Raw genomic sequence first — 72,089 nt, 5'->3', positions numbered from 1 at the left:
TACCTGCTTTCCTACGGTTGGTGACAATTGATTCTAACAAGAGATAAACGGGTACAATGTTGAGTTAACGGTTAGTAACGGCGAAGGATTCTTCATTATCTTTTTCTTATTATCCTTTTTATCCTTATTTTATATTTTCGCTGTTTTAGATAACATATCAATTGCATTACTCTTCTTGGGAACGATCCTTACTACCCCTATATTATTATTTAATTAGTGGGAAATATCTTATTATTTTGTTGAGTAAACGATGCTCATCAGTTCGTTTTTGGTTTTATATTCATTCAATAAGCCAATGGAAGAGAAGAAATATCCATAATGAAGTTTCAAGCAACAAGGAATTAGAGGAAAGAATCATATTGTCAAGATTTTACGAAGTTCAAGATTTCATCATCAAGAGTTAAAGACCGAAGACGAAGACAAGGATTGAAGACCGAAGACGTTTCTATGGATGATGTGAGAGTGGTGCTAACTGCACGCCGAACGGATAACGAGGTAAGTAAGCATATTCCCACCTTCGTTAAGTGGTTGATTTCCTTTCTTAGAGATCTTCATAAAAAAAAGGGTTTTCAAAATGAATAAAAGATGTGGGTTTTCAAAACATTTCAGAGGGTTTGGCCTTCCTACTATTCAAAGTGTCACAGGATTCTCTCTTCATTCCTACCTGGACACATGTGTGACCCATAAAAAGTTGTTTATTATTGAGATCAACATCATAAAACCCTTTCTTGTGAGGCAGAGTCGAGACTTTCGATCACTCCGAACCCGAATTTCTTTCGATAAGAGATGGTTATTTCTCTCTCAAATTTTGAGGATGAGATTGTGTTCATATATGTGTCTAACTTATTATGACTAGTGTGTAGAATCTCTATGTCTTCTTAGCGCGTTGGATGCTATCCTTTCGGAGAACTTGTAAGTTGGAAAAGTAGGTTTTGTGGGCATACCTCTTGTAAACCTTCACGAGAACTTGTCACACATGCTAAGTTTGACTGTATCCTCAACGAGACGGAGTTGTATGTATGTTTTAGAGTTTGTTTTGTTTGATTTGTTCGAGGACTAGCAAAGTCTAGCTGTGGGTAAATTTGATAGGTGTTGTAAAGCACATATATTTATATCTATTGTTTATGCTTTCTTTTCGAGTTTTCTTGTAAAATATGTATCTTATGTTTGGTTTTGAGTTTATTAGGTGCCATGGAGTCATTTGGAACAAAAGAAGGAGAAATCATTCACTTGGAGCCGGGTTGAACCAAGCCAATAATTTGCAGCTTAGTCTAGAGAAGCAAAGGAAAGACATTCTTGGTTGGCCCTTATCTAGTCTACTTGGTTGGCTATATCCATTTCCATTCCTACACATAACCTAAAATTCAGAGGAAATAATTCTCTCAATTACTTTTCGTCTGAAATTCAGAGAATGTGAAGTATGTTGGCGGCACCCATTGAAGATCAGAGAAACTGAGAGATTCGATGGCAGAGGAAAGGATCGGAGAAAGAGGTTTCAAGGGTTTGAATCTGTTTTTGATGAAGAAGAAATCAAGGAAGAACTGCAGCCATTAAAAGAAGAAATTGGAGGTTGCTGATGTAAAATCAAGTGATTCATCTGCTGGTGAAAGCTTATACAGGTGACGATTCAAGATTTCAGTTTAGGGTTTGTGTTTGAATCTGTTTAGATGGAAGAAATGTTGAAGATGGCAACTGATTTCAAAGGGGTTTGATGGAGAATCTGCTGCTGTTGGAGTTTAAGGAAGAAATTCAAACTTGTGAAGTCTGAGATAGGGGAGAAGGGTTACAGGTAGAAAGGCTGAGAATGTACAAATGAAATGGAAGAATTGATGTTGTCTGATTCATGGGTCTGTGTTGGATTCGTTGGAGATGATAGTAAGAGAGTTCATGGAAGAGATGGTAGTTAATTCTGATGTTGTGTGGGTGTTTGATTTGCAATTGGAGTTGAGGCAGGTGGAAGGTAGTGATGCTGAGGGTGCAGTGAGGTTGGGGGATGAAGAAGACATGGTGTTCTTGCTGACATGATTGAACTGGACAAGAAGGTTGCAGAATTGAACTGTAATGGAGATGTTGCAGGTGAACAAGAATTGTTCTGCAGCTGGTAAAGCTTAAGTACTGTGTTGAGCTTGAAGTGCAGGGAAGTAAGAAATGTTGATGGTAACAATACAAACTGGTCTAGAATTGCAGGTTATGATGAATTGCAGGGTCTGTGGATGAAGATGTTCTTGGTTGTATTTTGAATAGGTTGTTAGAATTGTTGTTGTTGTCTCAGGTGGTGGAATTATTATGATGATGGAGTTGAAATGTTGGTTTTGCAGTACAGGGAGGACTTGGATTTGCTTAGATGTACGCCTAGGATTTTACAGGTTATGATATAAACATATGGAGTGTGTGTCTCAGTGACAATGATGAAGCTACAGAAGGTGATAATGTTGTTGTTGCTGTTAATGGTAGTGGTCCTGAGTTATGGACAGTGCTGATGGAGGCAGTGTGCAAATGAGGGAGTGAACCAGTTTCAAGTTTGTTGAGAGATGTTAATGGAGCTGAGTTGTTGAAGTTACAATTGATGCAGTGAAGAATAGAAAGCAAAAGAATGATACAGAGAGATTCAGATTTGTTGTGCAGCTGGGACATGAGCTCTGGAGGTTGACTGCAGCTGAGTTGAAGTCAGGTCATGGGCTCTGGTGGAATTATAAAGCTGTAGGTTGAGCTGAAATATTGTTCATGGAGTGACACAGTTGGTACTCTTATTAGTGGTTAGAGTTGTGTTGTGTTCTTGAGTTGAGATGCTTTGCTGTTGAAGGTGGAGTTGAGGTTTAATTGCGTCGCTTCCAGGTTGTATTACAGAAAATGAATGAGTGTTGTGATGCTTTGAGCTGAACTGTGACATAAAAGAAGAAGAGATGGTGCTTTTGATGCTGGTGCTGCAGAGAAACTGCAGGTGTTGGTTGAAGAGAAACTGCAGATGGTAGAAGTGATATAGAGCTGTCATGGATGGTCTGAAGTAGTGATGCGCAGTGCACAGTTCTGGCCTGTGCAAGACTATGGCCTGGAAACTCAGCCCATCTGATTCTGACTCCCCATCTAACTCGGGTCTGACTCACATTGACTCGGTCCCTGACCTAGTCTTTTGAAGACTTGACCTAAGAAGAGCTACGAAAAGGAAAGTTTTCTACTTATTTGGTTGTCACGTATTTTTCTACTTGGAGCTTTGGAGGAGAGCGGCGATTCTACTAGGGTTTGCTTTCATTTTTTTTTTTCATCTTCTTCATTTTTATTATTGATTATGATGAACTCAAAAGCTATGAGTAGCTAAAAACAATTATTGGTTATGGGACAAAGTTGATTTCACAACATGATATTGTTTCAATGAATTAGCTTTGTCTCAACTTTTTTGTTTATGATTCATGGTTTATATTTTTACATGATTTGATTGTTTGTTTAGTTGAGTCCGTAATCAATCCGATTTGCATTCATCTCTAAAGCTATATTAGGGTTTTCAATATGAAAAAGTTGTTTATTCCTGATTCTAAGTAGCATAATTGTGGGTAGTGCTTGTAGTGATATATCCTATTAGTCACAAGTGGATCATAACCTTGGTGAAATCGAGTTAGTGCTTTTACACGTTTGGTTGCCTTGATTAGTATTATTTCATATAACTTAGTGCTTTTAGGGAGTCAAACTTAATTGTGCTTTTACACTTTAGGTTGCTTTCTAGGAAGAATTCACATATACATCTTTTAATGTAGTTGTGATGAAATCAGGGAATTAGCGGGATATACTTGTGATCAAGATATCCTAGGACTTTTAGTAAATGAGAGATTAAATTACCAATTATAGTCATTGATGAAAATACATGTTTGTGAATGATACTATCCCGTGACCAATATCTTCTTTTATTGATTACTTTTATTATTACTTTGCTTTCAATTTATTTTTATTGCATTGATAAACAAAATCCCCCATTGGTTACTTAAGAATCTAAAAATTGCATACCAACAATTGCTTCTCTGTGGAAACGAACTCTTTCTTATCACATACTTCATTTATTTTAGTTAAGTAAGAAAGTGAAATTATTTTTGACGTATACGACTGCGATCACACTCCCCCTTAGTCAATACTTTCGTCTCAACATGAAAACCACTCCCCCTACATAATGACCCGTAAAGCACGTAAATCATATGTATTTTTAGTGTGAATTACACATTAATTCTCCCCATTTTTGTCAATAAAATTTGCAAAGGTACGAAAACGGGATCCTAATGTAATTTCCACGAAGACGCTTCAAGACCAAAGAAAAGTACATATAAACTTGTTTAGATGCAATCATAAAGCCGAGGCTAGATGCATTCATCAAGGAGTTTATAAAGATATAAGATAACCCCTAAATAATTCCACAACCGCACTCCCCACAAAGATATGGAAATTAAGCGCAAGTTCAAAAGAACTCTCCCCCATTTGATGTCATTCCCAAGAGAACAACAAGAGCGACCTTACTTTTACAAGAAAAGAAGGATTTTATTGGACACCAAAATCCATAAAGAAATGAGTTTCTATATCCAAAATTCTCAATTAAACTAACCACAAGAGAACCCATGATTAATTTAATCGGAATACACAACCAAAATAACCTCAAACGAATCTATGATTAATCTAGTTGGAAATGCTCGACATAAGAGAGCTTACGGAGCTACGACTAAGTTCACCATAAAAGAATGATTAACTCAGTCGTCTTATGTTCAACACAAGAAAAACTTATGGAGCAATGCAGTATACACATAAAATATGGATCAGGGAATGATCAATACTGCGGCGTATACAAGGATTCATTATATTTTCCATCACTATTTGCACAATGACATAATCCTTGTAAACAAAAGATTTTAACCTATCTTCCATCAATAATTGACATAATAGGCTTAACTTTTGTTTGTCAAAAGTTCATCGATCTTGTATCAATACTTGCATATCGACATATAAAAGAGATAACTTTTGACATCATATGGGAGAATAATAGTTCACGGATGCAAACACACATATCCCATAACATATTGCAAAATATAAAACCATAAAGATTAATACTGCAAATATCATCTTCCAAATAATTTTTAAAATTTAAATAAATAAACCTAAGAAATAAAGATGAAAACAAACTGATGAACATAGCTATGTGTACTCACAATAATGGCTATTCCAAACTCTAGTTATTCTTCCTAAAACATAAGAAATAAATTCTCATAAGAAGACTTTCTAGACAACATAACTCAGTTTTCTTTGATTATTTCATACCTTTGAAAAGGTCCATCAAAATAGGAGTCACCGATATCCTTGATCTTCTTGACCGTAGAGACGCCATGTTCATGAGTTAGAACATTAGTTTTTCGGTCAACGATGCGAGCAAGATGCCTGGCTTTGATGCAATCAAGGATGACCTTCTTCTGGTTTCTGATCAAGATGTTTTGATTTTCAAGGATTTCCGCTTCTCCATAAATGAGTTGGTTTATCTTCAATTGAAGGTTAGCAAGCTATTTCTTAACCTCAGTCTGGGCGAAGATTAAATCCTTGACAGATTCTCGTATCCAAGAGTTATACTCTTTTCTTTCAAGCATCTTTTTCAGAATCAGATCTTGAGCTGAATCACATCCTTTGAAATCTTCTTCCATCTCAATGTTTACTTCTTTTTGAGGTTCAACAGAGGTTCTCATAGACAACTTTTTCTGGTAACAGGTGAAACACATACAAGGTATATATATGTTGTCAATCAAGGAAGACACTCTTGATAGAAACCCTAGATTTCCTTAGAGAATACTTGGACGTTCGTGGACCTAGAGAATATATTAGAAACAAGAAGGACCCAAAAGGAAATACAAGTTATTTTTCAAAATGTCTCTTTTAAACAATGCTCAATATCTAGAAGGTTAGATAGAGCAAAAGAGATACATTAGAAACAGAGAAAGTAGTAGAAAAACTCAACTTGTAAAACAGACATCAATAGAATGGATGATAATCGTCCTTAAGACTTGAGCATCTCATAAATAGTCATCCTTGTGACTCTCAAGTTAGACACAAGGAAGTGAATACTTATAGTTAGGTAACAGGATGAGACATAATCTCACCATGAGTGTTTAGAGATATAGGGATATCACCAGTCAGTCTGTTTTTTGTATTCATTTTCTCTCTTTGACTATTTTTAACTCCATATGAGTTTCTTGCAGTCCTTTGAGAGAATCCATTAAATGGAACCTTTTGATGACCAAGTCTAGGACCTCTAAAAATTGGTTCTAGGGGATTTACTGAGATAGGTCTCCACATTCTACACTTAGATTTACCAGTTTTATTCTCATAGACACTGGGAAATTGTGTTCTTGTGATGTAGTTTGCACCATAAGTAAAAACACGATCCCGGTAAAGATTTTGAAAAGAGTGATCTTTAAAAATCTTTTTATGAGAATTCTGGTTTTCTGTAGGAGTGAGATCCATTGTTGATGCCGCCATATGATTAACATGGTTGACGGTAAATCGAAGAAGATTTTGAAGATCGGAGATCTGTTTCTTCCGTGTAAAACAATGTTTAGCACTATGATTTCTTTTCCTACAGAAGGAACAAGTTCGTGGAAGAGAATTGTTGAAAGAACTCTGTTTCAAACCCATGTCCCATTTGGAAGTTTGCCGAATATATTTCGTAGGAACTTTCTTTGGTGAGTTTTTCTTCATGTCGGGTAACTTATATTGAGACTCAGCACGTGACACGGGAGAATTTCTCATTACATTGTTTTCCTTAGTCAAGGAGGAAGACTGTTTTTGAGATAGGTGAATAGATGCAACAATATTCTTTGTTTCCACACGAAGGTTGTTCAAGTCAGATAAGTGTGTCTCAATTAAACGTTTTTCTCTAATCGTTCCTTCTTTAACAATATTCTCAAGAGTACTAATATTTTCTTGTTGTAGCATATTCTCCTGAGTGAGTTTTTTAATATTGTTAGAAAAGGACTCAACAATCTTATAGAGTTCACGTTATCGACTAAGAGACTTCTCAAATTCATCCAAGAGTTGAGAATGATTGTAAAGATCAATCGTCTCAGTTAGATTTTTTTGGTTCTGGTGGTATTCCTTTGTACCTATGACATCCTGTCAGTTGTATCATTTATTTCTCTGGATTCGGAAGAATCAACTAAGGAATTATCCTTGGAGGAAAAAGCAAGACACTTGACATAGTCAAAATTATGGGAATCCATAGACAATGCGTAGATAAGAAATACGACTTTGTCCACAGAATCAGATTGCTACAAACACAGACTTGTAAGGTCTTTTAAACGTGTTTGCCTGCTCTGATACCAATTGAAAATGCGGGGGTATAACAACCACACCCAATATTTTGATTAGCAATCTGTATGGAATAACTCCAACATACTTTCTAGAGAATCAACTAGACAGTCATATTCAATCTAGAGAAAAGTATATCGAGGATTTAATATCTCTCTCTTGATTTGATTTTACTCAAGCAAATAGAAATCTGCGAGTCTTTATCAAATACAAGGATAATAAACTTGGATGGTACCAAAGACCAATATCCAAGGATCAATCAATTTCCAATCAACAACCAAAGGTTGGATTTCACAATTGATCGATACAAACGCACAACCTGTGATATTTCAATTATATAACAAAATATAATGCGGAATAGAAATAACACAGGCACCAGAAATTTTGTTAACGAGGAAACCGCAAATGCAGAAAAACTGCGGGACCTAGTCCAGATTGCACACCACACTGTATTAAGCCGCTACAGACACTAGCCTACTACAAACTAACTTCGGTATGGACTGTAGTTGAACCCTAATCAATCTCACACTAATTCAAGGTACAGTTGCGCTCCTTACTTCTCTGATCCCAGCAGGATACTACGCACTTTATTCCCTTAGATGATCTCACCCACAACCAAGAGTTGCTACGACCCAAAGTCGAAGACTTTAGTAAACAAATCTGTATCACACAGAAAAGTCTACAATGATACATAAATCTGTCTCCCACAGATAAACCTAAAAGTTTTGTTCTGTCTTTTGATAAAAATCAAGGTGAACAAGAACCAATTGATAAACCAGACTTATATTCCCGAAGAACAGCCTAGTATTATCAATCACCTCACAATAATCTAAATCGTATGGTAGCGAAACTAGATATTGCAAAATCACAAATAATGAGACGAAGATGTTTGTGATTTCTTTTTATCTTGCCCTATCGGAGATATAATCTCAAGTCAATTATTCAATTGAACTCGTATGATAGAAAATGGAAAAATCAGATCGCTCAACTACAAGAAAAGTAGTTTTGTCTGGCTTCACAATCCCAATGAAGTCTTTCAGTTGTTAATCGACAGGGCCTCGAGAAGAAACCTACGATTAAAGGAGAATCGACTCTAGCAAACCAACTAGTATCACACAGGAGGTGTGGGGATTAGTTTTGCACAGTTGCTAGACGTCTCCTTATATAGTTTTCAAATCAGTATTTGCAATCTAGGTTACCTTGGTAACAAAGCATTCAATAATCACCGTTAGATGAAAAACCTTATTTATCCAAGCTAATATCTGTCAGCCGTTAGATCGAAACTTAGCTTGTCACACACAAATGAAATGTATTCATTTAGGTTTGAGTAACCGTTCGTAAACGTGTACATTGGTTGGTTCACAAATGGTTGACCAATGGTTAGCCATATGAGTGCTTTCACATTAACCGTATTCATCTTTCTCATAACTAGTTCGAATGACTCATAAGAACTAGTCCAAGAGTTGTTCAATTGCTTAGGTCTTTTTATATAGACACAATTGAAACAAAATCGGTTTGATTCATTTGAATCAATTCATGAACAATATACCCACGGTTTGCAAAGATTGCATTCCTTATAATTTATTGTTATAAAGTCCATGAACTACCGATTTGAGAAATAACTACCTTGGGTACGCGTACGGGAATGCGTACCTTAGCTACCGGATTATGAGTTGGTTTTAGTTTCCAAACTCAGCAGACTTTTTCGGGTGAAAAAGATCCGCCAGTACGCGTACCTAAGGTGACTGGTTTTTGAGTTCGTAAACTTCAAACTCAGCAGAATTTCACGGACGTGAATTTCCGCCAATACGCGTACCCAAAATACCGCATGCACACATATGCACGCACTTGGTTTCCGGCACATGGATTTATACACTAATGTGCGAACACACTATATGCTTACATCCATATGTGGTTACATATTTTCAACTCTACATTTTAATCATTGAAACATTCTTCTATAATGTTATAACAGTCGTTAGACATAAAGAATCGACTATCGTCGTCAAAGCTATTTTCAAGATTGAAACGTCATCATGACTTTCGTCACGGGTAAAGATGAAGATGGTTAAAGCAAAATCTTACCAACACGTATTTCGAGAAAAAGATAGGAGAGTAAACTCGTCTCGAAATAAAAAATGTGTATGTATGAAAACTATCATACTTATACGACTTTTGTCTCAAGAGTAGGAGATAGAATAGATATACTTTTTGAGTGACAAGATGAGTTCAAGTCTCCACATACCTTTTGGTCGAATGAAGTTCCACTGGTTCCTTGAGTAGTTCTTCGTCTTTGCAAGATAATCGCCATGGAGTCTGGAGCTCAACTATTCCTAACTATCCTAGACCGAGACTTAGTCATAAGTATACTAGAAATCAAGACATATAGTTTTGATCACTAATATTGACAAACGTGCTTGAGATAGCAACGCATGCGAGTTCGACCGAGCAATGCTCTAGCAAATGTAGATGGTGAAATTTGGATAAGGGGCAAAAGTGTCATTTCAACCCTATAGGCAGAATTTAACTCTCACGAAAGAGATTAATCCCTTGTCCCTCAAGGCATCCTTGGCCACAATTTCTGGTATACGTCCCCGAGAGATACTGCTGGTCGTGATGCCGTGATTCCTAGCGCACATCCTCAACGAAATACTACTGGTCACATAGGTTTTGTATAGCGTAAAACGTCCCCGACAGACTTATGTACCAGAAAAACCATAATTCCAGCATGTCTTCGCGAGACACAGCTGATTGTGATGCCATGATAATGGTATTTTCAATTGAGTTGTAGTAAGATGATTCGTTCACTCAGATTTGTTGAGAATTTGTTTTAAGATTTAATAAAGAAAATAAGGAAAAATATATATACAAAAAATTTCACATGATGAAGAGAGACCGGGACTCGGGATTCCACTGCTTTTCATGTCCATGGGGTTCAATAATTAATCCTAGACATTTCTAGCTCAAAACAAAAGAAACAATAACTCTATTCTTTGCCAAAGTAGATTTCATAAAACATCAATTGTAAATTACAAGCATAGTGTATCTAAAGCACCTAAGACTAAGCATACACTATCTAACAAGATAACAAATGATGAATAGAAATCATAAATCATTTAAAATTTATGCAAAAAGTAAATAAGGAATTTATTAAATTACTCCAAGGATGAAATACAGCTTCCTCCGTCGTCCCAGTGATGGGTTCTAGCTCCACATGGTGAAAACACACTCAAAAAGATAACTCATAGCTCAAATGGTGTTTTTATTGGAGAACTAAGATAAAACAGAGATTTGCAATGGTCTACGGGTGTTACAAATGTTGCAAAGAAGCTGTTACAAAATTATAGCACAAAACAGTCGTAGAAGCAACAGTCTTTTTCTGGAAGAAAACGAAACGGTTTTAAGACACTAGAAAACGACTGCTACTTGCAGTCTATTGTTCTTCGTGTTCTTCTCTAATGGCAGCAGCAACAACTCTCTGCAACTCTAATTTCTATACTATGTTCTCACCCCTAACTCTCCATCCCCCTTTATATGATATCCAGAACTCTTTTTATACTCAACAGGCTGCGACAATCTCCGTATCTTCTCATAATAAATTCCGAGAATAATCTACTATCAATCACCTTTACTCTTCACTGCCAGTTACTGAAAGTCTTCTCTGCTATCTAATGAATTGTCAACGCTCTCTCCACTGTTAAAGAATGAAATCCTCCGACAAAATATTCTCCCCTTCAAAGCATATCCCCCAAATACAAGGAAAGAATATCCGATGCTCTAACTGCCCTGTTTGTCGAAGGAAACTTCCTTTTCTTATCAGTTCCACGCGCCTGCATCCTCTAAACACGCTGAGACATAGTCTATGTTGTAGTAAAACTCCTTGAAGACACACACCAACCTCTGTGAATTACTCACAAAACACGGGAACGCGCAACAGAATTCCGTGTCCTGTTTTGCCGAGATATGAAGAAATCTGCCTCCCTTATCGTATCTGACCCATATACCAACCCTGTTTCGGTGAAACATGTGGATATCAATCCAAACCCACGAAGAAATCGAACAGAAATCCCGTCAAAATTGTCTCCAAAAGTTCCGTAGGTGAAACACCATTTTTCCCGCCAAAACAGTTTGTACGTGAAGAAGAGACGCCCCTTAGCAGAGTAGGGGTGTGAATAGCAGATGGTGGTATGGGGTGCAAATAGTGAAGAAGGTGCCCCTTAGTAACTGGGTGCCCCTTATCCAAACTGAGAGTCCTTTTAGCAGTTGTCCTCCGGGGGTGCCTCGAGCAACTTTTCAAGCCGAATTTCCCAAAAAAATTTATTTCCAAAAATACCTAAAAATACATAAAAACACAATAATAAGGACGAAAACGAGTACTAACAATACGAAATATTGAGGGCAAATTATACACATAAATGCGTCTATCAAATACCCCCAAACTTATTATTTGTTAGTCCTCGAGCAAAACTAATATGGAAAATAAAATCCTAACTCACTAGGTGTCCCTAGTGACTGAGTTAATCTCGGGAGGGTTTACCAGAGGTGTACCCACAAAACCATTAGTTCTAATTGGTCACAAGTATCCAAAGAGCTATGAGGACATACATATTCTCAACCTATCTCCAAGTAACTAGAATGTCAGAGAAATTAAAGGTGTCAGCTCTAAAGATGACTGAAGAAAAGGGGAGACACATCCGCAACACTGCTAGATAAAGAGATATCCGCTACACAGCTAGATAAACATTGTAAGATGCGTCCGTTGCTTTACAGCTGGATAAGATTAGGAGAGAGATAAAGATGAGAGGGACATCTTCTACACAGCTGGACTAATTACGTGTGATGAGTTGAACCGATGCTGGAAAGATTTTGTGCCATATGGAAAGCGGACTAACAAAGCAACCAAATGTATCTTTCTTCGACTCTCTCATAGTGCTCAGTAGAAACAACGTCTTCTTCGGTCTTCAACTGTTGATGATAAACTATCGAACCTCATAGAACCTTGACAATTAACTCTTCTCTTTGATTTCTTGTTTGACTTATAAATTTCTACTTCACTTTGGCCTTATTGAACAAAACGTAAGGATGATTTTTCATTTTTTTCATTTTTCATTTTTTTTTTTGTGTAGACAAAAATAACAAGACAAAAATTTAAATGGCCAGGAGAGAAGGACTTTAGAACTTGGATCTTCGCAACTTGTGATGTCTTGGTATCATGAACTTCAACAACTTATATCATTTGTTCTTATAACTTTTTGTAACTAAGTCTTCAACTTTGATTTTTGAAATATTCTTTTCTATTGTTACTTCTAAACCTTAAACGTCTTCAACTTTCTTCATATATTTTGATGTCGCTCCGCTTGTTGATGATGATAAGTTTCTACCGAGAGAGAGTCGTAATAATCCAGTAACTAAGACTACATTGTGAAGTTGCTTTGTCTTTCTGGCATTTCCTCCTGACCTACTCGCCTTTCCATCATGGATGGTTAGGTCCATCACGGTTACCCTCTAAAAGGAACAAGTTCTCTCCTGAATTTCAAGGATCTCAATGTCTTTTTCTCTAATGTCTCAATAGGTTGTTATCTCTAGCATTCCAATTTCTATCAATTCGGTGAGAAACAGTATGTAAGCTTAGCTAACCGGGTACTATGTAACGCTAGAAGTTTCAAAAATGCGACTAAAATGTTTCTCCCATACCCCCAAACTTAAATATAACATTGTCCTCAATGTTCTAAAGATAAAATTAAAAGCATGAACAAGGAGAAACTGTTACCACTTGAAGCAATAGAGATAAGGAAAGATATTACCATGTCGCAAGAATATTGGGTTACCTCCCAAGAAGTGCTAAGTTTAAAGTCTTCAGCCAGACATCGGAAGGAATTAGTCACCTCATAGAATCATATAGAAGTAGTCGGAATAACTGTGGGTCATCTGGATCAAAAAGTATTACCCACAAGAAGAGGAAACTGCAACAGACCAAAAAGATGCCGAACATACCCTTGTTTAAGACAACTACATCTAGTTGTGGCTCAGGTTCAGGTTCTATAACTGGGTCTAGATAACAGGTTTTCATCGGTTGGATTTCCTCAAATCTAAGATCCGGTTCAGGTATTAGAGTCTGGAAAAAACTCAACTAAGAACTTATAAGCACATAACAACAACCTGAATAACTGGGGATCCTCTAAGTCAATCAGATTTGACTCACACAGCTGACCACAATGAAAGAGGTGGTCTTCCTTAAGAAAATGTGTCGACCCTAATATCCTAAAGTGATTAGGTTTAGTCTCAAAACTTAATAACCGACACATCTTAAAATCAAAAGTTCCCACAATTGGTTGAAAAGTTTTTGGTGGGAAAACAAAGTCAATCTTGGTATCATAGCCTGGGTTAATCACATCAATCAGAGGATGGGTTTCTAACAAATGAGCTTCTTTCTGGACATCATTAGGTTCGGGAAAACGTGTATGAAGATAATCTTGTAAGATGGTTGAGGCACAAATGTCAAGTCCTACAGGAGGTTACTTTCTAAGAGTTAAAGCACACGGAGAATGATAATCACCCCCAAACTTAGAGTTTTCTGTGTCTCTAGAAAGACTAGTCACAACTTCCCTAATTTCTAGGTCATCAGATTCCTGGAAATGGTCAATAGATTCTTCTAAGTTGGGTTCATCCTCACTCATTTCTACGAGTTTATCATCTTCTAAGACTAGTGTTTCTAAATCGCTAGATTCTAAAACAGTATTCTCAGGGTAAACACTTTCCTATAAACCATCATCACAATAATATAAAGGATTATCAGAGAAAGTTTCATATAAAGTCTCATCAACTAAGGTTTTAATCATAGTTACCTCCTCCGATTCACTGATAGGCACATCAAATAATGGATTATCCAACATACTGCAGGATAAAGGATCATGAACTACACCGTCTAAAACGGTGGTATCTCTAGTCAAATCCACATCCTTTTGAATAGGTCAATAATTATTAAAATTATTTGGATTTGTATTAGAAACAACACTATCATTATAAAGCTCAATCGGAGTAACAAATTCCTGATCACTATGCCTACATATTTCATGTTCTTCATCAATACTATCCTCATATTAATCATCACTATAATAACATGAAAATGATCGAACCTTATCAAAACAAGTAGTGTTACCAATTCTTACCTCGTCATCTTGATTATGTGAATAAAAACTATCCTTATTTTCGAGGGTGGTATTGGGAAAAATATACTGGAAATTAAGACTATCCTGAGCAAGTTTTTACACAATCCTATTTGTATTCTCAGTAAATTGCTTGAGGGTCTCTTCTAGAGATAACTTAGTTGACCGCTCTACGGACTCTTCTGGGAGAAGAATATTATAAGTATATTTCATAAATAACTTCCGTGCTGACTCATTGAAACTCTTGAGAGACTCTTCTAGAGAAATAGAAGGATTGTTTTGCTCGTATGACCTGTGGGTATGTGGATAGTAATTGGTCTCAAAATGGTATGGACCATAACCTTCAAAGGTTTCGCGTTCCCAATCACTATTCGCACTATGGTCATAAAAAGGATAATGTCTAAGCTGCTCAGTCGGATACTCATTGTATTGGCTATTATAATACCAGTTCGACATCCTAACTGCAAGGGAATTCTAAACAAACACAAAGAAGCTGACTCGATCACAACAAGCCTATTTTATCTAGCAAACAAAAAGCATGATGGATCCACTTAGATTGTTTCTAGACCAGATTATAATCCTTCGAAAGGGAATTCGTTACAATTTTAGCAAACTCCTCTGGAATCAATCCGAGTCAAAGTAAGTTGAATAGAGGCGAGGGAAGCTGCGTGGAGCTTTGATACCCAAGGCCTCACTGCATTACAAGGCGGCGCAGTCACGCATTCAACTCACAAAAACCATCATGAACTTCGAAGTATGCTTAAAAGAGTAACCAATATTTTTCGAATGACTTTCCTATTAAGCTCGTTACCTTATGGGTCTCGTTCTAGTCCAAATTTTAAGGCTTAGGTTCGCGTAGGTTACGTGTTCCTAAGGCGGGCAAGAAGAAAACGGTGATGAAATCCGAGTCCTTATCTTGATTTGGCCAGGCCTTGCCCTTTACTAGAAAATTAAATCCGATTTCAGCTCCTCAACATATAGGCATACAAAATCATCCAGTAAACCCGCTGACAGGGGATTCGCGGGTGTTTAGAATTCTTACCTCCCGTTCCAGACGGGGGATGAACCGTTGAAGTCGACTCGGGCCACGACTCCTATGTCATGTACGAACCCGAGGGGCCGAGGCGATATCGTAATCGCCGTCCTTCTCTGCACACAGTTTATTTAAAAGTACCCTTCCGTAGAGTTTTTAAAAAAAAAATAAAAAAAAAAAAAATGTACAATGTCCAAAAATAAAACTTTACAAAAATAAAAAAAAACTTTATTACAGTTTCTAAAAAAATAAAATAAAAATTATTTACAAAATCTTCTTCTTCACTCCTTTTGGATTTCTCTTTTCTTTCCTTTTTGGGCTTCGCCTATCTTTTCAGCACTTCTCCTTTTCTTTAGCTTAGCTCCAAATATGAAAGCAAACAAAAGTACCAAAACGCGTAAAAAAGAACAAATAAAAAAAAAAAAAACTAAAAACAAATTTATAAACAGATCCGCGTCGGCGGCGCCAAAAATTGATGGTATTTTCAATTGAGTTGTAGTAAAATGATTCGTTCACTCAGATTTGTTGAGAATTTGTTTTAAGATTTAATAAAGAAAATAAGGAAAAATATATATACAAAATTTGTCACAGGATGAAGAGAGACCGGGACTCGGGATTCCACTGCTTTTCATGTCCATGGGGTTCAATAATTAATCCTAGACATTTATAGCTCAAAACAAAAGAAACAATAACTCTATTCTTTGCCAAAGTAGATTTCGTAAAACATCAATTGTAAATTACAAGCATAGTGTATCTAAAGCACCTAAGACTAAGCATACACTATCTAACAAGATAACAAATGATGAATAGAAATCATAAATCATTTAAAATGCAAAAAGTAAATAAGGAATTTATTAAATTACCCCAAGGATGAAATACAGCTTCCTCCGTCGTCCCAGTGATGGGTTCTAGCTCCACATAGTGAAAACACACTCAAAAAGATAACTCATAGCTCAAATGGTGTTTTTATTGGAGAACTAAGATAAAACAGAGATTTGCAATGGTCTACGGGTGTTACAAATGTTGCAAAGAAGCTGTTACAAAATTATAGCACAAAACAGTCGCAGAAGCAACAGTATTTTTCTGGAAGAAAACGAAACAGTTTTAAGACACTAGAAAACGACTGCTACTTGCAGTCTATTGTTCTTCGTGTTCTTCTCTAATGGCAGCAGCAGCAACTCTCTGCAACTCTAATTTCTATACTCTGTTCTCACCCCTAACTCTCCATCCCCCTTCATATGATCTCCAGAACTCTTTTTATACTCAACAGGCTGCGACAATCTCCGTATCTTCTCATAATAAATTCCGAGAATAATCTACTATCAATCACCTTTACTCTTCACTTCCAGTTACGGAAAGTCTTCTCTGCTATCTAATGAATTGTCAATGCTCTCTCCACTGTTAAAGAATGAAATCCTCCGACAAAATATTCTCCCCTTCAAAGCATATCCCTCAAATACAAGGAAAGAATATCCGATGCTCTAACTGCCATGTTTGTCGAAGGAAACTTCCTTTTCTTATCAGCTCCACGCGCCTGCATCCTCTAAACATGCTGAGACATAGTCTATGTTGTAGTAAAACTCCTCGAAGACACACACCAACCTCTGTGAATTACTCACAAAACACGGGAACGCGCAACAGAATTCCGTGTCCCTGTTTTGCCGAGATATGAAGAAATCTGCCTCCCTTATCATATCTGACCCATATACCAACCCTGTTTCGGTGAAATAGGTGGATATCAATCCAAACCCACGAAGAAATCGAACAGAAATCCCGTCAAAATTGTCTCCAAAAGTTCCGCAGGTGAAACACCATTTTTCCCGCCAAAACAGTTTGTACGTGAAGAAGAGACGCCCCTTAGCAGAGTAGGGGTGTGAATAGCAGATGGTGGTCTGGGGTGCAAATAGTTAAGAAGGTGCCCCTTAGTAACTGGGTGCCCCTTATCCAAACTGAGAGTCCTTTTAGCAGTTGTCCTCCGGGGGTGCCCCGAGCAACTTTTCGAGCCGAATTTCCCAAAAAATTTTATTTCCAAAAATACCTAAAAATACATAAAAACACAATAATAAGGACGAAAACGAGTACTAACAATACGAAATATTGAGGGAAAATTAGACACATAAATGCGTCTATCACATGATTCCTAGTATACATCGTCAACGAGATGGTGTTGGTCATGTAGGCTCTGTAGATGCGTAAATACGTCCCCGACGGACTTATGACCCAGAGCGGAGATTTGCATATCTCCTGTAAGCACGACTCACCCTATTTGAGATCAAGGACTGATTCCTAGTACATCATCGCGAGATACGCTGGTCATGTCTGCTCTAGGCTCTGACTCGACTTACTGAGGTTTCTGAATAACTTCTAGGACATCCCCGTGACATACGCTGGTTATTCTGCCTCCAGGCCCTTTCGACAGACTCCTAGAACATCCTTTCAGGATACACTGGTCTCGTTGGCCCATCATATGGACACACAATTGATTCCTAGCACATCTCTACAAGATACGCTGGTTAAAGACAAGTGAGCCAACGTCTTGCAGAAGCATTAATTGAGCGTACAAAGCCATTTTCTCTCTCAGGACGAGTCCCAGCTGACCATAGAGAGATTCGGATCCGTTAAGAAAATCTTTGGAAAGATTTTGATCCGTCTGCAAAATCTGGGAGAGATTCAAATCTCTTCGCAAAATCTCTCTGCAATATCACGGATAGATTTTGATCCGTATGCAAAATCTCGGAGAGATTCAAATCTCTCTGCAATATCACGAAGATATTTTGATCCGTCTGCAAAATCTCGAAAAGATTCAAATCTCTTTACAAAATCACGGAGAGATTTTGATCCGTCTGCAAAATCTCGGAGAAATTCAAATCTCTTTGCAAAATCGCAGAGAGATTTTGTTCCGTCTGCAAAATCTCTTCGCAAAATCTCGGAGAGATTCACTTGATAGGCACACGCCTTACCTAGTGATCAAAGACTATTTTTCAGTCTCTCAAACATACTCACGGCTAGTAAATTGAGCCCGAACTATACATTTCTATCCAAAAACGTGGATAAGCTCTCTTGAGATCCGCATGCTCAACAAAGGGACCCACAAACAATAATACGGTCTTCATATGACATATGTGACCGTCCATGGAGAGAGGGAGATTAGCCTCAGCTCCTCTCACACTCTGCACACGATTCCTGAGGAATTCCATGCCTTTTCACGTGACTCATCCTAGTCATTCTCACAAATCAGGGAATATCTCTCTATCTTGGCCAACTCGGATAAAGAGAATATTTCTCTTAACACATCATCACAAAGGCTGACTCAGCTTCACACAAATGTGGGGATATCAATTAGGATTTTGGTCTGGCGGTCTACGTCACGTGTGAGGAATACCCGGCTTATTTCTCAAGAGAGTAAAGACGGTGGAATAATGAGATAAACTCAACCTAGTTTATCCCTATTCCTGAAGAGACGGGAGAAATCCTTATCTTCACCAACCTGAGATTAGAGAATTCAGCTATAAATAGGTCCTCTATTTTTCCAAGCTACGATCATCTTTCTCATAATCTATCAGAGTAATTCTTCTTCAAACCCTAGAATTCTCTGGTCTCTCTTTTCATTTGCTTCCCTCCCTAAGACCAGACCTAAATCTCTTCCATGTGACTGAAGCATCCTTTGAACGGCCACTGTGCGTGGTTTAGGCGAAGACTGTTCGTGCTCAACCTCCCGTAACTCACCTTCAGAAACCCTAGAATCCCACTTCTAATCACTCTCAGATTTTAGGTAACTACAGGTACTCATAAAAATTTACAGTTAGGTTTTGGATAGGCAGAACCAAGCCGTAAGCCTGGCAAAAAAATTGGAAAAATTACGGTTGGGTCATCTGCAGCAAGGACCAATCGTAAGTCTACAAAATAACTTCACCAGAGTTAAGTCCATGTTTGTGAGCACGCCAACCAACCGTAATTATGTCAATCCTCTTTTGTCCTAATTTCCAGAGATACGGTTGGATTTGTGAGCTCTCGTACCTAGCCGTAAATTGTTTTTTTAGTGAGTTTTGTTGTTTTGTGTCCCTATATTGTTTGAAAATAGAGCCATTGGAACCTTGTACGACTTGATTTCAAAAACAGAGTCGCTACACATTGGGTTTTTATATATAAGTTGAATATATATGTCCACCCAAATTATTTAGACATTACATTTTCAACATCAACCATCTCCACCTAAACTCTCACTCTAATATACTATATTATGGTTGTTAGAGCATAGCTCGGTTGAACTCACCAAGCGTTGGTATGTCAAGTTTGTTTGTCATATTTTAGCATGTAAAAACTTATCTAAAGTCGCTTGATTGTAAACTAGAGTCAACTTCGTTTAGGTTAGACTAGAAAGTCTAGGAATGTTGAGACATACAAGTACTACTCCGAAGACCTGAAGAATGTGAAGAAGAAGCGGACTACAACGACAACATCAGCCTTCCTCTTGAGGTTAGTAATATGGACTCGAAATGTTTCATTCCTAAAGTATCTTTCAAGTCGTGTTATATTGAAAACACAACTGCGAAGCTGTATATACTATACATATTGTAGAATACTCTAGTGATGTGACATGGTCATATTTGTATGATCATAGTATTAGGGAATTAGACTACAAAGTATAACGCTTATCTTTTGAACTTCGTAGATATGACATGACATAATCTTGTATATACTGTTATGATTATGTGAATGTGTTATGGTGAAGATTTCATCCTAGGAAACAATGTTTTACATTTGTTTAAAGGAAGTACATTCATGAACTTGTTTTCCAAATCGAAAGGGAAATCGTTAGGCTTATTGGTACGGCTATTCATTGCAAATCTTTGGATTACCAATATGTGTGAGATGGTAGAACCGATCGTAACTTTTTTATGTATCTTGGTACATCACAAGTGCCTGCATTACGATTTGGTATGACTAGTTTTTATTAATTAGTGTAACCAATCCTAAGTAATCACCATGAGATGGTATGATCGATATTTGTAATTGGTGTGACCAATCCTAGTAATTGGTGTGACAGATCACAGAGTATTGTGTAATCCATCCTTGTAATTGGTGTGACCGGTCCTGGTAATTGGTGTAACCGATCCTGGTAACTGGTGAGACCGATCACAAGCAATACCATCAGATTATGGTAACCGGTCCTGGTAATTGATGTAACGATCCTGGTAGCTGACATAACCGGTCCTGGTAATTTGTGTGACGATCACAAGTATTTCCATATTGAGGTATAATCGATCCTAGTGATTGGTAGAACCGATTGAACCCATGTATGTGATTTGATATTTGATCAGTCCACATAGTAATCTTGGAATACAAATGAACCAATTCTAAACTTGTTTGGAAGTGTGGTATAACCGATTTCAAGAATGTAAATCCATGTAAATATGAATAAGGATTTATAGTGAAGAGATGTCAACATACTTTGAACACGTACAATAACTCTTATCATTTATTGTTCAAAGCTATTCCTTAGTACTCAAGGAGATTTTGTGCCGAAATAAATTGAGAATATTTTAATTAAGGTTTTTGGTTTTATATGATTTAATTACCAGAAATTAAATGCATATATCTAGAGAATAAAAATTAGTAATGTGCATTTTCTAATTGGAGATTTTCTATTGAGAGATTTCGGAAATTTTGGAAAAGCATTTATTGGAATTAGGGAAACCGAATTTTGCTATTTATTGAATATCTTTAGAATATTTTCGGTTTTGGAAATTCCTTGGTGTCCAAACATCCTTGGTCTATGAATACCTAAGTTTGCATTTCTAGCAAACTATCCTAAGAGCCAGGAAAACTTCATTATTGTTGTTTCTGGTGGAGCCTTATAATCAGATAGGAAAGTATCCTAATTAGGTGAAATCTCTTACGACCGCTCGACTTCTGTGGCATCAAGAATCTCTACGAGTACCATTGGTAGGAAACTAGATAATTGCAGTGTTATTGGTTTTCGATTGATTTGATTGACTAACGGTTGTTGAAACTTTGATTGCACCTAGTTTGTTTATTCTTGAGAATCTTCTCTTCTGATATAAGATTCACTCAAACTAGATCGAAGTATCGACGGGATCTTTAGAGCTGTTTGTAGATCTAAAGACATCTTGTGATAATCCATTGTTAACAGACTCTGTTCTATGTATGATTGATCACAAGAGATTCAAGTGGTGTTGTGCATGTGTTTATTGAAGATCAAAGAATATTTGAAGATGAAGAAGATTTAGTTCTCATATCTTTGGTGTGCACAAACCTTGATTGGCTGGGATCCAACTAGAATCGGATTTATTCGTTTGATTAGTTGCGTGAGATCGACATTCTCAATATATCTCTTTGAGATTTATTTGGATTGAGTGTGAATCTAAATTTAACTACTTTTGTCGTTATTGGATAGATTGATCTAACCAGGAAAAGGAGTTTATTAGATTAAACGGAAGAGCCTTTGCGTATGACTTGAGATATCTTATCTTGAAAGAATCAAAAGAGTTGTTACCAAACAGATTTGTTGTTCCTTTACTGTTTGGAATACGATCCAAAGGAATTGTTCCAGTGTGTGCACTCATTGAAGTCGAAAGCGCAGGGATACTGAGGAAACTAAGTGAACTAGGGGTAGTTGCTTGGTCTCGACTATATGAAGTTGGTTTAGATTTTGTATAACGACTTAATTCTGTGAGTATTCAATTCTGAACTTAGTCCCCGGGTTTTTCTGCATTTGCAATTTTCCTCGTTAACAAAATATTGTTGTGTGATTTACTTTTGTTTTCCGCAATTATATTTGTTTATATAATTTAAAGTAAATTACACAAACGTTAACTCCGATATACTTGATAGTGATCCTATAGAGTTTGGTTAAGTCCGAACCTATTATCAAGTATCACACTTTGGTAGTCGTATTGTCTCGATCTCGTATTCATAGATAATCACACAAAGTGTAAATACTAATTTGTTGTGTTGTATTGACTTTGTCCATAGATGATTACTTTAGGTAAGAGGACTTATATGTGGATAAATAAAAGATTGTGGTGTATTTGTGTACCCTCGTCTTTTTAATGCCTCAACTTGGGGTACAAGTTCCTGATTTTACTTTAGATGAAGATTTATGTCTTTGACGCAACTATGTATTATGTTATCCAAAAAGAGGAGAGAACGACGTCAACATGGTTTTGTAAGTACATGTTATTGGAGAACCGTTTATGAAAACTTTTGTTATAAAACCGGTAAGCCTTACAACCGTGGTGGAGCTAAGTTGTTTTGTCGATATGGAGATATACGGAATCAAGTTAAAGAATTTATGGAATTAGTTCGTATTATTGGTAAAATACGACTTAGGGGTGAAACTGACTCTGAAATTTTAGAGAGTTCTATTCAGGAATGGAGAAGATGGAAAATGTCAAATTTCCAAGACTTACCTCATTTCAACAGCCTAAAGGACTTCTATCTGACTCGTAAACCCGATTATTAGTCATTTTGTAATGTTATATGGTTTAATAGGTTGTAACTTCATTTATCTATGTATTGTTTTGAATTTTTTTAACGTTTATTTTAAAATTGGTTTAAGATCAACATTGTGATACCGTCTTTATTTAAGGTTGACTCTCTGGGAAAACCCCCAACCGTAATTAGGTTTATCCCCATTACAATTCTCAAGTTTATGTTACGTCTAGGTTCGTATAAGGAAAAACCCAGCCGTAATTAGGTTTATCCCCATTATACTTCTTAAGTTCTTGTTACGGCTGGGTTCGTATAGGGAAAACCCCCACCGTAATTAGGTTTATCCCCAATATATGACTGAATTTAAGTTACGGATAGGTTTTTAAGGGACAAAACCTGACTGTAAATAGTCATGTGTTCTAAAAAATTTATCAATGCAAAACCAATTCAACAAAATACTTTATTCATAATGTGATTTCTTCCAAATACATATAATATTGTCACTATCCATCAAATCACATCTAGACAAAATACCAAAATACATATAATGTCGTCACTATCCATCAAATTACATCTAGACAAAATACCAAAATACATATTGAAAAAGCGGGGGTCTAACAACACCACCCAATATTTCGCTTAGAAATCTGTATGGACAAACTCCAGTATACTTTTTATGAGAATCAACTAGACAGTTAGACTCAATCAATAAAAAGATATATCAAAGAGTTTATATCTCAATCTCTCGATTTGATCTTTACTCAAGCAAATGGAAATATGCGAGTCTTTATCAAAGAGAGATAACTTGGACGATACCAAAGACCAATGTCCAAGGATCAATCAATATCAATCAACAACCAAAGGTTGGATTTCCAATTGATGATATTTAATGCACAACCTGTATTATTTCAATTATAAAAAAAATATAATGCGGAAAAGAAATAACACAGACACCAGAAGTTTTGTTAACGAGGAAACCGCAAATGCATAAAAACCCCGGGACCTAGTCCAGAATGAATACACATTGTATTAAGCCGCTACAGACACTAGCCTACTCCAAGCTAACTTCAGACTGGACAATAGTTGAACCCCAATCAGTATCCCACTAATTCAAGGTACAGTTGTACTCCTACGCCTCTGATCCTAGCAGGACACTGCGCACTTGATTCCCTTAGCTGATCTCACCCACAACTAAGAGTTGCTGCAACCCAAAATCGCAGACTTGATAATAAACAAATCTATCTCACACAGAAAAGTCTATCAAAGGATAAATTTGTCTTCCATAGAAGAACCCTAGGTTTTTTCCATCTTATGATATGAAATCAAGGTGAACAGGAACCAATTGATAATCCGGTATTATGTTCCCGAAGAACAGCCTAGATTAATCAATCACCTCACAACAGTCTTACTTGTATAAACAAGAGGACGTCGAGGAATCACCAACAGTGAGACGAAGATGTTTGTGACTTCTTTATCTTTCCTATCGGAGAACTCTCACGATCTCAAGCCAATCAATAAGATTGTACTCGTACGATAGAAGATGCAAGATCAGATCTCACAACTACGATAAAAGTAGTATCGGTCTGGCTTCACAATCCCAATGAAGTCTTTAAGTCGTTAACCTGGTTTTAGAGAAGAAAACCAAAGGTTAGAGGAGAATCGACTCTAGCGAGCGCACTAGTATCACACAGACGTGTGGGGATTAGTTTTTCCCAATGCTAGATGTCTCCTTTATATAGTCTTCAAATCAGGGTTTTGCCTTAGGTACAAAGCAATCAATATTCACCGTTAGATGAAAACCTGATTTAGATTCAAGCTAATATTTCTCAAGCGTTAGATCGAAAACTTAGCTTGTCACACACAATTGAGATATACGTTTACTGGGTTTGTGAAAACCGTGCCCAAATGTATACGTGTATGTTGGTTCAACATAGTAACCCAAAAGGTTAACCATATGAGCATTTCATATTAACCTTGTTCTTCTTCACCATAACTAGTTCAATTGACTCAAATGAACTAGTTAGAGAGTTGTTCAATTGATATGAGATCTTATGTAACTACACAAGACACAATTGAAACAAATATGATTCGATTCGATTTGAATCGGCTCATGAACTTTATAGCCACGGTTTGCATACTGCATTCCTTAGTAATTTAAGTTTCATGTTCAGAGCACATCTTTAGATCATAATCCACTCAAGTACGCCAGCAAGTTCGCTGACTTAAGGAAACCGGCAGAGTTTTCCAAACTCAGCAGAAAATCTCAGCTAAGAGACTTCCGCCAGTTCGCGGACTAGGTTCACGGACTAAACACGCAAACGAATTTTTGGAAATCCCAGCACAAATTCTCGGTAAGAGAACTTCCGTCAGTTCGCGGACTGAGTTCGAAAATTAAGTTCGCGAACTTGGAAAAGCCAATTCCTCCGGTTTCTCTCAATCAACAAAGTTAGCAAACTTCGGATTAAGGAATATGACTTATGCACATATGTGTTACCACACAATGCTTATATCCATCATTGGTTATATAGACCTAAACTCTCATTCCAACCATTGAAACATTCTTAGAGGACGTTATATAGTTGTTACATTATTTCTCGTCAAAGCGATTTTCAAAGTGATTGAAACATTATGACTTTCGTCATTAGGTGAAGATAAACCCGATCAAAGCGAAACGCTTTACTAACACATGATTTCGAGATATAGATAGGCGAGATATACTCGGCTCGAAATATCAAATGTGTATGATCCAGTCTATATAGCGTACGACTTTTGTCTCATAAGAAGTAGGAGATAAAATAGATAGACTTTTGAGTGATAGATAAGTTCAAGTCTCCACATACCTTTTTGTTGATGAAGTTCCATCGTTCCTTGAGTATATCTTCGTCGTTGTATGATGAATCTCCATGAAGTCCTTGAGCTCAACTACACTTTTCTATCCTAGTCCGAGACTTAGATATGTAGACTAGAAATCAAGACTCATAGTTTTGGTCACTAATATTAACAAACATGCTTGATATAGCAACGCATGCGAGGTCGACCGAGCTATGCTCTAACACATATGACCCTATTATCCTTAGTGACTCATTCAAAAATTGTTCACCACCCTTCACCACATTTAGTCATCCTCATCGTCACACATAAATACTAATGAGGCATTATTCTTCGATATTAGTAATTCCTTCTAAAATTCAATACTTACCTCGAATATATTACACCAAGACTTGGACATTTCGTTAAAATTAAATAATGGAGGTAATGGGCTTCTTTCACTCGATTTGAGGCTAATATAATGGTTTCCAGTCACGTTACTAATCACCGCTCTTCTTGTTTTCTCCATGTCTTTATTAAACATTATTCTTTTTGGTGCAAATGTCAAACTCATTGTATTTGGAGATTAAATGAATGACGCAATTGAATGTGTTGGACAGTAGTTGGCCACGTATTTGCATGCACATCCAATAATCGCTTGTCAAACTTGTCGTGTAACCGTCGTTCCCATGCGACAAAGCTTTTGTTTAACACCATCTTGGTGTCTTCTCTTTATCGGTGAGTACATAGTTCCAATAAACATTTTTGCTTAACATAATGAATTTGGTCACAACCCCAATCTTTCGCGTCTTGAAAGGGTCCAAATTGATCCATGAAGACGTGGTAATCACAATTCCCATCTCCATGTACCTCATCTGTGGCCTTAATATACTCACGAACAAAGTAGGGGGAAAAGAAGAAGATAATTTTCATAGATGATATATAATTCCCGGACATATCGACCTTCCTCGTCTCTAGGGATGGTTTGTAAGTTGTGTTTGGAATACGAACCGTACCTTTCCTTTCACTTGACGGGATTATTTCAACCATCAGAGTCTTTCCCAAGTTTCTTGCTAGTTGTTTAACACCGTCTCCACCACCAAATCTTCTTCTTGTACTTCCTTAAGAGGGAACCTCAGACCCGTCTATTTTGACTTCTCTATGGCTTGGACTGATTTCTTTGGAACTATTTCATTTAACTCCCCATATTTTGTTCCGCTTTCTTTGGAACCTTTTCCTTTAACTCCCCCATATTTTTTTCCGCTTTTTTTGGAACCTTTTCATTTAACAATAACTTCGTTTTTTTCTAGTTGTTTGGAACGAAAGAGCGGACCTTTTCCTTTAAAATTAACTTTGCTTGTTGAACTTTCTTGAGAGAGAATCTCGAGATCTTTTTTCTTGTACATTTCGACGACTTAGTTATAATTTTTCTTTTTGACCTCTTCTTCGTTTATTTATACCTTGAACATCCTCCTTCATCTCATCCCCCGCTTCATAGAATTTTCGCAACAACTCAAAACCTGAAGGATTTATTTTCTTTGATTCTTCCAACAATTCCCTTGTTGTTATCATTCCTATATACCTCTTTTGTTTCGTAGAAGGCCTCCTGTTTCTCTTCATCTTAGGTGGTTCCTTCATATTGTACCTAGTTTGTGGGAATACAAAGTTACTCGAGGTACTCAACCATATTTTTCTATGCCCCCTTGTTAATGTAGCATATTTTGAGGCTAGCGCTTTTCCAATGTCAATATCGGCAAACGTTCCCTGAAACTCTTGATCAACTATTGTTTCATTGAATGACTGTTGTTTCCAAATGGGATCAACATCTTGAATCAGAATAATATTGCCTTTGTAATTGGCTATGACATGCCGACATGGGAGGCTCAAACTTGTCATGTTAGGACGACACACTCTTTTCCGTCAAAGTTTCCCAACTCAAAGTGTTGCACTTCATACATGATCTTATCAATTGCACGATGAGATACTTTAAAAGTAATTCCCCGAAGCCAAGGATTGTCTAACCATTTAATGTTTTTACCAGATCGAATTTTTTCAAAATGCTCCCTAACTCTATCGAGATCACGGAAGAAATAGTCGTGCATGCCTTGGAATACCGTAAAAAATCCACCATCACAACTATCAAGCTTCTTCTTCAACGTGTTGTGAGACGACTCCACCGTACTTATAACTTGGTTGTCAAAGTGTTTACATTGGTTCGTGAATGCTGCTACGAACTTTTCTTCGTGCGGATCCAACTATTGTCCACCAAATATTTTACAAGACTTGGAAAACTTTTCCAATAAGCCAATAACATACGAGATCGTTATTCATAATATTCCATGGTGAGATAATATGCCATGGCTTCCCACTACGCATGGAAACTAGCCCATTTTAGTTCCGCCAACTTGTCATCCGTCTTGAATTTTTCTTTGGCTTCTTCTCGTTGATATACCGGTAGTTTATTTATACTCCTCATTTCACTTTTATTTGTTGGAAGAATAATGGTATTACATTTAGTTTCAGTATTATTTCATAAGTGGAACATGCAAAGAAGGTTATGAGCATCCGGTAAAACCCCCGTTATTGCATTAATCAATGCTTGTTCCTTGTCGGTAATAATCACCTTTGGAGTATGTCCCTCTACGTAGAATAACTTCACTTGTTCTAGTGACCACACATAACTTTATTCGATCTCATCTTGTAAGAATCAAAATGAAACACTAAAAGGAGAGATGGTGGAAGTTTGTCCAACAATGTTCAACACCGGGAGCTCATACTTGTTGGTCTTGTACGTGCAATCCATTAAAAGCACTTGACTGGAGCATCGTGCCAACTTTATAAACTCCGATTAGCCAATATGAAATGTTTTATTTGTTATCCTCATCTTCATCATGGAAAACCGAATAATAATGCTTCTCCTCCAAATGCCTTAACTGTTGCATTTGATTCTTGTTTTCCCATTGCTCATTTTTCAATTTCGCTTTGGCATTGTAGATGGTTGGAAACGTAAAAGCATTCAATAAGTTTACAAGCTTTATATGACCGGGTATATCAATGGGTTTCATATGTTTTTCGGTCATGGAACTTACAATCATTTTTTTTTCATCGTTAAGCCGCGCTGCATAAGGATGTTTGAGCAAACTCTCCAGTATTAGATGGTTATGACGACCGCATACAATTTTCTCCAAAAACCACCTTCTTTGCGAGTTGACTTTAAATTGAAGCTTGAAAGGGCATTTGGTATTCTTAGTGAAAGTAGTATTCTTTCTCTTCGTCTTTCCTTTATTTTCGGTACCCTTTTTCGCATGACTTTTATACTCTCCAATACACTCGCAAACCATTTGATCCGTTACAAACTATCATAGACATAATTAACTTGCCACGTTTTTCAGTCCATTGCTTTGCATCCTCTTTCGTTTCCCATGTCTACATGGTCCAAGAACACAAAGTTAGACAAAAAAACATAGCTACATGGTCCAAATGAATGAGCAACATATCTTTCCATTAGAAAAAAAAAACCTAGCAAGTCATTCAAATAGTGATGGGAAGTATCTTCAGTTAGAATTTCATTTGCATCAGGTTGAGCAGGCATTCGGTGAGGTGAAAGCACGATCTATCAACCAAAATGTCACAATATTAGTCCAAATGAAGACAAAAAACCTATACTTACAACCAGGTTTTTAGAACTACGAACCCAAGTGTAAGTCAAATTACCAGCCGTAACATTTAAATTTCCAACTGTATGAAATAATTCCAAAACACGTGATTATTTACAGTTGGAAAGTACACAAACAAACCTAACGGTAGAGGAACTTACAATATTTATTTTTTGTCAAAACCCAACCATAGATAGTGCAATAAATACCTCCACGCACATAATGAGTTACAGTTGGGGTTGGAAAGCTATAAACCCAACTGTAAGATTTCTACGATTGGGTTATCCCCATGTTACACCAATTACGCTTTGGAATTCATCCAATCCTAACCGTAAATATGGGTTATGGTTGGTAATGAAGGGCTTAATCTGGTCTGCAATGGAAAAAATCTGCATTTTTTAACGTACTTTAGCTGATTCTGAGAAAAATTGAGTGATGGGAGCTAGTTTAGAAGTATAGATGTTCATTTCCAGCCATTGGTTCTTCACTTTGTTGATTTTTTTTTCTTCAATTGGTTGAGATTGACCATCACTTTGGGTCAAAACCTCACTACCATTTAACAAATCAGTTATCTCTGGGTCTCCATCAAGAGGTATGTAAAACTTGTTTTCTCTATCATATAAAGATTCACTCACCTCGAATTGGCAACTGGATTCACTCATTTTGGTTGAGTAAATCAAAATCTAGTTTTTGAAAAGAAATCTCCAAAAAAATTCTTTTTTTTTCTTCTCTCTACTTTTTCTTCCCACCAATACTTACATCCAAAATTCACTAAGTATATAGATCATTAGCTAATTAAACAAAATTAGCATTAACTAAATAAGGGTTACTTAGCCATCATAAAAATATTTTAAATAAGGGGTTTTTTGGAATTACTAACGAGTGAACCTTTTTTGTCCTAGTAGTGAAGCCTCTCTATGGAATGTGAATCCCCTATAATAGGTTTCTTTATAAAAGCACCCCAACCAAGCACGTTTCCATTTTCTATGTTTTCGAAAACTGAAAATGGTTTTTAAAAATCGTACCAAATATAGGATAAACATTTTTCTATTCATCTGGCATCGTATTTTTATATTTCTTCCTAGGTTATGTACGGTACTCATGCCTTGGCCAGTTGGCCTAAAAGAAATAGCTACTCTGTAACCGAGAGAAAAAGGAAAAACTACAACCGTATGTTTTGGAAATCTCCTCCAGTTCTGTAAGAGCAAGTAGTTTTATGAAGGAAGAATTTCATTTTTCAAATTCCATGCCACCTGTCTAGTGGTAAAAACTTCGGGTTCATTTATAGAAATGACGTTGAGCGTCAGTTGAAATGACGCTCCTCAAGGTTAGTGAATTGGATTGACATTTTATGTGGTAGGTGTCTGTTAGAGCATTGCTCGGTCGAACTCGCATGCGTTGCTATCTCAAGCATGTTTTTTCAATGTTAGTGATCAAAACTATAAGTCTTGATTTCTAGTCTATATAGCTAAAGGTATCGGACTAGGATAGAAAGTGTAGTTGAGCTCAAGACTCCATGGAAATCATCATACAAGACGAAGGACTACTCAAGGAACTGGTGGATCTTCATCGACTAAAAGGTATATGGAGACTTGAACTTATCTATCACTCAAAAGTCTATTTACTCTATCTCCTACTCTTGAGACTAAACTCGTTTTGGTATAGATTTTCATTATACACATTTGCTATTTCGAGTCGAGTTTATCTTGTATATCTATTTCTCGAATTGTGTGTTGGTAAGCTTTAGCCAAATTCATCTTTTCCTAGTGACGAAGGTCATGTAATGTTTCAATCACTTTGGAAATTGCTCTGACGAAAAATGGTCTGTGAATAACGGTTATATAACGTTCTCTAAGAATGTTTCAAATGATTGAAATGAGAGTTTAGATTACATAACCATTGGTAGGATATAAGCATTGTTGTGGAAACACATATATGTATAAGTCCTTATTCCTTGAACCAAAGTTTGCGAACTTTGTTGATCAAGAGAAACGGAAGTGGCGTGAGCCAAGTCCGCGAACTGGCGAAGTTCTCAAACCCGAGAATTTCTGTTGGAGTTTGTGTACTCCTTCCATGAGCTTAAGTCCGCGAACCCAGTCTGCGAACTTGAGTGGTTATATCTAAAACCAGTTGTTCTTGAACTCATGTTTAAATAAACTAAGGAATGCTTTTACAAACAGTGGCTATAAAGTTCATGAACCGATTCGAGTGAATCAAATCGTTTTGCTTCGATTGTGTCTTGTGTAGTTACATAAGATTTCCTTGCAATTGAAAAACTCTCTAACTAGTTCATTTGAGTCATTTGAACTAGTTATGGTGAAGAAGAATATGGTTGATACGAAAGTGATCATATGGCTAACCATTGGTTAACTATTGTTGAACCAACAAATGATAATGTTTGAGTACGGTTCATAAACCCAAAATTGGACATTTCATTTGTGTGTAACAAGCTAAGTTTTCGATCCAAAGGTTGCGAAATATTAGCTTGAATCTAATCAGGTTTTCATCTAACGGTGAATATTGAATGCTTTGTTACCAAGCTAACATTGATTGCAAACCCTGATTTGAAAGACTATATAAGGGATAACTCTAGCAACTGGGAAACCTAATCCCCACACATTCTGTGTGATACTAGTTGTGCTAAGCTATAGTCGATTCTCCTTTAACCTTTGGTTTCTTCTTCTAAACCAGGTTAACGACTTAAAGACTTCATTGGGATTGTGAAGCCAGACCGATACTACTTTTATCGTATTTATGTGATCTGATCTTGTTGTTTCTATTGTTACGAGTACAATTGAAATAATTGGCTCGAGATTTTATATCTCCGATAGGCAAGATAGAAAAGAAGTCACAAACATCTTCGTCTCATCGTTTGTGATTCCACAATATCTTTTTTCGCTGCGTCGATTAAGATTATTGTGAGGTGATCAATAATACTAGGCAGTTCTTCGGGAATATAAGTCCGGGTTATTGATTGGTTCATGTTTACCTTGATTTATCAAAAGACGGAACAAAACTCGTAGGTATATTCGTGGGAGACGGATTTATCTATTACCGTAGACTTTTCTGTGTAATACAGATTTGTTTATTAAAGTCTTCGACTTTGGGTCGTAGCAACTCTTAGTCGTGGCTGAGATCATCTAAGGGAATCAAGTATGTAGCATCTTGCTGGGATCAGAGGCGTAGGAGTATAACTGTACCTTGGATCAGTGTGAGATTGATTGGGGTTCAACTACAGTCCAGACCGAAGTTAGTTTGAAGTAGGCTAGTGTTTGTTGCGGCTTAATACAATGTGTGTTTAATCTGTACTAGGTCCCATGGTTTTTCTGCATTTGCGGTTTCCTCGTTAACAAAATTCTGGTGTCTGTGTTATTTCTATTCCGCATTATATTTGTTTATATAATTGAAATATCATAGGTTGTGCGTTGTTCAGTCAGTTGGAATATTCGACCTTTTGGTTGTTGATTTAAATTTATTGACACTTGGATATTGGTCTTTGGTTCCATCCAAGTTATCTCTCTTTGATAAAGACTCGCAGATTTCTATTTGCTTGAGTAAAGATCAAATCGAGAGATTAAGATATAAACTCTTTGATATACTTTTCTCTAGATTGAGTCTGACTGTCTAGTTGATTCTCTAGAAAGTATATTGGAGTTTGTCCATACATATTTCTAATCGAGTTATTGGGTGTGGTTGTTGTACCCCCGCTTTTTCAATTGGTATCAGAGCAGGCAAACACGTTTAAGACCTTACAAGTCTGTATTTGTGGCAATCTGAGTTGAGGACAGAATCTCTTCTTCGCATACCAAGATGTCTTCTAAAGCTTTTAACTATGCCAATTGTCTTCGGACTACCTCAAAGGATTACTCCTTAGTTGATTCTTCTGAATCCCGAGGTAAGAAGATTGTTTCATCTTGTGATGACATACCTATCTCCGATGAGACATTGAGCACTATGGCAAAAGCTGAAATGAAGCTCACCGGAATTTCAAAAAACTCTGCTGAGATTAATGATTTCCAGGATCACGATCATCTTATTGATGAATTTGAAAAGTCTCTTGATCGAGAGCATGAACTCTACAACATCATTGAGTCCTTCTCTAAGAATATTGAAAAACTTCTCCAAGAAACTACTTTACAGCGTGAAAAGATTAGTGTTCTTGAAAATGTTGTTAAGGAAGACTCAATTAGAGAGAAACGCTTTATCAAGACTCATTCATAATATCTTAACAGACTTCGTGTTGAGAAAGAGAAACTATAAACATCTGGTATTCTAGCCCATGGACAGTGCAAATCCTTGGAAAAGGAAAACTCTGTCTTAAGGAGAAATTATTCTGTACAAACTAATTCTCATGAGTTACAGTACATAACGAAATGTTCTCCTAAAGAAGATTTTGTCAAGAAAAGTTTACATAACTTACAATCTCCTCATATGGCTATGAAGTCAAAACAGGTGCCATTTATTACTTCTTCTCCAAGAACCTATACTTTCTGTGGGAAAAAGAATCACTATGCTATCCATTTCTTTGCCAGGAGGAAACAAATTTCTAAACTTCATAATTTGCTTCTTTCCACTATCAATGGTATAAATAGTCCATCGACTACGGCAGTGAATCATATATCCACAGAAAACCAAAAACCTTATAAATATGATCTGTTTTCCAGAAATCATCACAGGGCTCAAATGTATCCCAATATTGCTGATAAAAGCATTCCCTGTGTTTATAAGGTTGTTGGTAGTAAATCTAAGTCTAGAAGATGGATCCCCGTCTATCCTGATTCCCTTGAAACTGTTGCAAGAGGTCCTAGATTTAGTCCTCGGAGAATATCCTCTGACAGAAATGATGAACTTTCCATGCCTTACTTCTCTGAGCTGAGTATCAACCAAAGAAAGAAGGAGAAACAAAGACGACAGTCATTTAATGAGCTAAAGGCTCATACTTGTGTAAATTAATCACAAGGTTGATATCTCACCTATCAAAAATCCTAGTTATGTGAGAATTGAATAGGTATACTCTTTGCAAAGTGGATCTGATTATCTAGCTAATCTCTTGTCGTTCTTAGATGGATAATTAGTCATACACCTTCATATGAGTATTTTTAATCTTTTCTTTTAGATATTCTTTTTTGCTTTCAAAAATTTCTTTTGAAAACTAAATGCACGAGTTTTCTCATATGGGATTTATGAACTATCCCCTTACCGGTTCATGTACGGTTTTAGAAGACCTTCTCATACCGGTTTTTGAACCCTAAGTCTCTCAAAATCGTATTTATATACCTACCCTATTGAGTTGAAATTCTCACTCTAGGTTTCTTATTATCAATGGCGTCTTCTTCTTGCTCTTGGGATTTGCCTGAAGACTTCGCTGACAATGGTACATATTTCAAGTTTGATAAAGAGAAGGGAACTGTTGTTCAAGTCGATGGATCTTTTCCTCAATCTCCTGATTCCTATTTGGATAATGAGGAGGTTGAATAAATATCGTATGATGTAGTTCTTGACTTCCTAAAGAACTTTGAGAATGCAAAACAGCAACTTGTTGATACAATGAAGTGTCTTGATGTGGTAAGAACTGAGTTAAAAAAGGTTAATTCTGACCTTGTTCTCATGAAGACCAGTGTTAAAGAACTTTCCAATAAGGATATTCTTCCGAAAGTTGCAAAGGATGTTGTCGTTCACAAGTTTGAAAACCTCAAGTCTCATGAGGATCCAGACCCGTCTATATGACTTCAGTTCGTGTTCGACTTTGGCATAAAAGTCTTGTTTTGATTTAATTTATATCTAGTAAATCTTCTTCTTTTTTTTGTTAGAAGAATAATTAGAGTTTGGAATAGCCATTATTGTGATTACACATAGCTATGTCCAACGTTTTCATCTTCATGCTTTTAGATTTATTGGTTTAAATTCTAAATTTGTTTGGAAGATGATTTTTGCAGTATTAATCTTTATGGTTTTATATATTGCAATTGTTTATGGGATATGTGTGTTTGCGTCCGTGAACTATGATTGTCCATATATTGTCAAAAGTAAAGTCTTTTGTAAGTCGATATTCTTATATTGATAAAGGAATGAATGGACTTTTGACAAATACAAAAGTTAAGCCTATATTGTCAATTATTGATGGAAGATAGGTTAAAATCTTTTGTTTTTCAAGGATTATGTCTATTGTTTGTCATTGTGCAAATTGTGATGGAAAATAGAATGAATCCTTGTGTATTCCGCAGTAATTGATCTTCCCTGATCCATATTTTATGTATTACTGTGAGACTACGTAAAGTGTCTTATATTGAGCATTATAACAACCAAGTTGATTATTTTTGTGATTAGCTTTGTTGTTGTTCCGTAAGGTACTTTATGTCGAGTATTTTTGAACTAAATTAGTCATCTTGTTTGGTTATTTAGTTATGACTCCATAAGTTTCTTATGTTTGAGCGTTCTTGACTGGGTTGATTATTCTCATGATTAACTTAGTCATTGCTCCATATATTCTCTTATGCGAGTATGGCCAATTAAATTGATTATTTTTTGTGATTAGTTTGGTTGTGTATTTCGATTGAATAAATCATGGGTTCTCTTGTGCTTAATTTAATTGAATATTTTGGATTCAAATTCATACTTGTATGTGATTTGTTATGTCCAAATAAATCCTTCTTTTCTTTCGAAATTAAGGTCGTTCTTGTTGTTCTTTCGGGAATGACATATTATGGGGGAGAGTTCTTTTTGAACTTGCGCTTAATTGCCATATCTTTGTGGGGAGTACGGCTGTGGAATATTATAGGGGTTGTCTTGTATCTTTAAACTCCTTGATGAATGCATTTAGCTTCGGCTTTATGATTGCATCTAAATAAGATAATGTGTGTTTCTTTCTTTTGGTCTTGAAATGTCTCTTTCGGAAATTTCATTAGGATCCCATTTTTGTACCTTTGCCAATTTTATTGACAAAAAGGGGGAGAATTAATATGTAGTTCACACTACAAATACATATGGTTTTCGGATCATTATGTAAGGGGGAGTGGTTTCCATGTGAGATGGAGTATTGACTAAGGGGGATTGATACATATCACCATAGTATTGTTGTTGAAGTTGTGATACAATTGAACTTTGACGCCGTGTAATGATACTATGACACTGTAGAACAATGATTGAGAACTATTGTTTTCTTGTTGTTATAGATACGGATTTTCAACAACGATGATGCTAAACTTACAACCTTTGGGATCATTGGAGTACTTGGAAATGACGAAGATTTCGAGTAGTGTTGAAGATTAGGCATGTAGAATAGGAGCTACAAAAGTTTATTTATTTATTTTTTGTATTTCGTATGTATTAATAGTTTTGTCACTAAAATTGACAAAAGGGGAGATTGTTAGAGCATTGCTCGCTCGAACTTGCATGCGTTTCTATCTCAAGCATGTTTGTCGATGTTAGTGATCAAAACTATAGGTCTTGATTTCTAGCCTATATAGCTAAAGGTCTCGGACTAGGATAGAAAGTGTAGTTGAGCTCAAGACTCCATGGAAATCATCATATAAGACGAAGGAATACTCAAGGAACTGGTGGATCTTCATCGACTAAAAGGTATGTGGAGACTTGAACTTATCTATCACTCAAAAGTCTATTTACTCTATCTCCTACTCTTGAGACTAAACTCGTTTTGGTATAGACTTTCATTATACACATTTTCTATTTCGAGCCGAGTTTATCTCATATATCTATTTCTCGAAATGTGTGTTGGTAAGCTTTCGCTTTAGCCAAATTCATCTTTGCCTAGTGACGAAAGTCATGTAATGTTTCAATCACTTTGGAAATTGCTATGACGAAAAATGGTTTGTGAATAACGGCTATATAACGTTCTCTGAGAATGTTTCAAATGATTGAAATGAGAGTTTAGATTACATAACCATTGGTAGGATATAAGTATTATTGTGGAAACACATATATGTATAAGTCCTTATTCCTTGAACCAAAGTTTGCGAACTTTGTTGATCAAGATAAATGGAAGTGGCGTGAACCAAATCCGCGAACTCAGTCCTCGAACTGGCGAAGTTCTCAAACCTGAGAATTTCTGCTGGAGTTTATGTACTCCTTCCATGAGCTTAAGTCCGCGAACCCAGTCTGCGAACTTGAGGGGTTATATCTAAAACCGGTTGTTCTTGAACTCATGTTTAAATAAACTAAGGAATGCTTTTGCAAACCGTGGCTATAAAGTTCATGAACCGATTCGAGTGAATCAAACCATTTTTACTTCGATTGTGTCTTGTGTAGTTACATAATATTTCCTTGCAATTGAACAACTCTCTAACTAGTTCATTTGAGTCATTTGAACTAGTTATGGTGAAGAAGAATATGGTTGATATGAAAGTGATCATATGGATAACCATTGGTTAACTATTGTATAACCAACAAATGTTAATGTTTGGGTACGGTTCATAAACCCAAAATTGGACATTTCATTTGTGTTTAACAAGCTAAGTTTTCAATCTAACGGTTGAGAATATTAGCTTGAATCTAATCAGGTTTTCATCTAACGGTGAATATTGAATTCTTTGTCACCAAGCTAACATTGATTGCAAACCCTGATTTGAAAGAATATATAAGGAAGAACTCTAGCAACTGGGAAACCTAATCCCCACACATTCTGTGTGATACTAGTTGTGCTAAGCTAAAGTCGATTTTCCTTTAACCTTTGGTTTCTTCTTCTAAACTAGGTTAACGACTTAAAGACTTCATTGGAATTGTGAAGCCAGACCGATACTATTTTTATCGTAGTTGTGTGATCTGATCTTGTTGTTTCTATCGTTATGAATACAATTGAAATAATTGGCTCGAGATTTTATATCTCCGATAGGCAAAATATAAAAGAAGTCACAAACATCTTCGTCTCATAGTTTGTGATTCCGCAATATCTTTTTTCGCTGCGTCGATTAAGATTATTGTGAGGTGATCAATAATACTAGGCTGTTCTTCGGGAATATAAGTCCGGGTTATTGATTGGTTCATGTTCACCTTGATTTATCAAAAGATGGAACAAAACTCGTAGGTATATTCGTGGGAGATGGATTTATCTATTACCCTAGACTTTTCTGTGTGATACAGATTTTTTTATTAAAGTCTTCGACTTTGGGTCGTAGCAACTCTTAGTTGTGGGTGAGATCAGCTAAGGGAATCAAGTATGTAGCATCATGTTGGGATCAGAGGCATAAGAGCAGAATTTTACCTTGGATCAGTATGAGATTGATTGGGGTTCAACTACAGTCCATACCGAAGTTAGTTTGGAGTAGGCTAGTGTCTGTAGCGTCTTAATCCAGTGTGAGTTCATCTGGACTAGGTCCTAGGGTTTTTCTGCATTTGCGGTTTCCTCGTTAACAAAATTCTGGTGTCTGTGTTATTTATATTCCGCATTATATTTGTTTATATAATTGAAATATCACAGGTTGTGCTTTTTTCAATCAGTTAGAATATCCGACCTTTTGGTTGTTGATTTAAATTAATTGACACTTGGATATTGGTCTTTGGTACCATCCAAGTTATTTCTCTTTGATAAAGACTCGCAAAATTCTATTTGCTTGAGTAAAGATCAAATCGAGAGATTGAGATATAAACTATTTGATATACTTTTCTCTAGATTGAGTCTGACTGTCTAGTTGATTCTCTAGAAAGTATATTGTAGTTTGTCCATACAGATTGCTAATCGAATTATTGGGTATGGTTGTTGTATCCCCGCTTTTTCAGCGTCAATTAGATTGACGTTGGACGTCCAACGTTATTTTGATTGATGTTCGAGGAGTACCGATTTTAGTTGGATTCCAAGCGGTCCTCTAAGGAACCTTGGGATATGGTTTGAAGAAGGTGTAAAATATTCCATATCTTGAAATAGCTGGTTTAATCATAAGAGGTTAATATGAGTCTCAACAAAAGCTACAGTAAAAGCTGTGAGGCAAGGTCATATGGAAGGTGTTAGATAGGAGGATCCATATTTGTTATTCACTTTAATCCACGACAGCGCAATAAGGTTGCCGGTGCTTTGGAAAAATATGCTAAAAACCATAATTGTAATGGACATTGGATTTCTGCTCCCCGTAAAGTACTCACTTCTTTCATTCTACACGAAGTACTCGTTTCTTTGATTCTACACGATAAGTATGATATGAGACTTGGAGATTAGGGGTGTTAACATCGGGTTTAAGTCCGTGTTTGCTTTAGGTGTTCTAGTGGTCTAATAGTAGGTCCGTTTTTGTTTTGTTAGTCTGCCGGAGTTATCTTTTTTTAGTTTTAAGTCTGTGTTAGTAGCTGTTTAGGTCTGATGTATTCGAAGTGTGTGATGTATTTTGTTAAACTTCCTTTGTATTCTGATATACTTTATGTTTATTCCTTTGTATTCAAAATGTGAGAAGTAACAACTAATGTACCGGAAAACTCTCCCAGTTTGGCTTCCAAGGCAAGGTCCAACTATTCTTGCGGGTATTATTCACAATTGTATATATAATTTGAGAACGAAATACTGGCTCCAGAATGAAAGTTAGGCCAAAAGTTTGAATTTTAGAACTCCTGGCCCCCTACCAATAGAAATCAAGGGTTTTGAAATATTTTCGGTGTGTTTTTTCCACACGAAATGGTGAGTAAACTCACATACAGTAGTATTCGCGGGCTTGAAACCCTTTTTTTTCCAAACCCTAACTTCTGAGTTTCTCATACACCGAACCCTCTGTATCCTCTTCCTCGCTCTCTGATCTTTTTGCTACATTATTATTTTGTGCTCTTTTTAATGCGCAAGTGATAAAACATGTTGGAGAATCAAAGTTCTTCACAGAGGTTCCAATTTTCCTACCTTGCTCTTTTGAATTATCTTGTTTGTTTTGTTTGATTCTCAAAGTAATCTTTGCGACCTTTTAGATCATCTCTCCCTTATAAAACATAGTTTGGACAACTTAGACAAGTTAAAGAGTGGTCCAGATTTCTTCTTGGGAAAGCTAAATCTACGGCTGTAAAATGATCACTTTAATTAACTTTCAATAATAAATGTTCTATTAGTATTTCATAATAAATGTTTGTTTAATTAATAAAATAAATATACTTCCATTAATACAGTACATAATAGATGTATCTTATATTAAATCAGTAGACATTAATGGTGGTTGTGATGGTGGGAGGGAGTGGTGGATAAACGGTGGGGATAATGGTGGTGGGTGTTGGTGAGAATGGTGGAGTGATGACGTCAATGGTGGCGGTGGTGGAAGAAGCAGTGGTAGTGGTATGAGAAATGTGTCCTAAGGTAGATAAATTACTTAGTTACCCTTTGTTTATTTTTTTATTTGATATTAATTTTTAGTTTCTTTTTCAATTTCTAATTTTTTATACTTAAAATAATACTTTTTTTAAACTTAAAATAATACTTTCATTAGTACAATACATAATAATTTTATATTATATTAAATCAGCGGACACATTAATAGTGGTTGTGATGGTGGACGGGGTGGTGGATCAATGGTGGTGATAACGGTGGTGGGTGTTGCATGTGAGATTGGTGGGGTGATGACGTTAATAGTGGTGGTGCTGGAAGAAATAGTGGTGGTGGGATGAGAAATGTGTCCTAAAGTATATAAACTACTTAGTCAACGTTGGTTATTTTTTTTATATTTTTTTCTTTAAAGAGTGGTCCAGATTTCTTCTTGGTAAAGCTAAATCTACGGCTATAAAATGATTAGTTTAATTAACTTTCAATAATAAATATTCTATTAGTATTTCATAATAAATGTTTGTTTAATTAATCAAATAAATATACTTCCATTAATACAATACATAATAAGTTTATCTTATATTACATCAGTAGACATTAATGGTGGTTGTCATGGTGGGCGCTAGTGATGGATCAACGGTGGGGATAATAGTGGTGGGTGTTGGTGAGAATGGTGGAGTGATGACGTTAATGGTGGTGATGGTGGAAGAAGCAGTGGTAGTGGTATGAGACAGTTGTCCTAAGGTAGATAAATTTCTTAGTTACCCTTAGTTTATTTTGTTATTTAATATTAATTTTCGATTTATTTAATATTTATTTTGTTATTTTGAGGACTATAAAGAAACCAAGGTCATTCTAAAAGTTCAATACCAAACCAAGATAAAGCGCGGTTATAATTGAAAAAATTATTTTGCATAAAAAGATGCCTCAGAGGGCTATGCTAGATAACAAAAGAGCAAACGTTTATAATGAGTTGACTGGTAGCCGAGCGACAAGCTGGGCACCAACCCTTTTTGACATCTAAAAAATTATTTATATCTAAACTGTAAGTGTTTTACTTTCCATACCATATCAAAAAAACTATAAAAAATTATTCTTTTACGTATTAATCTAAATTTTGCATTTGGACAAGTTAGGCAAGATAAACAGGGGCTGAGATTTGTTGAGGAAAAAGATATATCAATGGTTGTGGTTGTTTACATCCTTATTTTATTATTAACTTCACGTAACAAATATTTTACTAATCTCTCATTGTAAATGAAATATATTTTCATTAAATAAATAATAAATTTCTTAATGACCATTACGGATGATCGGGTTGGTCTTTGTGAGTGGTGGTGCATGGAACCGGTGATGATAATGCTGGTGGTGGAAAAGGTAGTGATGATGGGTGGTTCCGGCGATGGTAGTGCGGGTGCTTAGTGTGTTAGTGGGAATATTTATTCTATGTCATTATGACATAAATAACTTTATTATCGAAGTTTTGGTTGATTTTCTTAATGTGAAAATGAGATGGTTATTAGTACAAAAGAAAAAATTGTACAAGCTGCCCACAATTTTTTCCGAAAAAAATCCGAGAAAAACTCAGCGACAATAGGGATAATAAAGATTTTTAATCGGTCCCACCACATGTTTCACCCTATAATTTTTCCGAGACAAATATTTAGGTCAACCTAAAAATTCTCGGAAAGAAAACGTTACAATTGAAAAACATAGGAGAATAATTGTCATTTTATATAGAGCCGACAAAAAAAATGACAAAAATTGGACATAATTTTTTTACTTGATATGGAGGCCGTGCCGTTACGGCACGGGTGAAATTCTAATGTTCTTATAAACTGAACCGTGAAATATATTCATGAATGGAAACTGGGTTTGCAGATACAAAACCACTTTTTACACAAAACCCTAACTTCTTCATCTTCTTTTCCACCTCCTTCGCCACCACCAACTCTTGTTTCACCACCATCTGCTTCTGACGCTTTGGATCCCCGAAAGGTAAACAATTAGGTATTTGTTTTAATATTATGTTCATTAAAATGTATCTATAACACATAGTTGTTTTGGGGGAGTTTTCTTGAGTCTGATATTTTTTTTATTGTTTCGTGAAGATACTACTGATAACGGAATGAAGATTGAGCTATTCGTGGTTGTTTTTGGAATTATGTGAGATTGAAGTAGAAGCTATTCAGGATGTCCTAGGTTTTACTCTGGGTAAAATTTTATGCTTCATAATCGATGAGTAATCTCCATTGACAGACGGTATAGTTTGTTAATGAACATTAATCGTTATTTTAGTTTGTGTTTTTCAGTGTTGTTTTAATGATCAAATAACATCGGACTTGGGTTATAATGGAAGTTCAAGTGAAGATGAACTATTGAAGTGTGCAGAGGTTGAGCATTTTACAAGTAAGAATATGAAGGCTTTTTGTTTAGATGTTGTGTTTTGTGATTTTTGGTTGTTTGTTTGTTGCTTGACTATTGCTTCTTGGAAGTAATCACTGCTGCTCCTTTAGTCCTTTGTTTATTTTCTTTTGGACATATCAACAGAATATGATCAACTTCATTATTTAGAAGTCATGTCACAACACCAAGACGATGAGACCAGAATGGAATGCTGACTGCAGAGTAGTAATACAGTAATGAAAGAATCCAAATCCTGAAGAAGATGTTTATGCATGGCTTGGATATAGTTTCAAAAGTTTCTTTTCGACTTCAAAAGGTTAGAATGAGCATATTTAAAATGCCTTTGGTATTGTGGTTTAAACCTTTAACTTGGAGTGCTTCCATCCTTCACATGTTTCAGGTGAAATCACTAATGCAAAATGAAAAACTGGGGAAAGCTTTCAGGCATGTGGTTAGATAAAATTTAAACTCATAGACGAATTCGGTAAACTTCCTAAATTCTAGATCCCAATATATCCCACTTTATAAAGTCGCTTCTTTGAATTGTCTTCCATAGTTGGATTAAGAAGTTAATTGGCTTACAAAAACGATTGTCTTTGTCTATAATATGACACATAGAGATATTTTATAAATTACAGTATACGTCTACGAGAAATGGATGTTTGCTAATTGTTCTTTCTCCAATTTAGAGAGAACTTACAGTAATATTTGATTGAGAACAAAGTCTAAGATAGTTTGTTGTTTCTAACTTTCTACATTTTACTTAGCAATTGGGTTGTCACACGACTTCACATGGATAACATGTATTCATATTGATTTGTGCTCTCATGATATTGTTGCGGTTGGAGATTAGTTCTTATATTATTTTTTAACATATATATGGACGGACATGATTTAGCCATGGAAGCATGTGATGTTGCATTAGCAGTAGAACAACTCTAGAATATTTGGTGTATAACTCCAAATTTATCTTTTAATATCACCCATGTCACGTAAAAGTGTGTATACTCATACTAATGCTTCTTAAGAACAGAACCTATATATAAATAAAGGAAACACTAGGAGTTACTGTTGCTTCCAACGGAAGCTTGCAGCTGATAAGTGTCTATAGTGGAAAAGATGCCAGAATTACAAGAATGTATCGATGCCGATTAAATGGCTTCAGATACTCTCAATTCTCAATACGGCTACAATGAGTTACTGATAAGTGTCTTGATCCATAAATAAGGTAAGTGTCCTCTTTTATATTTTCCTGTGGTTGAATATGCAAGATTACACTAAATTCTAATATTGAATTTTAGCACAAGATAAATTTCAAAATGGATCTCATGCCAAGTAAATTTTCAGTTTAATTCAAGTTGATTTTTTTTTTCCATTTGTTTTATGTTACTATGAAAATTTTATTTTTTTGGTGCTTGAATCGTATGATAATTTACTGGAATTTTCCCATTTTTGTTTAGGTAGTTCTCTAATTTGTCGAATTTATGGTAGTTGTTGTGTTTTGTTTTAGTTCCATAAAATGGAGATCAAAATAGGGTTTAGGAAGAACAGAAAGACTCAGTTAAAGTAAAGTTGGATTATATAGTATTGCATTGGGCCTTTCTACAGCCCTGCTCTGTTGAGTCTCGCATAAACAGATTCCACTTGCTTTCAGACATCTTCAAAGTTTGTAACACACAAAATATTAGTATGATATGGTTTTGGTTTTGTAAAACAGGTGTCTTATGAGATGATTTTAAACTTCTCTTCTTTGATGTCTTTTCAACAGTTTTCATCTACGCTAGAAGATCTCACCAACATTAGATAAACACCGACAATTCACCTCAGGATCTGTTATGGTAAAAGCTTCATGAGGTCAGACTTCTTCAAATTGTAGCCTAACTCATTTTAGACCTTTTTATGGTAATTGTTGGTTTACATTACCAATATTTATTTCTTCTATGGCTCTTAGGATGTTCTTAGCCTCTAACATATCGCTTAAAAGAAGTTCAACTTTATGGGGCAATTAAGCTTATTATGAAAACAAACTGAACGCTAATATTTTAAATCTTCGAGAAAGTCGTCGTATATTAAAACGGCGGCAACAAGTGTTTTACAAATTTTTCAACTAGAGATATCGTGCGTGTTTGGTTTCGATGAGTACTGAAAATACTTATTATTGGGGTTTAATGTTTGAGCATTGATTTCTTTTTATAGGTTCATTGGGTAGCATGGCGAAAAAATACCCCACACCCTGGAAATTCTCATTTAATGTCAGTAGATGAAAAGCTCTTGGAAATGGTTCCAAGACGTCTTCATACTGTTCTGTAAGGGGAATAAAGATTCTATCGGATCAGGGTATACTGGTATAGGATGGAAGCAAATGAAGCAAATAAAATATATGACTTTCCGTAGGTTCCAACAGCTGACTCAATGAAGATGGACGATAACATTTACTACCAGAATACAGACCTCATTATACTATACCATTGGAACCTCATGCTATGCTGATAACGACAAATACATGCTACTCCTCTTTATGTATGCCATTGTGGATTGTCGTCGAGAATCACGGATTAAGGGGAAGTGATGCTTCACACGGTTAATAGAACTATATGCATTTTCACATTCAAAAATGTAAGAAAAAAAAAGAAAAGAAAGAAACAAAGAAAAAAATCTAATTATGGGTTTATCCTTCAATTTTTTGTTGTTTATGCAACTAGATTAATAGCGGGATTGCTGAATACATTAGCATTTCAATTTTTTGCATATTACTTTGTATTTAAAGGAAAGTCTGTCTCAATATTCATTTTATATATTCCGTGCACTTGATCTAATTCATTGGTGTCTGCTTGCGCTAGACTAGGTTTGAAGTTCGAAAATTAGTAGAAAAGATGCACAACTAGCTAACATTCTAGCTCTTGCCTTCAGTGTGAAGGTTTAGAACGAACTCTCAAAACGCAGTTACTGTTGGATTTGGAACTATCAATTTGTTCAGATGAAATGGTAGTTTGTCTTGAAAAAAGAAAAGCCAACTGGTAAGACTAATTGACGTCTGTTGGTAATTCGCTCGCTTGAAGTTCAAACATCAGACCAGAACAGCTGAACAGAGGAGATTTGGGAGGATCACAAATTCTGAAGAAATTTAGCCACATAGAACCGCAGTGGAAGTGTCTGCCACAACCACAAGATACTACTCAGGTTCGAAATAAAGATTTTGTTCCGAGGACCTCCTCTACACCTGCTGTTACCAGCAAAGAGCTAACAACAGATACACTTCTTAGAAAACCTTTGGATCATAAATTAAAGCATGAACAAAAGAAGAGGTTGAGAAACAAGATCAAGCAAGAAAGATGAAGGACAAAAATAAAAATATAAACAAAGACAGGAACACAAACACCATTACTAAACAAGAAAAAAGTAAACTTCAAGCCATAAAAACATAGTTCACCATAAGTAATAACCTTGCTATGCCCCTTCACCAAAGTTCAAACTCAACTCATTTTCCATATATCCTCCTACGACAAAACAAAAGAACTTGCTACTAGAAGAGAGGCAACAAATTTTCTATATGGTTCCTCCTCCTCGTTATCTTCTCCACAAGTTTATTCTGCTCTGCTGTTGTCTTTACTATGGACTCTCAGCTTGTGCAAGTTCAAAACAAAATGGCTTCTACATCGATAGCAGACAAATTGAGAGCATTGAAAGAACCAATTATCTCAGCAGAAGATTTACGTCAAGGAGCAATACAGTTCAAACACTGTTTTCTGGGAAAAGTTTATTCAGATAAAGCCTTCTCAGTTAGTGACTTGGACAAAGAGCTGAAGATTCTGTGGCCGAAAAGTAAAGATATTTACATAAAAAAAGAAGAAGATGAATCTTTTCTAGTAAAGTTCCAAACACAAGATGAATATGATGTCGTTCTAAAGTTAAGGCCCTGGTTTCTAGATGGAGATTTGTTTGTTCTTGTTCCATGGAATCCTGAAATACCAAAAAGTCTAGTGGATCTGACAAAGCAGCTATTCTGGTTAAGGCTTTATAACATGCAGCCGGGTTTTGCAACTGTTAACATTGTGTATAGTTTATCTACAGTAATGGGAGAAGTAAAAGAATTGGACCCGCCTGATTGTGTTCTTCCTAAAGGAAAGATACAAAGAGTCTCAGTTGTGATTGATGTTCGTAATCCACTTCCTAGAGGTTTTTGGGTGACGAATGCTGCTGGTGAGGAAGTGTGGATTAGGTTGTATTATGAAAAACAACCTTTTAATCTCTGTAATTTTTGTTACACCATAGATCATAATGAAGCAGACTGTTCTACAATTGCGGCAGATCTTCTTCAACAACAGAGGGGTCATTTTTCCTCTACTTCTATCTATGATCCTCCATCATGGACAAACCCAGATGTGAGAAAGACTAAAGCTGCAAAACAACGAGCACTGGAGGCTAATCAAAAGGCTAAAGGGATAAATAATGAGGACCAAAGTACAAATTTGGATCAGCATATTGTGGTGACTGAATCTGATTGCATGCATGGAATCCAGCAGAATCCAGTTCATTTTATTATGGAAGTTTCAAAGGACTCAGTAAATCTGAAAGAACAACATAAAGACAAAATGGTCAGAGACATTCCTCTCTCGTCTATTCCCTCTGAGACTGAAGATGGAGGTAATGCTCAAGGTATGTTACAGACACATGCATTAGAAAATTTACATGATTCAGTGGTCCAAAGACATGAAAAAAAAATCAGAATTGAAGAAGGTGGTCCTAGTAATTTCAATGTCATGCAGCATAATAATGCTAATAATCTATAAAGTGGAGACCTTTTAGGTAATATGTCTGAGACATATGTGGAGAATCAACTGAGAGAATTTAATATGTCAATGGGTCTAAAAAGTGGTCACGTCGAATATGGAGCTTCTTAAAGCTTATATGGCTCTAGGTGCTTTTAATTTTACTATGGATGACCTTAATGCTTCTATTTTAGACCCAGATGCAGCTAACTTAGATCAAGCTTTTAAGGAGCCACTGAAGGAACTCATGCATCATGTGGAGGACAACCTAGCAAGTTTCAATCACAATGGTCATAATTTAGATGGGTATGGATATGAATGTGTGAGTCTTGATGATCATACACCATCCACTAATTCTCACACTTCCTTCCATGGCACAGTATCTGAGCAAAACCAATCCAAGAGACACAAAGCACCTTCTTCCAGCACTGATGCACATGTACTTATACATTATCCTTATATTCATTACAACTATATTGTGCTTTCATATTATACTTTCGATCTACATATTCAGTTTTCAATTTTCTTTCATTTTAAATTGCATCATTATTATTTACACATTATCATGAAAATTTTATCATGGAATGTACAAGGACTAACTTCCAAAGAAACGAGAGATTTCCTAGCTTACATCATCCAACAAAATAATCCTGACATTGTCTTCCTAATGGAAACTAAGGTCTCTGAAGCTAGAGCTAAAGTGTTAATGCAATCCTACTGCTATCCTAATCTATTTTTTGTAAGCTCCATAGGACTATCTGATGGATTAGTGTTGATGTGGAAAGATGGATTTCCCTGTGATTTAGTAAGTAGTAATAATAACATGATTCATCTTTTAGTCACTTCAGATGCATCTAAGCAAGAATGGCTTCTTTTCTATGTTTATGGATCAACTCATTATGAGATGAAACAACATCAGTGGGAGTTTATTAGAGAGTTGGGTGATAATGTTTATCAGCCATGGGTGATTATAGGAGATTTGAACATTCATCTGAATAAGCAACATGCTTCAACTAGTACTAATTCCTTGGATAATTGGGTGTGTAATGTTGTAGACAGTGTGGGATTAATGGACATGGGCTATGTGGGTACAAAACATACTTGGTCTAACAAAACTAATGGAAAAAGATACAAAAGAGCAAGGATAGATTATGCTCTACACAACTCAAGTTGGGTCAGAGATTATCCTAACTCAAAAGTTTTGCATCTTCCATTTTTAGGGTCTGACCATTGTCCTTTATTATTAATAACTGATAGTTTTGTGCCAAGACAAAGTAAAGGTTGGAAGTTTTTTAGATGTTTGTTACAAGATTCCACATATGCTGATTTAATCTTAAACACATGGACTTCTACACCAACAAACATGGATCTCAATGCTAAGTTAGGAACAATGAGAAGGCAATTATCAAAATGGAATAAACATCATTTTGGTAGTGTTCATTCTAATGTTCAGCACTTACTTGCTTCTCTTTCTCAGCTACAAGCAAAACCGTTTAGTGATACTATTTCGGAAGAAATAAGTGATACTATTCGAGAACTTGAGTACTGGAAAAGGATTGAAGCAGGTTTTTGGAATCAAAACTCAAGAGATCATTGGGTCCAAGATATGGATAATAACATGCGTTATTTTCATACTAGAGCAAATAGAAGAAGGTCACGGAACCACAATACTGCTTTGAAAGATGGAAATGGACACTGGTGTTACTCTATGGAGAGCCTTGAAAAGCTTCTTACATCACATTTTCAATCTATAGCAACTTCTACCAATCCAGAATTCCAGCAGGACTCTTTTGATTTAATTAGGCCAATAATTACAACTGAGGAAAACCAATCCTTGATCTTTGTTCCATCAGCGGATGAAATTTATGAAGCTTTAAATACTATACCTAGTTGGAATGCCCCGGGGCCTGATGGGTTCCCTGCCGGATTCTTTCAAACTCAATGGTATATAGTTGGCAAGGATATTATTCATTTAGTGCAACAATTTTTCCTCACTAAATATCTACCACCCCATCTTAACCAAACCACTACATGTTTGATACCTAAAACCCATCACCCTTCAACTCCAAGTGATTACAGGACAATTGGGCTTTGTAATATAACCTATAAAATAATCTCTAAGTTACTAGTACTTAGAATGAAACCACTAATGGATAAGATCATCTCCCCTACTCAGGCAACTTTTGTTCCTAAAAGATATATAAATGACAATATTGTTGTAGCTCATGAATTGATTCACTCAATGAAGAAATCACAGAAAAAGCAAGGTCTAGTAGCCCTCAAGCTAGACATGTCAAAGGCATTTGATCGAATTGAATGGCCTTTTGTTGATAGGATGTTAACTTCTTTGGGTTTCTGTGAAGAATGGAGGATAATAGTACAACAGTGTATTTCAACTACATCTATCTCAGTCCGACTCAATGGTAATCTGTGTAATCCCTATATACCTACTAGAGGACTTCGACAGGTGATCCACTGTCCCCATATTTATTCATATATCCATGGAATACTTCACAAGATCCCTAATGCATGCCGAGTCTATAGGCTTAATAAAAGGTATTCAAGCAATTAATAAATCCATAGCTATTAATCATCTGCTTTTTGTGGATGATTGTATGCTATTCTTCCATGCCTCTGATAAAGGAATTCAACACATAAAAGAGATCCTTCACAAGTTCAGTCTGTTGTCAGGAGAAATCATCAACTTCAGTAAATCATCAGCATTTATTGCAGGAGATATAACCCCTGAACACAAACAAGGAATCTTAAATAGTATGGGAGTTAAACAACTGATAAATGCAGACAAATATCTGGGTCTTCCCATTCTTTTGGAGAAGTCTAAAACTAAATCTTTTGCTTCAGTTAAAGACTCTTATGAGCACAGACTTCAAGGCTGGTGTTCTAAAACATTAAATTTGGGGGCAAGAACTACTTATACAATCAGTATTAGATGCTATGCCAGCTCATTATATGAGTAATTTCAGACTACCAAAGACTCTTATTACTAAACTTGAATTAATTCAGAGGAAGTTTTGGTGGGGCCGTAAAAAAATAGGGGTTATAATCCAATTGCTTGGAATTCACTCTGCTTACCGAAGGAAGAAGGACGGTTAGCCTTTAGAAATCTAGAGTTATATAACAAAGCTCTTATGATCAAGTTAGCATGGAGACTGTGTACCGAAGAGGATAAGCCTTGGACTCGACTCATGAAGGCCAAGTACTCTCCTTTTTGTAGCTTTCTTCATCTTCAACAAAATCATAATAATAGCTTTTGGATCTGGAAAGGCTTAGAGGAGGGTCTCATTTATGTAAGACAATTCCATAGGTGGGATGTGAGATGTGGTACAAAAACCTTGGTATGGTATGATAAATGGGTGAGAGGGTTACATACACCCCCCCTTCCTAAATCAAACTTCTTAGAACCTATTCGAATAGTTTATGTATCAGATCTAATTCTACAAGAGCCAAGAAGATGGAATGACCAACTAATACGTAGAGTTTTCCCAGAGGAAACAGTCGAACTAATACTTAAGATGCCACTAGTTCAGCAAGGTACAGACAAATTAATATGGGAGCTGAGTAGAACAGGTGAGTTCACTGTCAAGTCAACCTATAAAGAATTACTAAGACAGTCAAGAAACTTGAATGCTCAAAGAAGCTCTGGAATTCCTACCCAAGTGTGGAAAAGCTTATGGAAAACAAAGGTTCCGCACAAGATTAAAATATTTATTTGGAAGTGCTTAAGAGATATTGTGCCGACAAAAGATAAATTACATAGGGTAAACCACAATGTAAACCCAATATGCACCAGATGCTCTCAACATGCAGAAACCATAGATCATCTCCTACTTCATTGCGATTACTCAAGATCAGTATGGTTCAGAATAGATGTTAATATTTCTAGCTTACAGCACAACAGTATTCCCTTCAAAGGTTGGCTAAGCTCTTGCTTACTTAAAGCAGACAGTAAAGACTCCACTTGTACTTCCATGATCATGATAACTGCCTGGTTCATCTGGAAAAATAGATGTCTCACAGAGTTTGAAAATAAAATACCAAACTTGCAGTCGACAATTCACTCTATAAAGTATATGGTTAATCAGTGTACAACAGAGAAGTTACCTAATAAAGAGCCAATGGTGGTATGCTGGTCTCCACCAGTGGGTGATATTATTAAAATTAATATGGATGCATCACTGGATAGCAATAACTCTCATATTGGCATCGGTTTAATCATGCGCAATTCTACAGGAAACTGTGAAGGCATCAGAGGGAGGATCGTTAATGGAGGAATAGATCCAGAGCAGGCCGAGTGTCTAGCCTTTAAAGAAGCAATCAACTGGGCTAGAGAAACAAAGCTGACAAAGGTGGTGTTTGAAGGTGACTGTGTCAATCTAATCAACTCTGTGAAGTCTGCCAAATCTTCAGTCCGCTGGACGAATGACAACATTGTATATGAAATAAGGCAGCTTTTATCTTGTTTTTTTTGGACAGATGTTATATATGTTAAGCGGCAGGCAAACAATACAACACATGTAATTGCTAATAAAGTTAGAACTGGCAAAACTTCTTTTGATTATCATTGTCAATTTCCTGATGTTTTCATAAAGGAAATCAGGAAGACAAATGTAAGGCCAAGTCTATGCTAGTTGTAGATTTTTTTTCTAATATAAGTATCTTTGCATCAAAAAAAAACATATAACTTGCGGAAAAAGTTCAGATAAAATCTTGGAGAGAAAGTTGGGAATGTAGACTTGCCATTTTCTTCTCCACCTTCGATGATAGTAGTCAAGGGTCGGGCTGGCCCTAGCTAAATGGGGCAAATTTGCTGGAAAATAAAAGTTCCATTGAAATCTCACAACATTTTTATGTGAAAAGTTTGGAAACGAGCATTATGCACTAGGCATTTTACCAGTCTGATGAGAGAGTCTGCATTAGTCGGTTCCAACTGACACTCAGGCGTTCTAGTCCATTTTCATTTGTGGAAATTGCAACAATTAGCTACCAAACTCGACTTATTTCATGATATACTCCAAAATTAATTTATCCTATCAGGCATCTTGGTGACCTTTGGGGCAGACCGGCAGATAATGAATATAGTCGCGTTTCAATAGGATGATGGTAAAGAGAATATTAAAACCTTTTTGCACTTTTATGAATTTCCTGAACTGTTTGCTTCTTACACCGCAGTAAAAGTGAATAAAAATAAATAAATTATAGGAGGGGAAAAAATTACAAAAGTTGTACAAATTCATCCTACACAAATTATGTATCTCATTTCATTTGCTGTTTTTCCTATTCCAATTTTGGTATGCAGAGTATTAGGTAATTGAAGTGAAGCTTTCAATGGGATCAGACTCTTCAAGCATAGATGCTGCTTGGAAACAGTCGGAAGCATCGGCAACACGTCCATCATCTCTGTGAACCATTCCTAAATAATACCAAGCAGAACGATTAGTGGGTTCAAGCTTTAACGCATCCGAAAGAAAACTTCTTGCAACAGGCAACGACTTAGAACCCATTTTCCACAGCAAAGCACCGACTGCGACTTTACAAGGAACATAAGTTGGGTCCAAGGGGAGAACATTACAGTGAGTAGCCAATGCTTCTTGAATTTGCCCACGTGCTTCGTTCATAACACCTAACACAAATAAAAATAGGGATGAGAAAGAGTTGCATTACTATGTAAGAGTGATAGTCTTTTATGTCATCTTTTCAACATGGAATCCATTGACTGATATATAAAATTCAGAATTTGCCTTCAGTATGCAACGTAGCGGCAGAGCACTGCCTCAACGCTCTAGCTTTCTCCAGGCATATTTCAGCATCCCTCCAATGAGAAAGGCTGGAGTACAAATTTGCAAGACCTTGCCATACTTCAAATTCACTAACCTTATCATCCTCAACCTAACAGGCAACAAAAGAGAGCCACGGCATAAGGTCACTGAAGCATTACCCACATCAAGATATTACAAGAGAAAGCTAGTATTGATATCATAAACATTAGAAGGAAACAAGCAAACAACTAGAATTTGGATGCTTGTGAATGGTTCTTTTCCCAAATGATGATATCCGCATATTGCTAATACTAGTTAGTGGAAGTGTAAGCACCTATAGAAACAAACTGATTACAATTTATCTTTTTAGTTGCAACTACTTAAAAATAGTTTACAGGCTCAACTAGGTCACAGCTCGACATTTTAAGAAATCTCTTGAAGTGCCTTCTGAAATAAAATGTTTCATAAAAATAATTAATTAAGTTAGCATAAACTAACCTGAGAAAGACTTCTGAGAGGTCCAAAAGATTTCCTCTGGGCTTGAACCAGTGCGAGGAGGAGTTTATATGTTTCCCCTGCCTCCATTGGCAGTGATTGAGAAATCTTCAGCTTCGCTTTCATCCTGAGAAGTGCACCTTGCTCCCACTTTGCAGTTTCATCAATGGCAGCATCTGTGACCACTTCGGCCTCTGAATACTTTTGTTGGGCAGATAAAACCAATGCAAGCAATCTCCAACCTTTCTGTACAGACCCCCCTGTTGCATCAATGAACTGTTTGGCACAACGCAAGGCTGCATTCGAGTTCTGGTGCTCCGCATATTGAATTCCCAACTCAAATATTAAATCTGGGTTATCCCGTTCATAAGTAGTTGCCTCTTCTAATGATTTCAGTGCTTCAGATTGGAGGTAGCACCTCTCCTGGTCAGAGGAAGCAGTCTTAGCTTGCCGTCCAAGACAAAGGCCCAGCATACGTAGACCTACTCCCTTTAAATGCAAATCCGTCCCTTGTGCATTTTCAATTGCCCTCCGTGCATACTGCACACCCTCAGAAGCAAGAATGGCATCCTCGCTACAAATCTTGGCAGCTACTAATAATGCCAGGAGATCGTTTGGCTTCTCATGCTTGTGTAGAGATTTCCTCAACAAGTTCAAGGCAGCCTGGTTTTGCCCTGCTGCACTGTAGCTAAGAGCTAGAGTGTTCCACCTATCACAACGATGCATAACTCCTGGTAAAACCTCTTCAAGTTGCTTGGCCAACACAGAAGTTTGGCCACACAGCGACAAAGCAAATGAAAAATGCTCCATCACCGAATGATCCCATTTTATCTTGCCAAGGTAACACTTCCGCAAAAGAATCATCAACAAAAGAATAGCTTCTTCAAGATTATTTCTCGGCACATATGAGCCATCAATTTGAACAGCTAAGCTGGGGGCACCAGCTTCAACACCACTGTACAGCAAAAAAAGGGCAAATCCTTTCTGAACTCTTGCACAGCACTCATTGTCAAGGTTCCACTGACTTAGGAGTGCCCGTCTGTACGCAGCCATTGCTTCCTGATAACAACCAGCATGTTTCCAAAGCTCTGGAAGGAGCTCAACAGCCTTACTAACTGTCTCTTGCAACTTATTGTCCACTATAGCATCAGGAATCCCGTTATTGAATATTCTCTCCACAGCGTCGAGCACACTTTTACATTCCTGAGCAGCCTCTGGACAAACCCATAAAACAGTGTTATGCAGATAAAGATGTTTCAAACAGAAAATTAACCAGAAAAAAGATGAACAATATTAAAACGAAACCCCTAAAAGTATATGCTTATAGAGAAATTTATTACCAGGTACTCTCCCAAGTTTCTGCAGAGACTTAGCTTTCAGAAATATGGCTTCAAGTACCAAGCTAGCAGCATGCTGGGAAACTGCATGAACTGATTCAGTACCACGGGAGCTTTTGCGTCTATTGCTAGATGGTTTCTCAGTGAGAGAAGGTTGCAGCCGCTGTATTGCAGCCTGAAGATCTATACCATCGAATACTCGAAGAGCACCTTCCAAGTTGCCTCTTTGATATTCCAACCTTCCTAGAAGGGCTCTGGCTTCCTTCGAAATTCATGAAACAACAATTCAATCTCATATATTATTATTATTATATAAATATATATATGAACATACAAGAGATGCACAGATGTTGAACAACTGTTCTATTATTTACGGCATCACAGATGCGGAGTCGGTGTTGAACACCCTACATAAGGAACATACAAGAGATCAGCGCCTGCAGATTTCACAAGATTATGGCTCGGAACAATTTACATGGCCAACCGCACTTTTATCACTGCAAAGGCCATAATTCGTAAATATATATCACACTCCACGAAAATTTGTTGCTCAACCTCTTTGCACAGCATAATTCTCTTTGCATACTCCTTATTTATCAACAGACCAAGAAAAGCCATTTTGCAAGTTTTTCAACAAATTGACAGGAATCCCGTTTACCAACTAAAAGGAATACATAAGAAGTTTAACTAGTGCTTACTTGATATGTATGCAGATCCCCACTTACAGTTAAGGTTTAGAATAATGTTTGACATGAATGGCGTAAGGATACTCATGGCCTATGGTAGAAATAAACATGGAAGAAAAACCTAATGAGTTGAACAATCACCTCGAAATTGAGTGATAAGCCTTCACGAAGAGAAGATTCTGCCTCCTGAATATTACCCTCATCAAGCTTCGCTTCAACCTCAGAAGTTTTCATACAAAGCCCATTAACATGGACTTCTCGATCCTCCATTTCATTTTCAACTTCACTGGATTCTCTTGATTGACTCCGTCGCATTGTCAAAATCAGTTTTCTTCATAAATTTTAATAAAGGAGGGTGCGCGTGAATTACTCACCGCGCTACTCGTTTGCCCTTTTACACCTCTTGTTAACTGCATCAGCAGAACCTTACTGCTAACAGGAAGAAAAAAGATACCACAATGCAAAAATGTTATAACTTTACAATCGAAAAAGGCAAACCCATCAAACACCAAAATCATCATCTATTATCAACTATTGCTTACGACGCCAAATCATATGAACTAATTAACCTAATAAAATAACAATGCAGTATCCAACCTATAGACTAATATCAACAATAATACATCGAACATCAATTAAAACACGAGAAAGGAAACGATCAATGTAATATCAAACAAACCCCAAAGTCACATATTTTCAAAAACTACAAAATTCAAATACCTATAACCAGTGATCAAATTCAAATCTTACTGAAACCAAGAATAGTTACTATGAAGATTAGGAAATTCATACCTTAATTCCACAAGTCATCAATCATATACATCCAATTCCTTACCCCAAGAATGAATTGTCAATGAGAGAGAACAAAATTAATGGATCTTTCTTACGTGAGAAAATAGATCTCGAGGAGAAGAAGGGAGGTGTTGAAAATTGTTTGGTATTTGGTATATAAACAAATGGACGTTACAGTGATCGTTGAAATAATAGTTCAATTTAATTGTTATGAATAGTAAAGTAAACGGTACTGATCACATCACACCGTTACCAAAATTCACCATTAAAAACCATACATAGATGACTCATCGCCTTCAATCCTGCAAACGTAAATAATAAATAAATTAAATAATTAATTAATAAAATGATGTTAGAATAAATTCTATCATCAATCATTTTCATGGCTGAATTTCTTTCTTTTTCACTAACCTTGGATCCTTTTTCTTTCGATTTACAGAATCAAGAGAGAGAGGAAAAAGAAAGCAGAGAAGAGAGGACCCAATGGACCGTTGAGACCATTTAATTGCCGCTACTCGGTAAAAACACTCATAGCTAAAACAAAGATCCCGATATCAGGGTCCGGTGAGGAACTCAAGAAATCGGAATCTTAACTCGTTTTGCTTTGATCTGAAGCCCATTGAGCTTAGTGATTCTGATTCTGATAAATCCTTATGGGCCCATCAGAATGAGTCTGGATTCATTCTAAAAGAAATGAGTTCTAAATTGGTCTCTCTCATTCCCAAAGTGCAGTTTCGTAACTCCGTTGTGGAAGTCAAACCTATAGTTTTATGCAACTGTGTGTACATATTTAACCATCAGCCACGCGTTTATGAAGAAATACGTGGAAGGCATGCGAACCAAGCCATCAAAACATGATGAGATACGCTCACAACCAAGAAGCATGCCCCATCAGCATCAGATCTTCGTCCAGATAATCCGATGGCAGAAAATTAAGGTGTACCAAAGTATGATGTTACTGCGGAGCACCAAATAGGCCCCAAAGATCTACTTTCTCTTATCCCCAGAAAGAGCCAAGATCAACGGCGAGGAGCAATTTGACTGACACGGATGTGACAGGGGAAGAAGACACTTGTTTGACACGAGCAAACGTCTCAACTACCCGCATTAAACACTCTGAGCAGTGTACGTGTCAATCAACCCATAGGACGAACGAGGACAACCCTTCGTGATCAAGCATGGAACGCAGGGGGCATTGTAAAAGACGAAGACCGCGTGATGGACACAAAGCACAAGAAGATAAGGTTGCAACGGCCTCTCAGAAGTAGGACCCACGTTCCAACCCTATAAATACCCCTCTCCACTAAGAGAGAAGGGGTCGACCAATCCACAATCCTTAGAAGAGAACATAAGAGAGAGAGAGAAATAGGAAAAATAAGTAAATCCCCTGCTTCCGCAGACTAATGTATACTCAAAACTCATTCGTCTTTGTAAATATTCAATACATAGTGAAACACCAACCTCCGTGGATGTAGGCCTTAGTGCCGAACCACGTAAATCTCCATCTTATTTATATTTCAGCACTTTTATATTCATTGCGTATCCCTTATGATTCGTATTTGTGTTCATATTTGTAGTCTTACTCTTCATACGATCATTTTCCTGATATTATTCGACTAGGCAGTGATGAGCCCGAGGGCTTTGAGTCGATGAACCGATAGTATCATTTACTTTATGCATGTGACATTTAAGTCAAGAGTTTTTAGCATGTGCGAACATTGTTTGTGAACACGTAGAAGCTCCACGTGATTTAGGTGTTCACAATCTGGCGCTAGAAACAGGGACTTTGTCCCGGTAAAAGATTTATCTTATCCTGTGATTTCACCTTAAACGCGCATTATGGCTGTGCTCTATTCTGGGTTCAGCGTGCTTTCAAAACCTTTTTTATTCTGGGTTCATGGTCTTTATCTTCACAAACACCATTTCAAAGCAGACAAATCCACGGCTATCTATCACAGATTTGCACGTGCGGCGTTTTTTAAACTAAGTAAGAGACTTAATAATCAGATTCATGAGTTTTCGCTACGGATCTGCCTTTTCAAAAGATTTCCTTTTTTTTTATCTTCACTGCGGATGTAGATCCATGATTGTTTATTAGAAGATTTGTATTGCGAAAACAAGACCGTTGAAGTCTTTATGTTTTTCTTTATTAAGGCCCTCGGGCAACTCATTTCTTTCTTAAGGTAAACACTTTTTATTCCACACATTTTTCGGGTACGAATGACACTAACCCGATCCTCGTGGATATCTTTGGTTCTCTTTATTTGAAATTTCCCAATGCAGAAAAGGACTCGAGATGGAAAATACACTAGAGGCAGGAAAAACCAAAGCCTCATCAAAGGAGACACCGAGGACTACCCCGGTCATGACCCGAAGTAAGCAGAAATGAGACAAAGCTAAGACAGCTAATCAGAGGCAGGATGCTGCGGAAATCACCTCACCTATGAACACTAACTCCATTGCAGTCGCGGCTCTCAAAGCAGCAGCTACGAAGAGCAATGCCACTGTTGCGGCCCTTCAGGCTGCAGAAGCTAACAAAACTTTGGTTACAAACCAAGTCCATCAACAAAGAGAAGGGGTGGCAGAATCTATGACACATCAGCCCGCACCCCCGCCAGCCTTTGGAATGCCGTCAACAAACGGTCGGAATCAAACTATACCCGTGGTTTTAGCACCGCGGGTGGAAACTCAACTGAGGGGACCAAACTTGGAGATACCAACAATCGAAGCTGATCCTCTACCACCCTTAATACACACAGTAGATGAAGGGGGAACCATGGCCATAGGGGTACAAGCAGGAACTCCCAATCAGGGGTCTAACCAGTCCCATCGACTGATGGTAGAGCTCGAAGAATTGAAGAAGAGCCAGCAGGTCTACGCAGATGTCGTAGCTCCGATGGCTAGAGAGAATCAAGACTTAAAAGATCGGATTGCCCAAAGCACGAAGACCAGCCAACAACTGGACGAAGCAAATTCTAAGGCACCAGATCCTAATCGAGACCGAAGAATCATCCTAGCAAACGCCGCTAGGGGAAGTAGTGCATCTGATCCGGATTATGCCGCCAAATACTCAGATTATTATGATAGTGAAGACCGAAAAAAGAAACGCTCAACTGAGCACGAGAACGTGGGACATTACCGCGCGATGGAAGAGCTGCGTGATGAGATGATGGCTGAGATCAGGCAGTTAAAAGCCAGACAAGGCGGAGGAAGGCTTGAAGAGGTGATGAAAGAGGCTACCTCCACGCCCGTAACTCATCGCCTGGCAAACTCCCCCATTCCGCTGAAGTTCCATGTCCCAACTTTTGAATGCTATGACGGATCCAGTGATCCCGCGACACATATCCAGTATTATAATCGTATCTTAGCCCGATGGAGTCAAAACGACGTCGTCCTCTGTAGGTATTTCCCATCAAGTCTGAAGGGGTCGGCTTTGTCTTGGTTTGACAACCTGCCACCTGATTCCATCAACTCCTACGATTAACTCGCAGAGAAATTCTTGATAACCTACATGTACAACAAAGCTGTCAACACCGGAATGGATAAACTCTTTTCACTGGCAATTGGTTACAAGGAGAACACAAGGAAATACACCAACAGATGGCATAAGATCTGCCAAGCTGTAGGGAGTGTGGATCCCGTAGTAAGCATCAACTGCTACAAATGGGGATAAGACCGAATGAGTCCACTGTTTGTTGAGATCCACGGAAGCGTACCTAAGACAGAAGGAGATCTTCGAATAATTATTGAGAAGTATGTCCGTCTTAAAGAAATCTAGCGTGAGAACCCGAGGGCACAAACGCAAAGGTCTCACCGTACCAATTCCGCAGAACAAACCAGTGGGGCCAAAAAGAATAGCTTAGAGGAACGACCACACGAAGATAGGAAGGAACGAAGAGATGATCGACAAAAAGGCGATCGAAAATTCGAAGATCAGGTTTATACGAAGCTCAATGTTAGCTACGCTCGGATCTTGCGAGAGATCAAAGGGAGTGACCATGGTCTAAGGGAAAACAGCCCCCAATGACCGAGAAGTCAAAAGATTATTGTATCATTGCTTCAATGGTCACCAGACCGAGAAATGCAAAAACCTCAAAATAATGATCCAAAAGTTGATTGATGCTGGCGAACTCAAGCAATACATACGAAAGGAAGTCACCGAGGATAGATCCAAACGAACCAAGCAAGTCCAACTTCCAGAGGGAAACCGCACAATCAACACCATTTCGTGTTCCGAAGCCGTAGGACCCTCACTTACAGCACAGATAGGAAAGAGGCTAAGAAAGCAATTCGAAGATCACTGCGAGTTATATAAGATTGATGGCGCAGAGGTGGACGAGCACGAAGAGTGGATGGACGCACCTATCATCTTCGATACTGAAGATATCGAAGAAGATATGGAAGACCATAACGATCCCTTGGTTCTCACACTACCAGTGGCCGGATGTAACCTCAAAAAGATACTCATCGACGGGGGAAGCTCAGTTAATGTTCTATTCTATGACACCTTCAAACGGATGAAACTCAATGATGAGCAGCTGATGTCCTCTTATTACACCATCTACGGGTTCAATGGAGCGCCCACAAAGCCATTGGGAGACATCGTGTTGCAGGTGAACGCCGGTCCCATGAAGGTAGAAACACGGTTCAGCGTGGTAGACGCCCCATCCCCCTATAATGTCATTATTGACCGAAAATGGGTCCACAAACTCAAGGGAGTGGCAGCAACTTACTACCAATATCTCAGATTCCCTACACCCGAGGGAGTAATGGAAATCAAGGGAGATAGAGTCTCTGCAAAGGAGTGCCAGGCCACTCAGGATCGTATTAACAACGAACAGGAAGAGGATCGAAAAACCCGAAGGACCAAAAACAAAGAAGCTGCGAAAGAAAAGGCCATAAACCTGTTCCTCAATGAAACCGCGAGGAAGGGCTTGACAAAGAATGATAATATTCTTAACACGGAGGCAAGTACTTCAGCAGCCAACGAAGAACATGAACATACCAAAGATCAATTAAATAATGTCCCTGTCCTTGGGGACCCAAAGCCGATGTTCACACCAGTGGAGCCCGTAAAAGAAATCAACATAGGAACGGAAGAAAATCCGAAGATGATCAAAATAGGGACCATAATGGACGAAGAAAGAGAAGCTTCCTTAACCAAACTACTTAAAGAATACGCGGATGTATTCGCCTGGAAGTTAGGAGACATGCCGGGGATTGATCCAAAAATAATGCAACACGAGCTACGTATCAAACCAGGCATGCCACCTTTCAGGCAGAAAATAAGAAAGGTTGCACCGGAGTATCATAAAGCAGTAGAGAAAGAGCTCCGGAAATTGCTAGAAGCATGTGTTGTAGTATTAATTTTGCGGTAAATAAGAATTCGTTGCTCGGACTTGAAAAGATTTTTAAAACAAAAATATATACAAAATTTGTAACAAGATCAAGAGACACTGGGACTCAAGATTCCACCATTAATCATTCACAGGATTCATATATTTATTCCAAATAGTTATAGCTCAAATAATAAGGACTCTCATTCTTGCCAAGGTAGATTTTTAGAAGATTAACTGTAAATCGAAAGCATGACATATCAAAAGCACTATGACCAAGCATAAACCATCAAATGAAATGACAATCAATTAAGAAAAATCATAAAACGATTAATAAAAAGTGCAAGTAGTCAAAAAGAATTAAATATAATTATCATATGCGTGAAATATGGATTCCTCCATCATTCCAGTATTGGGGTTTAGCTACTCATATTAATCATGTTCTCAAAATACATTTTTATAGCTCAAAAAGTTGACTAAAAGATGAGAAAATGCTAAAACAAAGATTCGCAACATTAATAAGCGTTACAATTGCGCTATATAAAACAAAACTGAAGTGTAGTAAAGAACGATACAACCTTAGTGCTGTAAAAAGCGACACAAGTGAACTGCTGCGGGTACTGTTGAAGAACGACGCTTCTGGAGCGTCAGTTCTTCATCTTCTTCCTCCTCCTCGAGCGCAGCAGCAACAGCAGGAGATATTTCTCCCCTTCGCTTCTCTCGGCTCCAAAACTTTCCCCAAACTCTTGATAATCCTCTATCAGCTCCCAAGGGTCCTTTTATACCCAACAGGCGCAACGAATCACTCGCAATAACTCCACATAATCCTCCATTACTCGGAAAATATTTTTTTCCATTTTCTTCACTGTCAGCCGAGATATGATCTTCTCCATCCCCTCTGCCTGCGCATATGAGCTGTAATACTTCCGTAGTTGCATAAACACTAAAAAAGATCAGATATCTTCCCCATTTAGTCTACAAAACTTCCCAAAAATTCCTCTCACAGAGAACTCGAGCGTATCTCTCCTGTTTAACTCTCGATTGAAAGTTAGCGGATTCTAGCCAAATTTAACTCATTCTAACGCTCAGAATAATCTTGTTATACTCAATAGATATGACCCAATTAATTCCAGTCATTTAGTCTCTCCACAAATCCATCGAAAATCAATTTGAAAATCTGCCAGGGAGAGAATATATTTTCCCGCCAAAACCATTATTTGAATTTTTTGTTTCCCGCCAAAATTGTTCTTGATGTTTTGATCAATTGGTGATTATCCAGCCAATTCTAACTGAATTCGATCATACCACTATCTCTTTTTAGCTCAATGGAAGATACCCAATGATTTTTAGTTGTTTAGTCTCACTATAAGACCTCCAAAATCCTAACCCTAATTTGACAGCACTATTCACCCATTTTCCCTCCAAATTCAAATATTTGAAATGTTGAAGATGGTGTCCCTAATCCAGTTTGGGTGTCCCTTTAGCAATTTGGGCTGAAATAGTAATTTTGGGTGGAAATAGTAATTTTTCTGGGTTCTTCCAGGACATTTCTGGGATGTTTCCGGTGCACTTCTGGGGTACTTCCGGTGCGCTATCAACGGAGCTTCAAACGCCGCATTTTAAACCAATTTCGCCCCAAAAGATTATTTTTCCAAAAACACCTATAAATAAATAAAACACCATAATAAGTATAAAAATGGGCACTAACAGTATATACAAATGAGATATATAGACACATAAATGTGTCTATCAAATACCCCCAAACTTATTATTTGCTAGTCCCGAGCAAATCAAAACAAAATAAAATCCTAACTCACTTTCACAGGCATCGTCGATTGCATTTAGCATATGCAATAAGTCTTTAAACCCCTAGGTGGCCCTAGCGGCCGAGTTATAGTCTCGGGAGGGCTTACCAGAGATATACCCACAAATCATTACTCCAGACCCTAGATATTTAGGCAAAATCTTAGAAAGCACTAAAGAACCTCCTTGGTTGGCATACTTATTAATTACAGGAGGAAGTACCCTGATGCGAAATTCCAATTGATGTACACGAGTTTTCACTCAAGCATACTAAAATTCATATAAGTGACAAAGCTCTACTAAGATAGTTTCACAGATGGACATCATACTCGGAGTCAGACTAATCATATGGATAGATTAAGAGATGGATATAGAAAAATATAGATGGTTTTGATGTTGACTAAGTGAACGGTGTTTCTCATATCTGTCTGAAGGCCACTGCTAAAATAATCCTATCCTAAATGACTGAGATAGTCTGACTAGTATCAAATCACTGGCATATACAAGGGAACCATTAAGATAATCCTAACTCTAGGTCAACACAACTGGCATATACAAGGGTTCCTGTGGTCGACTTTATTGAATTTTATTCCGTTTGGTCAAATGGTCTGGTCTAAATATTTTTTTTTCATAACTTTTTTTTTCATTCTCAGTCACTCTATTTTACCCTAGCAGTGGTAACAACTTGAATCGTAAGCCCCACCTAATCACCTAGAGAAATATAGTTTAAAAATAAAATAAAATAGAAACAGAAATGAAAAGGACTCAACAAAATATGGAGAAACTATCATGTTATTTCTAACACCTGAGCTTTGTGCTTTTATGAATAGACTCTTTAGATGTTTCCATCTAGTCAGTTGGTCCCTCAACTCCTAAAACCAAAATGCTTCCATCCACTTAGATTGGTTAGTGCCATCCTAAATAAGCATAAATTTTTAGGCTCTGGAGTTTATTGATTATGCAACTAAAAAGTTTCTCCCAATACCCCAAAACTTAAATCTAACATTGTCCTCAATGTTCTAAAGATAAAATTAAAAACATGAACAAGGAGAAACTGTTACCATTTGAAGTAAAAGAATTAAGGAAGGATATTACCGGGTTGCATGAGATTGGGTTACCTCCCAAGAAGTTCTAAGTTTAAAGTCTTCAGCCAGACTTAGGAAAGGTTTAGTCAACTCGAACCGTATAACAGTAATCGGAATAACTGTGGGTCTTCAAAACCAAAAAGAGCTGACAAAAGGAGACTGCCACAAGCCAGAGAGTGATAGTCTTCCTTAAACAGATGTGTCGACCCTAATCTCCTAAAATAATTAGGTTTAGTCTCAAAACTTAAAAATTGACACATTTTAAACTCATATGTTCCCACAATTGGAAGAAAAGTATTTGATGGGAAAACAAAGTCAATCTTGGTATCATAGCCTGGGTTAACCACATCAACCAGAGGATGAGTTACTAACAACTGAGTTTCTCTCTGGACATCATTAGGTTCGGGTAAAAGTGTACGAAGATAATCTTGTAAGATGGTTGAGGCACAAATGTCAAGTCCTACACGAGGGAACTTTCTAAGAGTTAAAGCACCCGGAGACTGATAATCACCCCCAAACTTAGAGTTTTCTGTGTCTCTAGAAAGAGTGGTTGCAACTTCCCTAATTTCTAGGTCATCGGATTCCTGAAAATGGTCAATTGATTCTTCTAAGTAGGGTTCATCCTCACTCATTTCTACGAGTTCTTTTTCTAAGTCTAATGTTTCTAAATTTCTAGACTCTAAAACAATATTCTCCGAATAAACTCGTTCCTCAAAACTATCATCGGCTTCGTAGACAGGAAATACTACATCGTCTAAAACGAGGGTATCTCTAGTCAAATCCTCGTCCTTTTGAATAGGTGAATAATTACTAAAATTATTTGGATTTGAAATAGAAATAATATTATCATTGTAAATCTCAATTGGAGTATCCATTTCCTGATCACTATTCCTACATAAGTATGATTCTCCATCAACACTATCCTCATCATAATAACATGAAAAAGATCGAACCTCATCAAAACAAGTAGTGCTACCAATTCTAACCTTGTTATCTTGATTATGTAAATAACTATCTTCATTCTCAAGGGTATTATTGGATACACTATATTGGCAATTCAAGTAATTTCGAGCAATTCTTTCGTTTGTCTCAGCTATCCGCTTGAGGTGGTCTTCTAAAGAAGGTTCACTCATTATTGTAGTTCTTTCGTCTATATTTATACTATTCATCTCAGCTAACTTACGCGTCGAATCAGCTAACTTCCTGAGGGACTCTTCTAAAGGAGGAATAGGAACACATGGATCATAAAAAGGACTACTTTTCAAAAGTTTGATTGTATCCTCTAGACACGAAGAACTAGTACTATAATCTTCTTGCTCGTAAGACTGATGCATGTGTGGATAGTAATTGGGCTCACCAGGGTATGACCCATATACTTCCAAAGGATGGCGTTCCCAACCACTATTCCCAACATGGTCATAAAAACGATGATGTCCATATTCAAATTCAGGTCGATACTCATTGTATTGGCTTCTATCATACCAGTTCGACATTCTTAATTGCAAGGGAATTATACACAATCACAAACAAGGCTGACTCGACCAAATCAAACCTACTGATTTCTAGCAAACAAAAAGCATGATGGCTCTACTTAGATTGTTTTCTAGACCAGCTTCTATTCCTTCGAAAAAGAATTCGTTACAATTTGAGCACACCCCTCTGGAATCAATCTGAGTTAATGTAAGTTGAATCGAGGCGAGGGAAGCTCAGTGGAGCTTTGACACCCAAAGCCTCACCGGTATTACAAGGCGGCGCAGTCACGCATTCAACTTACAGAAACCATCAAGAACTTTGAAGTATGCTTAAAAGAGTAACCAATATTTTTAGAAATATTTTCCTACCAAGCTCGTTACCCTATCGGTCTCGTTCTAATCAAATTTTAAGCTTGGGTTCGCGTTAGGTTCCGTTTACCTAAGGCGGGAAAGAAGGGAGCGGTGATGAAATCCGAACCCTTATCTTGTATTGGCCAGGCCTTGCCCTTTACTAGGAATTTAAAAACAGTCCAAATTCGTCCTCAATCAATGAATCACCTTAAGGAATACAGTAACTCGCTTACAGGAGATTCACGAGTGTTTCAATGGACTTACCTCACGTACCAGACGGGGGATGAACCGTTGAAGTCGACTCGGGCCACGACTCCTATGTCATGTACGAAACCGTGGGGCCGAGACGATATAGTAATCGTCGTCCTTCCCTGCACACAGCTTATATATAATTATTTTTTTTTAATTAATAATACCCTTCCGTAGGGTATGAAAAATAATGTCCCAAAATTTAAATTCCAAAGTCCATTAAAAAAAAAGTGCAAAAGAAAAAAAAAAGTCTAAGAAAAATAAAATACAAATATCTCTCTTTTTTCTCTCTCTTTTTTTTTATCAAAATAAAAAAAATAAAAAATCTTCTTCTTTCGCCCCTTTCGCTTTGCCTTTTACTCCAGTCTTTAAGTATTCACCAAAAACTTTGGCAAAATTTTCTTTCGCACCAACTTCCAAAATCTGAAAGAAAAAGACAAAAACCCAAAAACGTAAAGAAGAACAAAAATAAAAATAAACCTAAAAAAAATAAAAAAAATCTATATACAAGTCCGCGTCGGCGGCGCCATTTTTTGTTGTAGTATTAATTTTGCGGTAAATAAGAATTCGTTGCTCGGACTTGAAAAGATTTTTAAAACAAAAATATATACAAAATTTATCACAGGATCAAGAGACACTGGGACTCAGGATTCCACCATTAATCATTCACAGGATTCATATATTTATTCCAAATAGTTATAGCTCAAATAATAAGGACTCTCATTCTTGCCAAGGTAGATTTTTAGAAGATTAACTGTAAATCGAAAGCATGGCATATCAAAAGCACTATGACCAAGCATAAACCATCAAATGAAATGACAATCAATTAAGAAAAATCATAAAACGATTATAAAAAGTGCAAGTAGTCAAAAAGAATTAAATATAATTATCATATGCGTGAAATATGGCTTCCTCCATCATTCCAGTATTGGGGTTTAGCTACTCATATTAATCATGTTCTCAAAATACATTTTTATAGCTCAAAAAGTTGATTAAAAGATGAGAAAATGCTAAAACAAAGATTCGCAACATTAATAAGCGTTACAATTGCGCTATATAAAACAAAACTGAAGTGTAGTAAAGAACGATACAACCTTAGTGCTGTAAAAAGCGACACAAGTGAACTGCTGCGGGTACTGTTGAAGAACGACGCTTCTGGAGCGTCAGTTCTTCATCTTCTTCCTCCTCCTCGAGCGCAGCAGCAACAGCAGGAGATATTTCTCCCCTTCGCTTCTCTCGGCTCCAAAACTTTCCCCAAACTCTTGATAATCCTCTATCAGCTCCCAAGGGTCCTTTTATACCCAACAGGCGCAACGAATCACTCGCAATAACTCCACATAATCCTCCATTACTCGGAAAATATTTTTTTCCATTTTCTTCACTGTCAGCCGAGATATGATCTTCTCCATCCCCTCTGCCTGCGCATATGAGCTGTAATACTTCCGTAGTTGCATAAACACTAAAAAAGATCAGATATCTTCCCCATTTAGTCTACAAAACTTCCCAAAAATTCCTCTCACAGAGAACTCGAGCGTATCTCTCCTGTTTAACTCTCGATTGAAAGTTAGCGGATTCTAGCCAAATTTAACTCATTCTAACGCTCAGAATAATCTTGTTATACTCAATAGATATGACCCAATTAATTCCAGTCATTTAGTCTCTCCACAAATCCATTGAAAATCAATTTGAAAATCTGCCAGGGAGAGAATATATTTTCCCGCCAAAACCATTATTTGAATTTTTTGTTTCCCGCCAAAATTGTTCTTGATGTTTTGATCAATTGGTGATTATCCAGCCAATTCTAACTGAATTCGATCATACCACTATCTCTTTTTAGCTCAATGGAAGATACCCAATGATTTTTAGTTGTTTAGTCTCACTATAAGACCTCCAAAATCCTAACCCTAATTTGACAGCACTATTCACCCATTTTCCCTCCAAATTCAAATATTTGAAATGTTGAAGATGGTGTCCCTAATCCAGTTTGGGTGTCCCTTTAGCAATTTGGGCTGAAATAGTAATTTTGGGTGGAAATAGTAATTTTTCTGGGTTCTTCCAGGACATTTCTGGGATGTTTCCGGTGCACTTCTGGGGTACTTCCGGTGCGCTATCAACGGAGCTTCAAACGCCGCATTTTAAACCAATTTTCGCCCCAAAAGATTATTTTTCCAAAAACACCTATAAATAAATAAAACACCATAATAAGTATAAAAATGGGCACTAACAGTATATACAAATGAGATATATTAGACACATAAATGTGTCTATCAAATACCCCCAAACTTATTATTTGCTAGTCCCGAGCAAATCAAAACTACAAAATAAAATCCTAACTCACTTTCACAGGCATCGTCGATTGCATTTAGCATATGCAATAAGTCTTTAAACCCCTAGGTGGCCCTAGCGGCCGAGTTATAGTCTCGGGAGGGCTTACCAGAGATATACCCACAAAATCATTACTCCAGACCCTAGATATTTAGGCAAAATCTTAGAAAGCACTAAAGAACCTCCTTGGTTGGCATACTTATTAATTACAGGAGGAAGTACCCTGATGCGAAATTCCAATTGATGTACACGAGTTTTCACTCAAGCATACTAAAATTCATATAAGTGACAAAGCTCTACTAAGATAGTTTCACGATGGACATCATACTCGGAGCAGACTAATCATATGGATAGATTAAGAGATGGATATAGAAAAATATAGATGGTTTTGATGTTGACTAAGTGAACGGTGTTTCTCATATCTGTCTGAAGGCCACTGCTAAAATAATCCTATCCTAAATGACTGAGATAGTCTGACTAGTATCAAATCACTGGCATATACAAGGGAACCATTGTAAGATAATCCTAACTCTAGGTCAACACAACTGGCATATACAAGGGTTCCTGTGGTCGACTTTATTGAATTTTATTCCGTTTGGTCAAATGGTCTGGTCTAAATATTTTTTTTTCATAACTTTTTTTTTCATTCTCAGTCACTCTATTTTACCCTAGCAGTGGTAACAACTTGAATCGTAAGCCCCACCTAATCACCTAGAGAAATATAGTTTAAAAATAAAATAAAATAGAAACAGAAATGAAAAGGACTCAACAAAATATGGAGAAACTATCATGTTATTTCTAACACCTGAGCTTTGTGCTTTTATGAATAGACTCTTTAGATGTTTCCATCTAGTCAGTTGGTCCCTCAACTCCTAAAACCAAAATGCTTCCATCCACTTAGATTGGTTAGTGCCATCCTAAATAAGCATAAATTTTTAGGCTCTGGAGTTTATTGATTATGCAACTAAAAAGTTTCTCCCAATACCCCAAAACTTAAATCTAACATTGTCCTCAATGTTCTAAAGTAAAAACATGAACAAGGAGAAATGTTACCATTTGAAGTAAAAGAATTAAGGAAGGATATTACCGGGTTGCATGAGATTGGGTTACCTCCCAAGAAGTTCTAAGTTTAAAGTCTTCAGCCAGACTTAGGAAAGGTTTAGTCAACTCGAACCGTATAACAGTAATCGGAATAACTGTGGGTCTTCAAAACCAAAAAGAGCTGACAAAAGGAGACTGCCACAAGCCAGAGAGTGATAGTCTTCCTTAAACAGATGTGTCGACCCTAATCTCCTAAAATAATTAGGTTTAGTCTCAAAACTTAAAAATTGACACATTTTAAACTCATATGTTCCCACAATTGGAAGAAAAGTATTTGATGGGAAAACAAAGTCAATCTTGGTATCATAGCCTGGGTTAACCACATCAACCAGAGGATGAGTTACTAACAACTGAGTTTCTCTCTGGACATCATTAGGTTCGGGTAAAAGTGTACGAAGATAATCTTGTAAGATGGTTGAGGCACAAATGTCAAGTCCTACACGAGGGAACTTTCTAAGAGTTAAAGCACCCGGAGACTGATAATCACCCCCAAACTTAGAGTTTTGTGTCTCTAGAAAGAGTGGTTGCAACTTCCCTAATTTCTAGGTCATCGGATTCCTGAAAATGGTCAATTGATTCTTCTAAGTAGGGTTCATCCTCACTCATTTCTACGAGTTCTTTTCTAAGTCTAATGTTTCTAAATTTCTAGACTCTAAAACAATATTCTCCGAATAAACTCGTTCCTCAAAACTATCATCGGCTTCGTAGACAGGAAATACTACATCGTCTAAAACGAGGGTATCTCTAGTCAAATCCTCGTCCTTTTGAATAGGTGAATAATTACTAAAATTATTTGGATTTGAAATAGAAATAATATTATCATTGTAAATCTCAATTGGAGTATCCATTTCCTGATCACTATTCCTACATAAGTATGATTCTCCATCAACACTATCCTCATCATAATAACATGAAAAAGATCGAACCTCATCAAAACAATAGTGCTACCAATTCTAACCTTGTTCTTGATTATGTAAATAACTATCTTCATTCTCAAGGGTATTATTGGATACACTATATTGGCAATTCAAGTAATTTCGAGCAATTCTTTCGTTTGTCTCAGCTATCCGCTTGAGGTGGTCTTCTAAAGAAGGTTCACTCATTATTGTAGTTCTTTCGTCTATATTTATACTATTCATCTCAGCTAACTTACGCGTCGAATCAGCTAACTTCCTGAGGGACTCTTCTAAAGGAGGAATAGGAACACATGGATCATAAAAAGGACTACTTTTCAAAAGTTTGATTGTATCCTCTAGACACGAAAACTAGTACTATAATCTTCTTGCTCGTAAGACTGATGCATGTGTGGATAGTAATTGGGCTCACCAGGGTATGACCCATATACTTCCAAAGGATGGCGTTCCCAACCACTATTCCCAACATGGTCATAAAAACGATGATGTCCATATTCAAATTCAGGTCGATACT

At 36.9% G+C, this 72,089-nt stretch overlaps 2 protein-coding genes and 1 long non-coding RNA gene across 7 annotated transcripts; 2 read left to right on the top strand and 1 right to left on the bottom strand.

The window, feature by feature from the left end:
• Window positions 1-42,546: 42,546 nt before the first annotated feature.
• Window positions 42,547-45,831, top strand: LOC113314255. Of its 5 annotated transcripts, XR_003342338.1 has the most exons (7): window positions 42,547-42,675; window positions 42,789-42,891; window positions 42,990-43,086; window positions 43,228-43,399; window positions 43,484-44,311; window positions 44,852-44,937; window positions 45,280-45,831. It is a non-coding gene; the product is annotated as an uncharacterized LOC113314255 (long non-coding RNA). The 5 variants fall into 5 exon arrangements; XR_003342339.1 differs by having other exon boundaries at window positions 43,252-43,399; window positions 43,484-44,937; XR_003342336.1 differs by having other exon boundaries at window positions 43,484-44,937.
• An 896-nt stretch (window positions 45,832-46,727) lies between these two features.
• Window positions 46,728-47,873, top strand: LOC113312720. The gene has a single exon (XM_026561457.1). The coding sequence runs from the start codon at window positions 46,728-46,730 to the stop codon at window positions 47,871-47,873; it is 1,146 nt and encodes a 381-aa protein (XP_026417242.1).
• Window positions 47,874-52,983: 5,110 nt separating this feature from the next.
• On the bottom strand, window positions 52,984-57,493 carry LOC113309794 (protein NPG1-like). The gene is made up of 7 exons (XM_026558306.1): window positions 57,351-57,493; window positions 56,940-57,241; window positions 56,289-56,576; window positions 55,465-55,723; window positions 54,128-55,338; window positions 53,612-53,759; window positions 52,984-53,493 (listed from the first exon to the last, which is right to left on the bottom strand). The coding sequence occupies exons 3-7, from the start codon at window positions 56,460-56,462 to the stop codon at window positions 53,174-53,176; spliced, it is 2,112 nt and encodes a 703-aa protein (XP_026414091.1). The 5' UTR covers window positions 56,463-56,576; window positions 56,940-57,241; window positions 57,351-57,493; the 3' UTR covers window positions 52,984-53,173.
• Window positions 57,494-72,089: the final 14,596 nt, after the last annotated feature.

Source organism: Papaver somniferum, chromosome 9 (genome assembly GCF_003573695.1).
Source record: "Papaver somniferum cultivar HN1 chromosome 9, ASM357369v1, whole genome shotgun sequence".
NCBI classification, from domain to species: domain Eukaryota; kingdom Viridiplantae; phylum Streptophyta; class Magnoliopsida; order Ranunculales; family Papaveraceae; genus Papaver; species Papaver somniferum.
The sequence above is the reverse complement of the archived record's forward strand: the minus strand, read 5'-3'. Positions and strand labels throughout refer to the sequence as shown.

Excerpts from the sequence above, each read along its gene's own strand:
- LOC113312720 (XM_026561457.1), top strand. The coding sequence starts at position 46,728 with ATGGCTTCTACATCGATAGCAGACAAATTGAGAGCATTGAAAGAACCA.
- LOC113309794 (XM_026558306.1), bottom strand. The coding sequence starts at position 56,462 with ATGCGACGGAGTCAATCAAGAGAATCCAGTGAAGTTGAAAATGAAATG. Across the intron at positions 53,760-54,127 it reads CTCTCAGAAGTCTTTCTCAG|GTTGAGGATGATAAGGTTAG; the intron begins GTTAGTTTATGC and ends GTTGCCTGTTAG. Across the intron at positions 53,494-53,611 it reads CGCTACGTTGCATACTGAAG|GTGTTATGAACGAAGCACGT; the intron begins GCAAATTCTGAA and ends TATTTGTGTTAG.